A 71,387-nucleotide genomic window follows, 5' to 3' on the forward strand; every position below is an offset into this window, starting at 1 on the left:
GACTAGCCTGTGTCATGGGATTGATGGAATTAGTGCTGGAATTGTCTGCCCAGGGAGGTGGTGAAATCACTACCCCTGGATGTGTTAAAAAAAAACCCTGGATGTGGCACTCAGTGCCATGGCTTAGTTGAGGTGTTAGAGTTGGGTTGGACTTGATGATCTTAAAAGTCTCTTCCAACCTGGTCATTCTGTGAATCTCTGTGTGATTTTTTTCCCCCCTACTTTTATTTTTTGGGTTTATTTTAATTTTTATTTCCCTAGCTTCTGCTCTGGCTCAGGGCTACAGGGTTCATGACCTAGGGCTTACTCTTGAAACACATTATGGCCAAACACTCCTGAGGCTGGCAGGATGAGGTCTGCAAAGAGACCTCGAGTGTATGAAACCTTCTTGCTTCTCCCCATCACTACCCAAACCCAGCAGTAAAACTTGTCTTCAGCTGGGATATAAAGTAAAAATATCTGACTGCTTACAAGAAGTAGAGAGGTTCTTTTGCTCCGTTAGAAGTGGAGATGCATTGCTCAGTGCCTGGTGGAATCCCTCACATTCACAGTGGCAGCACAGACCCCAGTCTGAGGGAAAACTGGGGAAGTTTGTCTTCTGTTTCATCATTTAACCGTCCTTGCCAAGAATAATTTTTCCTTTACATATAATATCTTACTTTTCATGTATCTTCTATGCCATTCTAGATCCACCACTTGGGATTTCCCATAATCCAGGCAGAAGGAAACTTGGCCTATCTGTTAAGGCTTGCCCATGTTCTCCCTACAGCACAAACATGCTTTCTGGGTGTGGGACAGGCTGGATTCCCTGGAGGAGCTGAAATACCTCTTCTAACACCTGATTCCCACCACTGAGCTGAGAATCGTTTTCCTCTGACTTTCTGGGGGCAGGTTCCTCATTTGCATTTTCCTTTGATCATTGTTTTAAAATCTTGAGGGATTCAGCTGCCTGCTCTGTTTATCTTGCTACCCTTTTTTCTCATTCAAGGTCTCCAAACACCTTCTCTAAGAATGAGATAAAAGCTTGCACTGAGACTCTGGCTGTTTTGTCTAATTCCCCAGTCTGCCTGGATCTCCTCACTGGCCTAGACAGGCTCAAATGTCATTGTACTTTTGTGTAGATGCTCCAAGATAGCTCATTGTCCTCCTTCTCCATGTATTTCAAACCACTCTTTTATTTCCAGCGTGTCCAAGGTCTTTTTTCTCAGTAGAGATCTGTGCTCAGCAGGCTGCTCTGCTCTCATGGCACTTCAGAGCCAGCCCTGACCAAGCCTTTGGTGAAGGATTTGTTGCAACTGGGCTCCTGCCACTGATGGTTGTGGTTCAGGTACTGTCTTTGCTGGTGCTTTTTGTCATCATCTGGTACTAATTGAACTATAACTGGACAGTGTGGGGGAGTTTGGGGACAAAAGGGTCAGAGCTGGCAAGGGTGGGTTATATCTACTAGTTAAACCAGTTTGTGGTGGCCAAGACTGGGACCTGCCACTTACTCCCACCCCAAGCAGCTCAGTGCCTCCTGCTAGTGTGAAACAGCCCGGAGTCAAATGAGGACACATTGCATCTGGAGATGCTCTCTGCCTCCAGAAGATCAGCAGGATTTCAAAGGCTTAAGAAAGAGGAAGGCCCTTAAAATGAGCTTTCATAGCTCATTTCATAGCTGTTTTGGCTTGGCAGAGTGATGTTTCAGGCAGAGGTGAGGTCAGATAACTTCTGGCAGAACATTGGGTGGCCAGGTCAGACTTCATCAAACAACACTGAGATCTGGAACCGAGAAAAATACTGTAATTTGAAAAAATTCATATAATTTGCTGTTTCCAGGCTTGCTGTTGGAGGAAAGTCATCAGTACTGAGAGATGGTTAGATGTGAGAGGCAGCACAAGGGTCTGCAGATGGATGGACATTGGAATCAGGCTGTGTGGGGATTAATTGCTGCGAGCCCAGAAAATAACCGTAAAGGGATAACACAGCTGCTGCTGGAAAAAGCAAAAACCTCTTGGCTTCTTGCACCACCTCATGCACAGCGTTCCCCTCCCCTCCATCTCTCCCTGTGTGCTGCCATAAGGCACATCCTGGAGCCGTGCTTAATGGAAAAGTGATTTGTCTCATAACTGCAGCTTTACACAGTGTGCTACTGTGGGCGTTACAAATTGCTAAGCAGATTTAAAGTGTTCTTTGAGTTGCAAACTGCAGTATTTCTCCACGTAGTGATTATTATTCATCTTTTCCAAGACACCGTGGGCCTGATCCTGCAATCTGCACTCCTATTAAAGTCAGTGCTGTGGGAGTACTGCCGGCATACAGACGGCAGGAGTAAGACCCAATTAATTTAGCCACAGGGAAGAGTAGGGCAGCAAACAACCTTTTTTCCTTTCTTGTTTTCCTTTTTTCTTTTTTTTTTTCCCGTTTTTTTTTTTCCTCTCCTGTGCTTGTATGTGAATTTTGTTGTTTTGTGGCTGCTTCCAGAGAAGTGTACCTGGGTGCAAGCTGCTGGCCAGTGCAACCCAGATGTGCTCATCAGCTTCCCAACTCTCTGGGAACACATTCCCTTCCACTCCACCTCCTTCTTTCTGTTTTTCTCTTGAGTCAGATAACCAGTAAGTCTTTCTCAATGGAAATGTCATCCAAACTGAGCTGTGTGCATGGTGGGAAGGGGCACAAACAGATAAATAAAATGCTATGTCTGGAAAAGCTGCAGGTCTAAAAATGTGGTGTGTGTGTGTATGCCTTGAGCCCTGACCCACACCCCAAACCCTGCAGAGGCTGGTCCCCACCAAGAGCAACCTCACATGGGATGGATGCTGCAGACAGAGTTTATTGGTGTGTTCCCCACCCAGCATCAGGGTCTGTTCATGGTCAATGTGGAAGAAACCTCTGACACTCATTGATCCTCTTCTTCTGGAGAAGACAGCTCGGTGCTCTCCTGGAGGAGAATCACTCTCCTTCAGTGACTGGCCTGCTGTGCTCTCCCTGCCTAGAGCTGCTGGCACCAAACTGGTGAGCTCCAGCCGCACTGCAAGGACCATAAAGCCCAGGATGGCTGCCCTGGTGGCCCAGCCCATGGGCTGTCCCACTGGCCCTTGTGTCGCTGTTGCCTCCATCCCAGGAGGGGACCTGGCATCAGGCTCAGCTAAAGAGCATTGGGACAGCAGTGAGCCTCCTGGTGTAAGGTGTTCATGGAAATGTGTGTTGCTAAGCAAAGAGGATATTGTGCTTTGTATCAACTGCAGTGTTTGCAGCTTGGGAGACTGCATGCCTCGAGGACAGGTGTGACAGCTGAGCCCTGGAGCTGCAGATACATAGTCTTGAGGCCAAGGATGGGCTGGAGTCATCCCAACAGGAGGAGGGTATTTTTGTTACTGTGATCTTGGGACACAGGGTGTCCTCAGCAAGGGCTCCTCAAGTGCTGCTGGGCTTTGGATGAGGGCTTTCACCATGCAGGGAAACCTCTGCTTCCTTGCCCCAGATCCCAGCAGCACAGGGTGATGCTGGGTGGGAGAAAACATTTCCTCCCTGCTTTGGAAGTTTTCTGGGATTTATTTTGGTCACACAGAAAAATGACAAATCTCCTGTCCCCTCCTAGGGAGGCAGTGCCAGCCAGGAACACCTTAGGGAGTGAAAAACACTCTGTCAAAAACATAGGAAAAAGCAAGTGGAGCAAGATCATGATTAGTTGCTTTTCTGCCATGTGCATGTATAATAATGAACCTTGGGAGCGAGGCCATGTTAGTCCTAATTATAGTTCTTTAAATATTTATATAGCCTAATCTGCTCACCTTGCTCATTGGCCCAGTCCAGCATACCTGTAGGGCTGCCCTTTCCAACTCAGCCCCATTCATACATTTCACTGGCCCCTGGGTAACTATTACTTTGCTTTATATGAGAGGGGGAAAACAGATCACACCAGAAAGGTAAACCCCAGGTAAAAAGGGTCCAGTGTTAAATAAAAGCAAGAAGTACAAATGTGTTGTTTTGCCTGCATAACAGGTTCATTATAATCTCCTCTCTCAACATCATTTATGCAGATTATTAACAAATACAAAATCTGCAGATTTCAGGAAAATTCAGCATTGGACATACCCTGAAGAATCAACTGAGACAACCATGCTTGTTTTCCTGTGTGACCTCATCAAACTGTAAGTCACACCTTCAGCAGTGACAGAGCGGTACATTAACCCCCCCTTTCACCTCTCAATGCTTCATTACAACAGGTCTATTTAGATGTAATAGGAATGGCTGGGAGATAGATTAGTTGGTCATGGCTATGATGTGGAATTAGTTGTGTAACCAACCCCTTCTTTGGCCTTTTTCTTAAAACCCTTTTTCTTAAAACCCTTTTTCTTAAAATCCTTTTTCTAATACCTTTCCTGCAAAAAACCTCAGGATCTCAGGCTCATTTCCAATGAATTACTTGTCAACTAGAGGAGAGAAAATTCCAGAGTGTTTGTAAGCCTTTCTTTTCGGGGTCACAGGATTCTGTTTCTCTTCCCGAAAGGAAATGAAATTTCATTTCCAAGTTGTGTCTTCCTCCTTGACTTTTCCCCCTACTTCTGCAGCATCTGTGAGCTTAGTTTTGGCCTCTTTTGGCCAATATCCTCCAACCTTGGATCACACCCACTCCCCACTCTGTACACTGAACATCTAGGGGATAAATCCATGTAGTAAATGTCCCACAGTGAGGAAGCAGGTGAATTATGGACTGTCTATAACAGCATCACTGAAATGACCACCAATATGTACAGAAGAGCTGTGCAGCTCTCAGGCTTTTGGTCATCTTGGCAATTTGAAGAACCTCTAATGTAGCATACTTCATCCTGAGCACCCTTATGAACTTGTTATGTAAGCAAAACAACACCTCTGTGCCTCCTGTTGCTTCCACAAAATCTTTATTAGGGAGATGTTACACCAGAGGGACTAAATTAGTTTGCATAAAAGTGCCTGATGTTCTCATGCTGTTCACTTCCATACCAAATTTGCTGACTGGTCTAGGTTTGAAATAAATATGAAATCAAAACAGGGACCTTTCTATGCCTTTGAAGCCAAGTAGCACAGATTACCCATATCCAGCCCATAGTACATCTGATTCTGGGTCTCAGCTGACCCCTGTGCTTTCCCTATGGCCTTAATACAGTATTCTTAGAATTGTCTTTTTATTTAGTTTTTTCCTCCACTTCTAAGTGTCTGAAATAGTATTGCAGTTGAGCAAGATGATATTTTATTTCTGTGAAAACAGGGCTATGGAAAAAGTATGGCACTGTGTGGGGTGAATAGTGCTGAAACTGGTGCAGTCTATTCCCCCCTGCTTCGTATTTGGGAACAGTCCCCAGTGCATACGGCCCTCCATGCCATGCCAGGCACTGGCTGGCACCAGGACAGGGAGGAAAGCAATGACTAAAGAGCATAAATGATGGCCAGCACCTGGGGCCTTTTGTTTGCTCATGCCAAAGAAGCCATAAGAAACCTCCATGAACAGGTGCTGGTTGACTTCCCAGTGAAGCCATTTGGTGTCTAGGCCTCCTGAAGGCTCATTTCAACTCATTCCAGTTGGCTGGAAACTTTCCAGCAAAGTTCCATGCAAACAGCCTCTTTCTGCAGGACTTGAAGGTCTTGTATAGCATGAGTTATGTTCAGCCAAGGCTCTGGGGTGCTTTCCTCTGGACCCCTAACATCCCTGGGCTGGGGGTGCTGCAAACTGGGCAATCAGAAAGATGTATTGGGAGTCTTTTCCTGGGCTAAGAAGCCTTGAGGTTAAGGGTCTGGCCCCAGTTTCCTGAAACTCAGAGGGAGGGGGAAGGAAGAAAAATGTTCCTTTTGGTGAACCAGAATTCTTCAGCCAGCTCTGGTACCAACATTGCCATCTATGCCATGTTTCCAAGCATGTTAGCCAAGTGATTGCTCCTTATCAGACTGACCTCCTTGGTACCATGTGGGCACAGCACAGCTTCAGTGACACCTTGCCTAGGTGCCAGCTCTCTGGTGCTGTCACTGCCCAGGGCCTGAGAGCAACATGTTGGTTTAGCAGCACTGCACAGCCACCCTGAGCACCCTGCAGGGGCCTGAGGAGGCTGCATTCAGTCTCCATCTGGAGAGGAGCACAAGGAGAGCCGGGAAGGGGTGGCACTGCTGGAGCCAGTGCAGTGCTGCAGGAAGGCAAGACCTCTCTGGCAGGCAGGCAGGCAGTGGTCCCACTCTTTGTTCAGCTTATGAGGGGCTGGACTGTATTTCTGCAGGTATTTTCCCTGACATTATCAGGGTGCTGAACAAATCAAGGACAGTGCTGGGACAGACTCTTTCCCTGTTGCCAGTGAGGAACAAGACAAAATTTACCTCCAGCATCTTATTTTTTTTTCACCTCAGAAGTGCCCCAGGCTCTGCCAAGGTGGACATTAGCAGAGGAAGCCAGTGATGGGCAGAGACCATCCCTACCAGATTTGAGCAATGCACTCAAATGCCTTGAGAAGAGCTTCATCAAATGTGGTGCAGAGACAGCCTCCAGTAGCAGATAAGTATAAATACATGTAAACTATATAATATGTGTTCGAATACTAGGATAATATATAAAGGTGTATATATATATACACACCTTTATATGTTATAATATAATAATATTATATAATATTATATATATAATCTCCAGGTATTGGCTCTTATTTCATTCATTTCACATTCAACCCTCTTTCCTCATACAAATAGAATCCCAAAAACATTAAGTTTGGAAAAGACCTGTAAGATCGAGTCCCTCCATTAACCCATCACCACTGTGTTCACTAAGCCATGTCTCCAAGTACCAGATCCCATGGTTTTTGAACACTTCCAAGGATGGTGACTCCACCACTTTCCAGTGCTTGACCACCCTTTCAGTGAGAAATGTTTCCTAATATCCAATCTAAGTCTCTTCCTGGTGCAACTTAAGGCCATTTTCTCTTGTCCTTTCACTTGTTAACTGAGAGAAGATGCCAAATGCATTGCACAACTCAAAATGAAGTCAGCCAAGACTTGCAGGTTTTCTGCCTCCCACCACCACCACCACCCTGCAGCTGTTATCCAGGCTTGCTGCCCTCACATCCCATTCCCACGTGGCCAGCAGTTTGCTCAGCTCAGCACACCTGCAGCAGCTCACACAATGCAGGGTTCAGTGACCAGCAACACATTGATTGAACAGTTAAGCACACTGTGAACCCAGTATGTGTGTAACAGTAACACATCCCAGGCAGAAAAACTCTCTAGGAAAGGCTCTCCAACTCATTATTTCACACAGCTGATTAAGATGAGCTGTCAGCACTGAGATCCTGCAACAGAGCTCCCAAGGCTGACCAAGGTGCAGGCAGATTTTAGGGTGCTGTGAAGTGCTTAGGAAACTCAGTTAATTTGCAGTGCACTTGTGCTGCTCTCTAGGTCCTGTGTAGGGGAAATCAAAGCCCAGAGAGCACAGCATACCCCAGCAAGGCAAAGATGCTCCTCTGTGAGAGAGCTGGCTTCCACTTTCCACACCTGCAGGCACAAGGAGGGCTAAGCTGGCTCCTGGTGTGGCCCTGGAGCGATCATTGCATCTTCAGACAAGACCTGTTTGAGTCTTGGGAGTTTGGGACAAGTTGATGTTCCAGGCACCCAGTGCTGCCCCATGCCCTGTCACATCTGTGCTGGAGGTGTGGGCAGCACTGAGCCTTTGCCACAGCTGTCTGTCCTTGAGGAAGCAGAGGGAGCATTGCCTCCTCCTGAAGGGAACTGAGGAGTGGGAAGAAAGGAGGTGAATGGCATTCCTGAAACGTGGGAAAAGAAATGTTTTATCATGGTTGCCATGGAAACTGGGAATGGACAATAAGCCCTTAGATGTTTTATCATGTCCCTTAGCACTTGTAGCATGCAACCTGTGTGAAAAGAATCATTATCCTGTAAAGGGAGGCTGACAGGTACCTGAATGGGAAAAATAAGTTGGAGAATCTGTGCCAGGGCATCCCAGCAGAATGCATCCCATCAGAGGGGCTACAGAGACAGCAGGGAGATGGCACTTCCTGAGGTGCTGCCAAAGAATGGGAATGAGGTACCCTGGAAGGATGGGCAGAGCACACAAACACCTGGGAAGACAGGATTTGGCATGGAGAATCCCATGGAACTCCAGGGCATGTGCCACCCTTGGGCTCTCATTACTGCCAGCCCCACTTTGGCACCTTTCTGTGATCCTGTATGTCCTTAGTCCAGCCAGGCATCTCACTCACAGCTGTTCTGTTTGTGTGCCTCACTGCACTCTTTGAGGTTTTATTCAACACATCATGTATTACTTTCATCACTCAAAATAATTTTGGTGCATTTGACTGGAAAAGGTCACGTAGATCCAGCTCAACCCCTAAGTGACAGATTATGCCCACACACTATCAATACTCCAAAGAGCAAGACATTTCCCTGGTTACAGTGCATTCATAGGCCAAAAATCACTCTCTGTCCTCAGCACACCAAACATCCACTATCTTGTGGTCATGATTATTTTGGTCATTTTGCTTTCCCCATCTGCCTAAAACATTAAATTTCTTCCTCCTGCTCCCACTCACATTCCTCCTCCAATATTTCCTTCAGGAAATCTTCTTATGGATGTGCAAAAAACTGCAGGCACTTATCACATGAAGCACATCATGATGAGAAACACCCACCCTTCCCATGAAGTACCACCTCCCTCCTATCCATCTTCCTGAAGTACATGCCAGTGATCATCTGCAACCACTCTGCACAAAGCTAAATAATTCTTCCTTCATGCTGAAACCACCAACAAAGAGCCTCCCTGGCCAGGGAAACAGAGCATACACTGAATCCAGATGCCCATAACAAGAAGAGTTATGAGGTTCATATCTCTAGAAGCAAATAGTCCCTCTCCATTCCAGCACCCAGACCTCTTTGTGCAACAACACAGCATCACAGACCTTTCCACTTCCCATTACTCTCAGAGAATATTTCATAGTGTTCAGTCAGCCTCTGAAAATCCATGGAAAATACTTGGTCCTGCTGGAAAAGACCAGGTATGTGTGTCTGTCATTTACAACCCTTAAAGCCAGCTCAAACTCTTGCACATTTCCAGGCTTTTGACATGACAGAGCAGAAATCTCTCCATTTCAAATCCCTGTGACATTTGTGTAGCTGATCTCCCAAGCCTGGCTGGTGAGCTCCTGATCAGCAGTGAGATGCCAGGGGTGATGGTGGTGTGGCTGCCCACTTGGATGGGCACATTCCCACTCCTCTCCTGTAGCTCTGGGCTCTGCTCACAGATCTAACTGGTCCTTGTCATCCAAAAGCTTTGCCACTGGCAGTGACCATCCAGTTCTGAACCACTGCCTGTTCTCACCAGTTGCTGCTGCCTAGGTGAGCCCCAAAACAAAAATTTCATCAAGCAAAACAGCTTCGTGTAATTTCTCCACAAATTTTTATCTCATCTTCCTCTGATATCATTTCCTGCAGTGTATCACCTCAGTATCCAGTGTCTTTGGAAACCTCAGATGTAAATTCTGCCTGCCCCAATACAAATGCATGTGCATAATTCTGTCCATATTAATGAATCTCATAATCATAGCACTTAGCAGCATGTCCTCCATCTGCCAAAGAGTAATTTGAAAATGGTGCCAGGAACATTAATGGGTGTCAGGAAAGGATGTGAATCACGGGAGTTCGGCGGTTTAATACGCTTACGCCTCCAGAGCAGTACTCCTGTAGTTTTGGAAAGGCATCCCACAAATTACTGCCAGTAAATTTGTGGAGTACAGAATAGAGGAAGGGACCACTGAACCTCAGGATATCTCCCAAGTACTGAGAAAACAACATATGCACAAGGGTTGTCAAGAGAAGCACATTAGACTGTGATAAATAAGCAGGGTGCACCAGGGAGTTTGACATAAAGTGTACATATTTATATACTGAAAAATACCATCCCTGTATAGACATGGCCAAAGATCTAAAGCAGTTAATGTCTTTTCTATAGATGGCCCAAAGACATCATTAAAATCTAGAAATATATGTGGGTACCAGAGGGGGAGAAAACTGCAAGCTGTCTTCCCGATTAGTAGCTGGGATTAAATCCAGAAGAGTTGATTTTCCCCATGGAGCTATGTGACTATATTGTGACAAGAATATTATTTGAATCTACTTTTTCGTGGTGGGGGGAAACCCAGTTCAACTGAGTTTCTGTGACAGTAAGGCCACTCTTTAGCCATGTTAAAATACATTCCTGTGCACAGCAAATACGACTTGAAGCAAAGGTCTGTAGAGAATTAATATTCTAGATAAAGGCTTGGGTTTTGCCTGACACAGCACTAGGATGAATGGGCTGTTGTTAGGTTGAATTCTTTTCTTGTTACCAAGCAGGTCTCCCAGTAGCACTTGCAAAGATAAGGAGATCAGATCTCCAAATTCAGTGTGAAAGCTGATCACTAAATCATGATGGAAATTTTTCTCTTGCTTTCAAGGTATCAGGTAGTGGCTGCTACAACAGGCTACTGTGTCAGTTTGGAGACACATAAAACACCCTATTTTCTTCGTCCTTAATACCAGGATTGTTGCCTCCCCATTAATATGCCCTTTTTATCTTTTCTCTTTCATTTGATATGTAATGCTACACTTTGCTGTGCTTGGTACTTTGCTGTGGAACCTACATCCCAAGGAGAGCACAAGTGACTGTGGGTCACATTTGTTTGGTGGCAGGCCTGGCTGCAGATCATCATTCAAGCTGTCCACACAGGACAGATATGTAGCTGGTTGGCATATAACCATCTCTGCCTTGTAAATCTGAGGTCTCCTTTATCACATTGCTACACAGCAGAGATAAGTGTGTCCTGCAAACACATTTCTGTGCATCTGAATCTTTTTATGGATTTGCTTTGACTGTTTTCCTTCCTTTTTTTGTGTTTGCTTTCCACAGTTATCCTAGGGAACACATTTTCTGGAAGGAATACTCACCAAGTGTGAATTTAGCATGAAAACACATTTCAGACTCATAATAACAGCCACTTACATCACAAAATAATTCCAGAAAGTTACACTCACCCACTTGGGAACAGAAACACATCACATCATCAGAATACCAACATCTTCCAAAGAACTGGACACAAATGAGACACAAAGCACAGATTATTCCAATAAATTATTTAGCAAATAAGTCTGAGCAATAGGTCCATACATAAATATTGTGATCTCTTCTCGGATAATCTACAAAGATAAATGATTTAGCTATGTATCAGATGAATTATTCAGCCAAATACTTGGAAAATAACTGAGATGCAAACATTTGTTCTTAAAGAAGTCCTTTTAATCCACTAATCTTGTCAGCTTCTGGCATAGGAAAAATGGAAAGAGAATGAAGCAGAACAGTTTCTTCTTGAGGAGCATTGATTATATGTCAGCAACATCCTTGTTTTAAATCTGGAGAAGAAGTCTTTGAATGCTAGTAGCATTCTTAAACCTTTCTTTGAGTTTGTAAAATCATACATAGCATCAAGATACTACATCTCAAAAGTTTTGCAGAGATGCTCAAGGTCACAGTCAACATGTTTCTCAGAGAGATTCAAGAAATTAGTAAAAAGGCATCTCATGTAGCTCCATTTGTTTCCTCTGTTGGATCACAAAATGTATTTCCCTCTTCTTACACCTTTCCTGAGTTACATCACAGCATCCCATTAAGGAAAATACGAATACATCTAATGGCTCTGTCTTTTGAAACCACATTGAAATGCTTCTCCAAGAGAAGCAGCCTGCATCCCCCTTGAGCAATGAAGTCTGCCATCTGGTAGGTTTGTTCTTTATAGTCATTTAGAGGATATTAAATCTTCTTTTGTATGCAGAGAATTAGGTGGTGGAGGGACTTGGCAATCTATTGAAGAAAAAAAGATGAAGAATAAAACAGTTCATAAAGGCATTGTGTCCAGAGAAGAATATTAGAGAGGCATTAAGTAGAAAGACAAAAGGCAAGCTAGCATCAGCTCCTTTGAAAGCTGTAAATCATTCCAGCTCCTTGGGTGGTTGGTTAAGTTCATTGTTACTTGGGTAATTATTATCCTTTGTTAGAACCTAAGCTTCTAAACATATTTTGAAACAAAATCATCCAAAATGAGCTGCCAGAAAGATCTAATGGTGTGAAGGGGAGTCATGGAAAAAATATGTTCAGAGCCTTTAAGGAAACCTGCAACTTTTCATTTATGTAGCTACATTGCTTATCTTTGGAAATTAGGGGTGTTCCAAGCTATTGTCTTTGGTCAATGTGTAAGTGTAGAAGGTAACAGGCTCCTTAAGGGAGAGGGAGTCTCCAGACAAGGATTTTGGTATATCCTGGAGACTTTCACTGACCCTCTGACCTGGAGACCAATGGAGCAGGCCAATGCCTACAAATGTGTTGTTTCAGCAGATGCCAGGAGCGGTGGCCTGGGTGGAGGGTCCCCTCTGTGAAGTGCAGGCTGTTGGCAGACTCTTCCAGCTGGAAGGGTCAGGTAAATCCCAACAGAGTGCAGAGCTAGCAAATCTATGGGCACGCTAGAAATTCAGGAGATTTGTGCAGAGTCTGACTATCTAAAGCAAATGCATTGCAGTCATTGATAGCATGGGATTGATTGATTGATTGATTGATTGCAAAGACATCACAGCTTCCAAAAGAGGGATCACAACTCTAGAAGGTTTAAGCAGGGCCATAAACCTAAGTTAGATTCAAGTTAATTTTATTTTAATGCTGATAGCTGTTAAGGCTTTAAGTGTTTGGTATGTATGTGAGGATACAAGAAAAAGTTAAGAACAGTGAGCTAGACAGTGTCACCACAAAGTGCAGAATAGTTCTGAAATTGAAACCCACTGTAGCACCTGCACTGGGGGCAGTGACCAGTGCCACACAGAGCAGTCCTGGGCTAAGTTTTCTTAGTAGCAGCAGTCAGGAGTGGCATTTTGTGCCATCCTGTAGTCTCACATTGCAAACTCATCCAGACTTTCAGGACACAGCTGGCTCAACCTCCTACCTGGAACCATACAGTCTCCTCAGGGCTCATGTAGGTCAGAAACTCTCTAAAATGGGAATTCAACTGTTCTTGAATCATGGAAAAAATACAGAAAGCCCTCACAAAAATACTGTACACTCCCAAGAAGTGCTGACCAAGCACAGGGCAGCACCTACACCACAAAATTGATCCATGTAAGCCAGCTGGAACAACCAGATGTAAATTGGAGGAGCCCTCTGGCTCCCATTGCTACCTGTAGGAAAAAACAACCCTGTAATGAACAGCAGCAGCAGATTTCCAAACCCCTCCACTACTTCTCCAGATTCACAGTCAGTTTCCTACCAGACTCATGTGTCAGCAGGTCATAAAAAGTTTCAAGTCTCCTTTTCTTTTTCTGGCATTCTGAAAGAAGTTGTACTAACAATGAGCCACTGCTTGACAGCTCTGAATCCCAAGCTGTTGGAATACAGTGTGACTTCCAACATATTGCTTCCAGCCCCCACCACCCACGGGGAATGGCCTGGCAAGGGTGGAAGCACAGCCTGCTAGGAGGAGCCTTCCACAAAGAGATCTCTCATTCCCTGCACTCATCACAAAGGCAGCACCCACATCAGGCCGTGCCAGGCAGCCAGTTCAGCTTCTGGCAGGTCAGGAGATCAGAGGAGTGGTGGTAACTTCACACATTTTGTGTGCTGCATGGCCCAAGTCAAAGGCTGCAGGACAAAGGATACCACAGCCAGAAATGATGGAGGTTTTTTTTTCACCTTGAACTGCAGCTACAAATGCCTGCAGGAAGGCTAACCCTAGGGGGCTGGAGGAGAAAGAAAAAAATTAATGCCACCAACTGCTGTCATTGGATCTGGCTTTGCTCCAAGGTCTGTTGGAGCTGAGATTGATTAGGATATATAGTATCCTGGAAACAGTCAGTACCTTCAGCTGATTATAAAGCCATTTTAATTGTCTTGCCACCACCATGGCAACCATACCCCTAACTACAGCCTCCAGGTGAGGAGATGGGCTGTTGGAGGACAGTCTGGTGCCTGTAGACCCCATATGATGATGATGCAGTGATTCAGACAGATAAAACCTTGCTCCGACACCAGAAGGGACCAAATTCAGAGAAGGAAATTAAGCCAGCGCTGTAATACATAGTAGCTCATTATGATAGCCAACATTTAGCATAAAAATTTAAATGGACGTTTGTATTATAGTGGGAGGCCTCTTGTTACAGCAATCTTTGCAGATCTTATCCCACCAGCAACCCCTGCAGTGTAGCACACCCACGTTGGGGCAGGCAGGGCCACATTCCCTGCACAGCAGCAAGGAATGAAGATGGGTGGCCTCAGAAGCATATCAGGGAGTGAAACTTGAGGAGGGGGAAAGCATATAAGAGAGAATGGGAAAAGCATGTAAGCAGGAGCTCTGCAGCCAAGGAAGAGCAGGTGTTTTAATAAAAAGTAACTCTTCCTCTTCCAGTAAGTTTTTTGCAGTTTAATATCAGAATGCTTTATGTGATCCTTTATTATTTCTCCAGCCTGAAGCCCGAAGAGCCCTGGCACCTGAAGCCTCTTTGATTCCCATGCTCGGTGCAGCTTAACACTCCTCAGCTCCTCTGCTTCAAAGAGAGCCCCAGCATGACCAGATTCCCTGACCCAAACACCCTTGTACCAGGTGAGAATTGATCCCTTTAGCTGCTGCCTGATTTGTGTGAGAGCTGAGCCTGTCATTGGCCAGCTGGTTTATTCCTGTTTGGATTGAAGAGCTGTGCTGCTGGGTTTTTCTTCATGATATGGAGCCATGCAACCTTATGCATTATGAGGTGTTTCACAAAAACAGCTTTTAAAATAATCAAATATCTGCAAATGAGTTGGAAAACTCTTCTTTCCCCCGTCTCTGCAAGGACATTACTCAGTCAAATGCCTCCAGAAAATTGAAGGACTGAGAATCTGCAATCAGGACTGGAGTGATTAATTGTCTCAGAGCACTCACGTGCTGACATGCACAGTGAACAGCTCGGTGTGACATCTCTCAGTTCACAATGAGAGGTGTGTCCAGCAGGGACAGCCATCCACAAAGGGGGGAAAGTGGGAGAAGAAAGGTCAAATTTCCAACATTAAATTCACAAGGTTAATAATGCCTTAGCATCATGTATATTCATCTGACTCCTTCACTTCAGCTGAGCCAGCTGTCCCTGCTTCTGACATTTCCCTACAACAGAGGTGAAATAAATTGGTTCCTATTAATATATGGCAGAAATGTTTATGGTAAGCGATGCACATTGTATAGATGCTGTGTAGATGGGCAGTTGCCTCTGCACTGACTTATCAAGGCATGTAGAAACAGCAGGATACAGGCCATGAAGAAGCAAGGTGAGAGCTGCATTGGAAAATGGACACACCTGTGTGCAAGTGCTGCTGCAGGCATCCAGCTCTGGAAATTGCATCTCCAGCCTGTGTGTCTTTGGCCATAAAAACAAGTCAGATTTTGGCTAAGGTTCAAGGTAGGGGCACCTCTTATGCAGCAGTGCCAGCACATGGGGGCTTGCACAGATCCTTTCCCAAGATCCCAGAGGTGGGCACATGCATGGGGTGCCATCCTTGGCCTCAGCACGGGCACTTCTCACCAAGCATCTTGGCCATGGGTTTTCATCTGGATTTAGTGTACAGGATGAGTGTCCTTCCCACACCAGTCTTATCTGGATCTGAAAATGCAACCCCCTTCTCTTGGAGCCAGTAATTATTTCCATGAGATTAATTTAACAAAGGCACCTATCCAATACTTGTGGTCTCCTGGCATAACTAATCATGAAATTAAATTCAGTCTGTGTAGTTCCAATCAGTTACACAGGAATAACACTGGTTGACTGGCACTTACCCTGTTCATCATCAAGAGAACCTTTGCCATACAGCCTATTTTAAAAACTGCAGTGGGCTTCAGAAACTACCAATATGGGACTTCCAGGAGCCCACACAGAGGATATTCCACCCATATCCTCTGCTTTCCCAGCTGGGGTCTGATCAATTTGCCCATGGAGCAAGGTGAATTTCCCTCTTGAGACCTCAAGTGTTGGAAATAAAACTCCATAGATGTCTTGGAGAGCACCAGGCAGATGTTAGTTGCTTCTGAATGCTTACTCTAGATGCCACAGACACATCTTGAGCCCTACAACACACCCCAGAGGTTTGGTGCAGCCTCTGAGGCTTATCTGCCACTCAAGACTAAACAGATCCTGTGGTGGAGACAGAAACTTGCTCTTCTTTGGGGCCACAAAGCCAAAATAAATTGTTTCCACAAAGCTCAAAATAGCTTTAAACCATTGTTTTCCTTGACAGCAGTCACTGCCTGTGTCTGCTCTCCACCTTGCCTTTGCAGCTCATGGTGAAGCAGCTTGGGAAAATGCACAGGCAGGAACTTGCTCATGGAGAGTAGAAGTGAAAGCAGGGGTAAAGTCCCTTGGAGGGATTGCACTCTCCCCACTGACCTCCCTGCAAGGTTTGGTGCCCTTAGATACAGGTGGCAGAAGCAGTAGCAGCAGTTTCTCTGGAGAACAGGGGAACAGCTTGTCCAGCCCCAGGTCTGGATCCTGCCCTGTCCCACCCAGCACTGCACTGCACAAGGGGCATTCCTGATGGGACACCTCCCTGAGAGGGTACACATACACCCCACTATCTCCCTGGGGTGACAAGGATATCTACTACTTAAAGATTTCCTGCAACCCCAGTGTTACTGGGGAGTTGGTTTTAGTCTTTTAGTCTCTTGGATAAATCTCCCCTTGCAGCTGTTCTGTCCTCAGGCAGGAATAACTCAGGAGTCTAGGAATGAAACTGTCAGAAACAATTGGCCAGCCCACTGCCATGTGGGGCTCATTCTCAGAGCACTGAGCTATACAGTGAAGTGTACATACACTGAATATATAGGATTAAACCAATAGCTATGTTTTATATACACTTGCAGAAAGTGTGTGCAAAAAGCACAAAGTATATAAAAGCTCACTGTTCAAGATCAGCTTCCAAAGAGAGCCTCCAAACTGGTTCTTGGGTGGCTGTTGGGTTGGAATCCATACCCATAACCCCAGCACTGGAAAAATTCCAGTAGGTACACTCCGTGTGTAGAGTGTTCATATATCTATACATCCTTTGGAAGGAGCTGCTTTCACTCCCAGGTGGGTTTCCTGGGCACGGGCACAGATCCTTCTCATCCACCATCCTGGGTGCATGAAGAGCTGACTGCAGCTGTGCCACCACTGTCCCACTGCCTTGATGGAATTATCTTCCACTCTTCCCTTAAATCAGCAGCAGGTGACATTTTGACCCCCTCCAGCCGAGCATGAATGACCCTGAAATGCAGGCTGAGCTCCTTATTTCCTGCCAGCCCAATGTTAGACAGAGAGAGGAGACTGAAGCAGAGGTTACACACTGCTTCCTCTGCACCTGCAGCTGTGTCTCCCCTGGATATTCCATGCAACCTGTGCCATCCATGCATGCTGGCATTCCTTTTGCAGGACCTCCCACAAAACAAATGCTGGAAGGTCTCCCCTGGCTGACACCCACCTCCCTTTCAGTGTTCCCGTGCTCCATCGTGCTCCTGCGTGCTGGTGCTGGAAGCACCAGTCTTGGGAAAAAGGCACTAAAGGAAAGGCCTGTTCCAGCAGCCATGGTGAATGTCCCTTCTTTGAGCCTGACAAAGAGGGGACCCCAGGGGCTGCACATCTGCAGGCTGAAGCCACAGCTCCCACTGCTGCTGTGCAGAGGGAGAGAGGCAGATCTGCACCCCCCCTGCATCCCTTGGTTGCATCAACCGAGTTTGAGCTGCTTCCCGGGGGGATGCCCAGCCCTGGGGAGGACCGTGCTCCTTTGTACATCCACATTCCTCCACCACTGCTCCACCACTGTGACTTTTGCCACTGCTTGTGTTTTTGCCTCTGTCACCGGCATCTCCAATACATGCAGAGCTGCAGATGCCTCCTGACAGCCTGGGTGCAGTGAGCCCCTGGCAGGGGGGAGCCCCTTACCACAGCCCGGGCACAGATTGCCAGCCCCAGCTCCGCAGCCCCTCGGGACAAGGCGGTGGGATGCTGCGCGCCGCAGAGCGTGTTCCTGCGGGGACATGCAGATGGGAAACGCACTTCGGTGTGGAGCACCCGCCTCCCGCAAAAAAAGAACGTCTCCAAAAAGAACCCCAAAAAGTTTGTGCTTTCCGCATTCGACGTTTTCTCAGCAAGGACTGCTGCAGGGCGGGCTGGTGACACCCGTGAGCAAAGGGGAGGGGGACCCGCTCCGGGGGAGCGACCCCTCCGGGCCGGGCGCGCTGTGTGACCCCGGCACCGTGCGGGGGTCGGGGCTGGGTGAGGCCGTGCGCTGCCACACGTGTCCGCGGACAGTGTCCCCTCCCCGCGGGGCGGCCGAGACGTGCCGGGCCGGGCCGGGCCGTGCCTGCGCGCCGCCCCGCCGGCGCTGCCGGGGGAGTGGTTTCCCCGCGCTGGCGGCGGCGGGGCCGGTCTGCGGGCGGGGAGGTGCCGCGGCGGCGGTGCCAGCGCCCGGCCCGGGAGGATGCGGACGCGCTGACGGAGCTGCCGGCTCCCCTCTGCCGCCGTGCATGGGCGGCGGGCGGCTGCCGCCTGCCTCGCCTCGCCTGCCGCGCCGGTGAGCCGGGCCGGGGTCTCCGCCGGGCTCGGGGGTGCGGAGAGGGGGAGAGCGGCCACCTGTGAGTGCCCCGCTCGCAGCCCCGCCGCGGCCGGGAGCAGCGCCCGGGCAGCGCCCCCGTGGCGGAGCCGGCGACCGGAGCTGGGCGCAGGGGCGGCGGGTCGGGTGTGTGCGGGTCCGTGCCGTGCGAGTCGTGTCGGTGCCGTGCGGGTCGGGTGTGTGCAGGTCTGTGTGTCGGGTCGGTGCGGGTTGTGTCGGGTCGGGTCGGGTCGGGTCGGGTCGGTACCGTACGGATCAAAGCGTTGCAGGTCTGTGCGGTGCGGATCAGTGCCCTGCGAGTCAGAGCGGTGCGGGTCGGGTCGGGTCGGTGCCGTGCGGGTCGGGTGTGTGCGGGTCTGTGTGGTGCGGGTCTGTGTGGTGCGGGTCGGGTCGGTGCCGTGCGGGTCGGGTGTGTGCGGGTCTGTGTGGTGCGGGTCGGGTCGGTGCCGTGCGGGTCGGGTGTGTGCGGGTCTGTGTGGTGCGGGTCGGGTCGGTGTGGTGCGGGTCGGATATGTGCGGGTCTGTGCGGTGCGGTGTGGCCGGGTCGGTGCCGTGCGGGTCAGTGCGGTGCGGGTCGGGTCTGTGCGGGGCACGGGAGCCCCGGAGCGCGGTGCCCGGGTCGGAGCGCTGCGGGGCCGTGCGGGGAGCGCGGAGCGGGGAGAAGCGCTCCAGTCCCATGGGCGGCCGCGGGGTAACGGGGAGAGAGGGAGAGGTGGATCGCGCGCCTGTGCCGCGGCTCGTTTCTCCACATGCTTGTTTGTTCGAGTAAAGGGTGTTACGGAGAATTCACTGAGAAAAAGGATTCTCGTTTACAAAAACACCTCCCAACTCGTTCGGCAGCCGAAAGGGCTGTGTGAAGGAATCCTGATGAATGAGCGCAGCGCTGAGGGAGTTGTTGGTTTGTGGGCTGCGATCGCCTCAGCTATTTGTTTGTGCCTTTTTTTTCTCCAAGACAACTTTTGAGGCGAGGAAGCGACTAACAAAGCACAAGTTTAAGACGATGCTTTTGCTTGCAGCCGAGCTGAAGTGAACACTGAAATCCTGCGTTTCCCATCAGGTAGCAAATACCACACATACGATTACTTTTAGAGAATGAAAGAACCTACTTTGCTCTGTAAATGAGGACTATGTTTCACTCAGAGCAAGGGGTGAGAGTATTTTCCATCTGCCAAATGAACATACCACAGAAATTTTCTTTTCATCTGGGACAGAGCCGTATTTGTGCATCTCTGAATATGGCTTCAGTTGTGGAGGGGAGTTGGGTTAGCCTGGACGTAGCATTAACCCCTCCAACCACAATAAGCAACGCACAGAGAGAAATTTGTTTCCATTAGTCTTTTCCCGACTGAGATTTGTACTGCAGTTGTACCGTCAGTACAGCAATGAAGCCCTTCAGGCTGTGGGTTCACATGGCACTGAGGGATCCAGGGTTGGTGTTCACACCTGCCCTGCAGCCTGCCTGGCTCACAGCACAATGCCTCCTTATGAGGAGCCTGTGAAGGAAGGTGAAACGGGGAAATTCTGCCTACGCACAGCCAGGCTCAAGCCAGTGTTTTCCTTCTCTTAGTTTTAATGAGCAACAAATTTTTTGCCCAGAAAAGAATCCAGCTCACAGCTCAGGATTTGGATAATTAATACACCATTAAAAAAACATGTTTGCAGAGTCAACATTATGATTACAAAGAGAAAACAAGCAAACAGGGAATAACTTGACCCGGTTTTGTCGCTTTCCCATTCTAGCCTGACAGTTTGTCAATCAGGGGGAATTTCCTCCAGTGTCTTTGGTACACTGCCTTAGGAGAAGAAATAATGTGCAAATATAGTTACTACTTTCCCTCCCTTCTCACAATGATCTCTTTGTATTAAGCAACAGGCTTTTGCATAGATCAGGTACCAGCCCCAGAGTGTCACAGGCTCTCTCTCATTTCTGAGATTATTGAATCCTGAGTTGATCTCTCTCTCTCATTTCTGAAATTATGCCCCTGTGTTTGAGCCCATTTAACCATATCTGTTTGGGAGACGTTGTTCAGAGAAGCCTTGATCCTCTGCCATTCAAGGCAGGAAGAGCTCTGCCAGGACTTCAAGGAGACCAGTATCTGCCTCAGCAACAGCCCTTCCTTTTGCTTCTTAAACATGCACATTCTTTGGAAAATTCTGTGAAATAATCAATTTCCTGAATTTCCAGTCTTCAAGGGAAGGCTTTATTGCAAATCCCAGGAAAGCTACCAACCAATAACATCCAGCTAGAATGAAGTAGACTGATTGATACCAACAGGTCCTTCAAATCTCATCTCAGTCTTTGTCCCTGCTTGGTTGCAAGTCCTCAGGGTCTGGGATCACCTCTCCTTCGTGGTTTGGGGAGAGCATGACCAGTCCCCTGCACAGCAGATGCCAGTGCTGGAAGAAGCTGTGGTCCAGCAGGATAATCCCCCTCTCTCATCAGTGTGCATTGACTGATCCCACAGTGTTCTACCCGCAGTGCCCATGTCCCCATAGGAATTAGAGAAAATATTCCAAGTCCAGCTTCTCCATTGAGACCACTGCAGCTTGTGTAAGATGTAACCTGAATTTTCAGCTGAGTTCAGTCTCTAACATGCACACACATAAACTGCCTCTGTGCAAATACTTAGTAGACCTCTAGATTCAGAAGGTGAATGTTAATTGGTTGGCAGGAAGACTCACAGTCTTGTTAATCCATATCTGCTTTCAGTGTTAATGACTCATTAAAAAAAGGCACGCTGAATTTTTTGGTTTTTAGTGATTTCTTTATTTTTAGCTGTGTGCTGTCCTCACCCTCCATCTTCCCCATTCTTACTGTGGTAGGACAGAGTGTTCTCATATCCTCCATCTTGGGCTATGGCAGCTTCCCATGCTTGGAAATTCAATTGAGGTGATGGAGTTTTAATTTGTGGACAAAACCAGCTGCATCTCTGGTGTTAGGTTGTGATACCGTGACACCTGTGGTTGTGCTGGTAATTGCCAAGAAGGAATATTAATAGCCACTTCATTGTCTTTGTTCTCTTAGGAGTCTCTGGTGGGTTTTTGTTTGCTTGTTTTTGTAAAATCTCACCACTTTTGCTTTGTTTTCCTTACCTAAATGCTCAATATTATATCGGGTTATAACACTGATAGCGCTGTATTCTAATTTTCCCAAAGTTACCAGGAAATAACTAATTTGTCTCTTAAGTAAATACTTTTCTATCTGACTGCACCTAACCTCCTACCCTACTGTGTTGCCTAGAAATGAGCCCAGTGATAGACTATCCAGAGTATTCTTTCACAGTGCCAAAAAGACATCAAACATTTTGCAACCCATTTCCCATGACATTTCCATCTGAGAATCGTGTACTCTATGTTGATGCTCTAAGATGTTTTTCCTTCACTCCCTTGCTTGAATTCAGAACTATCCAAAAATACCTAGGGAATGGTAGAAAGAAGCACAGGAAGCCAATTTTAATCTGTCACTGATTCCCATGGGTGCTGCAAGGTGAGGGACAACTGTGGCGTGAAATATTAGGGATGAGAGAATCATCATTTTCCAGAGCAGATCCCAGAAACAAAACTATTTCCTTCTAAAAGCCTTTAGTAAGGGTTGCTTGGAGTTAAAATGAACAATATAGTTATTTGTAAGGTGCTGGCTTTGTAAGGTTGTGGGAAATTAAAGCCTATGCAAAATCACGCTGCTTAATACAGGTGTTTCTGATCCCAAAAGCAAGTTCTCAGATGAGAGTATTTGCACAGCAAGTACCAGAAGAGATACCTCTAAAACATTTAACAGCTTGTTGAGGCTTATCTCTAATTTTGATGGGGTGTTTTCCTAATGAGCTCCTCTCACATCAATTAGCTGCCGAATCTGATGTTAAAAAAATAAATCCAAACTTTCTCTTGGCACACAGTTCCATGAGGGCTCTGTGGAGATTTCCACGATGTCGAGGTCTACCAGCATTCAGAGGAGCTGGCTTAGTCATTCTTCCCATCTGCTCTAGCTCTTCCTCCCTCCGCTGCTCTGCGCATGCTTCCTGGCTGGCTGCTCCCCGTCCCCATCTCCAGGCATCCTGTCTGGCTGCCCCAGCCCCTCCTGCCATACCTGTCCCTTGTGGCATCTTCCGTGAGGAAGCTCAGGTAGTTTAGAGCTGAGATCAAAGAGCTGAAATAAATGAGCTGCTTTAAAGCAGCCAGGGGAAAAGAAAAAGCAACAGGAAGAATCCACCAAGGAAGCACCCATAGCAAGCAGCACAGCAAAAATAATTTGAAAAAACTTTGAGTTGAATCATCTGCAAATCATGAGTTTGCTTTGAAAATTGTGATAGTTAAACACAGGAACATTTTAGTTCTTTTTACGTCTTATTTGACCATTTATGAATCTAGTTTTTAGCTCCTTTTTGCCAAGAGGGCCAGCAGGAGCTTGGGCAGCTACAGTAAGCTGGAAGTTGAGGTTTATGCGTAGCCATGGCGCTCCAGGATCTGGGGATGTCAGAAGAACTGTGGCTCCCCAATGGTGATTGTGCAACACCAGGAGCCGAGGAGGCTGAGTTGGAGTCATGTGCCAGCACTGGCCCTTTGCAAGCCTGTGTTTTGTAGTGTTGGGAGTCCACAGATGAGTGTCTGAGAAATTCCCAGGGGTGATACTTACCCCAGTAGTTTCTTTGGAGCAGGAACAGTAAAAACTGCAGCTTGCCACAAAGTTAGCGGTGAGAGGCAGCACGGTCTGGAAATAGCAGCCTCCTACCCCTTTTCTCTCTCCCAAACTACGTGCTGTGTCTCATGCTGAAATGCCTCAGCTCCTGCACTTGGAGAGCCGTTTCATCTCGCTGGTTCCTGAGAGAGATCGACATCTTCTGTGGAGCACACGCTGCCGGGGAGAGGAAGGCAGCTTTGGCCTGCGGAGAGCAGAGCTCAAGTACTGCGTGGGTGGCCGAAGACAAGAGCTTCTGAAACGAGGGAACAGAACAGATCTCTAATCTCCAGACTCTGACACATATTGCACTTCTCTCAGTTGCTTAGGAAAGAGATTTGCATCCAAAAAGAAGTGGGAGGTTTAAACAGGAGTTCATACATTTATCTTCGGCGGTCCATGCGGTGATTTACATTTTGCTAGTCCCGTGGAATCCACAACACTTCTTGAAGTGCATTCATTATAAATGTGCAACCAGGGGAAACAAAGACTGTCCAAGTTCCTACCTGCAGTATCCAAAAGCTGAGCTGAGGTGCAGTCAGACAAATAAGGCAGTGGGGTGTCACTGATGTCAGTGCTTGTTTTGGGTTGTACCACGATGCTGAAGTCACTGTCCCACCCTGGTAGACTACTGGGCATGGTCCTGCTTGTGGATGGCCCAAGCTACTTGGGTGGCTCTCAGCTATAGTTCCATCCTCCTAGGACTAACAAAAGACTGAGATACGGAGGAATTGGATCTACAGAAGCACCTGGCCATGGAAAATGCCAGCTGTCATTCCTTGCAGGGACATGCCCCTTCTTGTACCATGTGAGCAGCCCCTTCATGGCTTCATCCACCACCACAACTGTAGCTCTGTCATGGAGGGCCCACTCCTCCACCTTGGCTGAACTGACAGCCTGCTCTACTGCAGCAGAGTGGCCTCAATAAGGCACCCTTTCTTCTTCTGGGTGGAAAAACCTCCTTTGACCTGTTTGTTTATTGGGACTTGCTGAGCAGGGTTTCCTGTGACCCATCGAAATTTTCCACTGTGCAAAATGCAAGCAGCAGACCATTGCTTCTCCCACCTCTCGCCATTCTTATGCACTGCCTGTCCCAATTCTCCTTGTAATCAATAGTAGGGGTTTCTTTTTGTAGCACACACAAAGGCTGGAGTCCTTGAATGAAGAGAAGTTTGCATTTATCAGGGGCTGTGGTGGGGTGAGGCGGGAGGTGGGGCGGCCACCCAAGGCTGAGCTCCTGGTTTGTTTGTGGCGTGTCTGAATCAGTGGGAGCCGTGTTTGTGCTGTGATTACACCCAGAGCTCTGTCCTGGTGCCACGAGGCTGAGCTCCAGAGCCACCTTGGGGATGTCCATCCAGCACAATTTAAGTACAGGGCTGGAAAAGCCCTTGGCATTGACCCATTGAAATAAGGAGGGGAGGGCTCCTGTTTCTGCCGTGCCAGAAAAATGATAGATTTGCAAGTGGAGTTCAAGGCCAATTTCTGCCTCATATCTACGCTTTGTTAGAAGGTGCACCTTCAATGTGGTATTGTTAGGCTGTTATCACAATATTTCCATGAGTGCTCAGTGGGAAATGATTACTTTGGGAAGCCTGGGAAGGGAAGAGGGTGTCCTGCAGTCTCTGCTAATCTAGCAGCAGCCCTGGCATCCTGAGGTCAGGTCTCACTTTGCCACCCGGTTGTCTCCAGCACTGGGGCAGCTCAGGGAGAAGGGGTGATGTTCCAGAGTAGGAGGAATCTCTAAATAGAAGTGCCCTGATTTTGGAGGTGCTGCTGCTGGTGGGAGAAAAGTTTGGGGCTCGGAGCCTCTGAGACATGCTCCTTTATCAAGTGGGCTGCTAGGATTGCAGCCTGTGGCCCAGTTCCTGTTTCTGTTTTAAAGCACACTTGCTTTAAAAACATCTACTTTGCAATTCACAGTGGATTTTTCCCAAGGAGAGGACTCTGCTGCTGTGCCTGGTGGAGTCCTCTGCCCCCATGGAGAGCAGACTCGGGAGAGACAGCCAGGCTGGGCTTCCCATGCACTGCAGCTGACCAGAGCTGCTGCCCAATATCCCACATCTGCTCTGGTGCCAGTTACTCTCCCAGGGGTGGTGAGGCCACCCCACTGGGACAGGCTGTGTCCTCATGTTGTAGAAGCTCCAAAAATGCGGTTTGCTCCAGATGTTTTCCAACGTGGGAGAAAAGCCCAGAGAGCACCTTTCAGTGCCTGGGCTTGTGACCCATGCCACCAGCACAGGTGGAGACTCATCCCCTTGTGTGAGCTGAGGGCCCTGGCTCTGGGCAAAGGAGCCACCACTGAAGCATTCCTTGGTCTCACTAGTGAAAACTGGGAACATCTCAGGACTTCCTTGCTTCATGCTATGGCTCCTAAAAAGGCAAGACATGATCAGCTCATTGGAGTAATACCTAAATTCATTGCTCTTTGCTGGGAGGTATAGCCAGGCTCTGCAAGCCCAGACCAGGGGTGGCCAAGGCAGTACCACTGGTCTTGGAGACTTGGGACTTGACTCAGTTCCTATTAATGACAGCACAGCTGTGTTGGTGCTCCTGCAGCCAGAGAAGTTGGTTATCAAGCTGAGGCAAAGGAAGGCAAGTTATTCTGGCAGCAGAAGATGGGTGGGTTGGAAGAGGGTGCATTGAGCAAATGGGCTCCAGGCTGGAAAGCAGCAAACGTCGGTAGAAGGGACAAGAAGAGATAACCAGAGAAAAGGCTTTACTTGGGTAATTTCCAGATGGTTTCCATTGCAGTAAAAGCCCTTTGCAAGGTCTCAGTAGCTGTGCCTTGTTTCTAAAAGATTAGGCAGTATCACAAAGGAAGGGGTTTAGTTTATGTTTGTCAGCCGCAGAAGGTAATCACATCTATTAGGCAGGTAAAGTGAATATTTTCTCTTCAGAGAATAAATGCATTCTGGTAGTTCTGTACTGGAATATGGCTGTGATACTGGGAGAAGGGACATTTTCCATGCTGTGGTCCTGAAGTGAATTGTTTTTATTCCAGGTTTCAAGTAGCTGAGCAGCAGGGGCTGACATCCCCTGTCCAACACTGCATGCACCATAGGACAGAGTTGCTCAAAACACCAGAGAGGGATTGGGCTTGGGTCAGTTAAATCCTGAAGTCCTTTGCTGAGACTGGAAAGCAGTGGATGTGGGTTTAATTAATGCAGTACTGCATGGGTCCTTGTATAGCACTAGCCAGTCATCTGAAGATAACTCTGAATAGGAAGTGGCCTGGCTTGGATTCCAACCACTGACCATGTGGTGTCTGGTTCCTTATCTCCTACACCCTTTTGCCTCTCATTGGCAGTGTAATAATTACTCTGAAATAATTGTTCTTATTACATCCAGTCTTTTCTGAAGGAGATATTGAAGGTGGACAAATTCAAGCTGAATTTTTGTAGGTTTAATAGCAGCAGCTTTGTAATGGGTAGTGGGATAAAAATCTTCCCAGACCATTGGATAGCATGGTATCAGATGCTCCCTTGTTTTTATGAGACAAACACTGAGTGTAGTCATGAATTTTTAAGGGACTAAACATTAGCCTCCCTGATGTTGGTTTGGTCATTGGTTAGCAAGGAGAATTGCCAGACAAGAATTAAACCTTCTGGATTGAATCCTGGGGATAGAGAAGTGATTTCCTGCTTCCCTGATTTTCAATAAGCATGGCCTGTGGCACGAGAAGAAACTCCAGAATGCAATACACAATTTTCCCTCTGTCACTGTTTTTGAATAAAATCAGTGTGCAGTTAATCCAGTGTAATAAATTTTGGTAGGAAGGCTTCCAGAGCAGGTAGATTTGTTTAATCATTTGGGCTGGAATCCAAACCACTGGAGGATATAAAATATATATACTAATGCCATTCACTTCACTGAAAACACCATTTTCCCATCCAAGGAAATAGCTGTGGCTGGCATGAATATATATTTGGAAAGCTGTAGAGCTAAACAAATTTCTCAGAAAATCATCTCTGGCCTAGATACTGACTATATTTACGCACTGTAACTCCTGAGGCTCATCAGCTAAGGCTTTCTGACAGAGAAGTCATCAGAAATCAGTGATTCACTCTTTGAAATGGTGGGATCCTCACTCCTGCTCAGTAGGCTCCCTGTCTTGATAGCAGTCAACATATTACCTTCAAATTGGAGTAGATTTTTCAAAAAAATCACTTCCCCTTGACTTCCAAAAGAACTGTGCAGTAATGCAATGTTAATGGATCCTTCTCTGAGCATGTTGTCTTCTTTGTGTATTGATCAGTAGAACTGTCTCTCACTAAACAAACTGATCCTGCCAAATAAGGGAATACATTTTTTGTTTTCCAATTTTCCAACAATCAATACAATTTCTGTATGGGAGGATTTCAGAGTATCCCAGTTTCTGCAGTTTTTGTGTAACTCAGACTAAGGAATAAGGTTTAGCATCACAAAGAGTCGGACTGTGAGGTGTTTCAGTTAGCTTTGGGTGGCTTTGGTACATTAATTGCCTCAGTAATTCACAAGGTGCTCCGTGAAGATCAAATCCCACCTTGCACAGAAAATGGTACAGACCCTCACAGTGGGGCTTTCTGCAGCAAGCTTTCAGCAGGACTCTTTCACACCAGTGCCTGCCAGCGTTGTCCCTCTGGTCACCAGCTCTGACTCTGCTCTGTTATCTCTTCCAGGCACTTCTAGGCTCTGACTGAGTCTGCACCACTCTCCCTCAGCAGTGCAGGCGCCTGTGGCAAGGACAGTTTTTGGAAGTGACACCGTGGATGTGATTGAAGGTAACGTGCTCTCTTTGTCACTGCCCTGTGCTTGCTGCTTATCCTCCCCAGAGCCTCCTGCTCTGGCTGGAGTCCCCTGTGCTGCTGTCCTGGCTGGGGAGGGAGAGCAGGATCAGGCCTCAGTTCACTGCATGCCTGAGAATCCCCCAGACTGATCCCTGCTTCGGTAACAGCTCTCCCTAACCACAGCTCAGCTTGTCCCATACAATGTGTTTGTGCCCCTGTCCTTAAGGAAATACTTCCTTGCATCATGTGACCTGCCTATTTTCCATGAGTGCTGCACATTTTTGAGTCCTGAAGGTGGTCTGCATTCAGATACTGTTTTTTCCCCATGAATTTCACAGGTCAGTTTTGCCCTCTGTTCAAAACCTAAAATAAAAGTGTGCATTGTTTCTGAGGCCTTTCCCATGGGAGGTGGTTTAGCACTTGTCAGGCTAAATATTGCTCTGTATGTTACTGACCTTGTTAGTGCCATCACAAGCAGCACAAAGTGATCTGTGCTTTTGCTCCGTGCCCCTGGAAAAAAGATCAGCATAGGGTGATCCTGGGACTGTAGCACTTTAGCACTGCATTTAAGATAATCTTCTCTAAATGTAGTTTTCTCACAGAAAAGCAAGAACAGATTTCACTTCCCCCTCCCTTCCCCATTGGTATATTTATGCTTAATTAAAACTAGGGGAAGTAATGTATCTCTTAATTCACTGACACAAGAATTTTAAGGTTCAGAGTAGATGACTCATCCACCAGAACAGAATTTATCCTTTGTTTGTAAATGCTATTTATTGCCTTGTTTTGCATCACTATGGCTACTGTATGTCACTGGTGATACCAGCATCTACCATACATAAAATGAATGCAAGACTGAATTGAAGAGCTGTAGTTCTTGTAATTGTTTGAATCAGCCACTTTTCTGTTGTATGTCAGTCAGTACATCTCATGTAAAAGCAGTGCTAAAAGTGGCTTAATATTTTCCATCAACACTGAAAAGCAAAAAATTGTGCATAAATGTTATCACAGTTTGAAAAGCCCTAAGCAGCATCACCAAGCCTGTTGTTCAGTTTATAAGGCTTTATAAACAACTCAGTGATGTCCTACAGGTGATTTTGAAGTTTCAGGAACTGATTTGCAGTGGCATTCTCAATTATTTTACATCTAGTTACGCTTCTGTTAAAGAGCTAGTTAAGCTCGTTAGAAACATCACTGCTTTCACAGCCCATATAGATCCTTCTGCTTTCCTTCACTGTTTCAGAGTGAAGACTGGGAATAATTAATCTATTCCAGTTAAAGCCTAATTATTTTGGCAATTGCATGGCCCCATGTTCTATTCTGAAACACATCAAGTACAATCACTTCTGCTGTCCTATTCAATCAAAGCCTTAAGTTGCACAGATTTTCTGAAATGGCCTGGGCTTCAACAGCTTGGGAGCTGATTCACTGAGGCATCTGCTGTAACACTGGCAGGACTGTCACCATTTTTCTAGCCCAAATCATTTGTCTTTGTCATTTACAAATAATCTGCAGGGTATAATGTGGTCTTAGGGAAGCACGGAGCCCATTATTGCTCAATAATAGAATTTCGTGAGGTCTTAACATCTTGGAGCTCATATGACACATTTGACAGTGCATGTGTGGATGTATATCTCAAATTTCCCATGGAATGAGGACAGAGAAATATTTAAACATTTGCAATGTATTGAATGGCTGCTAAAATAAACCAGTCAGCTATGAGTGAGTGCAGGATTCTGCTGCTGGCTAGCAGGGACCAACCCCCAGGACACACAGCAGTGGGTAAGGCTTTTCTGGTTGCCAAGACTGAAACTTCATAAATACTGACCCCATGCAAAGCCTCTAAGATTATTTCCATCTAGACACACACTTTCTCATTTCCTTTTCCCTGCAATCCAGGATAGCTGGGCTTAGGGTGCTGAACCCCAAAAAGGATGCCAGGAGAGAGATGTTCATCTTGGACATGCTCAGAGTGGTGGGCCCAGTGCTCCTCCAGGCTCACAGCTGGCTCTGGCTGACACAGGGTGTAAAAGCCCTGCAAAGCAGCTCTTCCCAAAGAGCTGGGCTGGGAGAGCATGGTCCTGCTATTACCAGAGGGGCAGCAGGAGGGGTGAAAAGGCCCCTCTGGGAACAAGGAAGGGTCTGGGGCCAGAGTGGGGAAAAAAGGCAGGGATGGAATAATCACCGGGAGTGATCAGAGGGAGGTGATATCAGAGGGAGTGCTACTTTCCTTTTGGTCCAGGGGCACATCTCTGTTCTTTTGAGTGCTGTCTAAGGTGGCAGGAACAGCTGTGAGCAGGGCCCACAGTTATCACTGCTGGGAGGGGTCTGCCATTTCCAGGCTGCTGCTCCCTCAGTGCTGTTGTCCATAGGTGCCCAGTGGTATGGCCTGCTGGATGCTGCAGGAGTAAAAGCATGTGTCCACAAACATGCCTCTGTATTGTACTGATGGGGTGGTTTGTGCTGTCCCTGGGGAGTGGCACAGGTCCAAGCAAGGGCTGGCAGCTCAAAACACTCTTCCTAGCAGGCAGAACCTGTCCCTCTTTTACTATGCCATGGCTCTGGGAGGATTCAGGCTGTGTAAGCTGCAGGGTGCTCAGATCAGGGGTTTGGTTCAGCCTTTTGCTGGGTTTCAGAGCCTGGTTGCACTTTCCTGTTCCATGCATGCACCAGGAAGTGTGTGAATTAATTCAGTGTTGGTTGGGTCCAAGGCTGACCCTTCAGGGCTTTTCCCTGTGCTGATGAATAGGGTCCTGGTCCAAAGCTGAGCCAAGTGTCCCACAGTTCTGCCATGCTTTTTCTTAAATGTGATGCAGTGGGAGTGAAAGTCTCTGCACTATCATGCTGCTCCGTGCTTCAGCTAATTAAAGTCATTGTGAAGGGTCTCGTAGTAATTGCAGATATTGTAAAATTTAGTTCTGTCCAATAATTGGTAATGTAAGCCTGAAACAAGTTGTCCTTAAGATGTTGTAGTTGGCATTTCTCAGAAGGTGCAGCAGTTACAAAGAAGGCTTTTGTGTATGCAGCAGGGCCAGAATTAATGGCAGCATTCAGTCATGCCTGAAGGAGTGTTTGCTGTGGCAGGTGGCAGGGCAGCCTGATGGATGGTGCCTACACTGTGTGTGCTGCAGGAGGCTCCAGCAGCCACCAACTGCACTACCTGATGAAGAGAGGGAAAGCCCCATGCCAGATCTCTCCAGGGCTGATGTATTAACATTTAAAATGAACATGGCCCCTTCAGCTCAGAGTGGCTCTGTGTGTCCCTACACACTTAATATGCCTTCTGGAGACTTTGGGCATCATCAGATTTTTCAGTGGAATGCTGTATTTATAAATGGCAAATGGAGGAAAATCCCAACATGCAGCTGCCTGGACACGGGCTGGGCCGAGTTGTGCAGTGAGGGCTGTGATGGCTCTACTCTGCCTCTGCTCTGGCTCTGCTCTGGCTCTGGCTCTGTTTCTGCTCTGGTTCTGCTCTGGCTCTGGCTCTGGCTTTGCTCTGGTTCTGCCTCTGCTCTGGCTCTGCTCTGGCTCTGGCTTTGCTCTGGTTCTGCCTCTGCTCTGGCTCTGGCTCTGGTTCTTCTCTGGCTCTGGCTCTGGCTCTGGCTCTGCTCTGGCTCTGGCTCTGGCTCTGGCTCTGGCTCTGGTTCTTCTCTGGCTCTGGCTCTGGCTCTGGCTCTGGCTCTGGCTCTGGCTCTGCTCTGGCTCTGGCTCTGGTTCTGCCTCTGCTCTGGCTCTGGCTCTGCTCTGGCTCTGGTTCTTCTCTGGCTCTGGCTCTGGCTCTGGCTCTGGCTCTGGCTCTGCTCTGGCTCTGGCTCTGGCTCTGGCTCTGGCTCTGGTTCTGCCTCTGCTCTGGCTCTGCTCTGGCTCTGGCTCTGGTTCTTCTCTGGCTCTGCTCTGGCTCTGGCTCTGGCTCTGGCTCTGGCTCTGGCTCTGGCTCTGGCTCTGGCTCTGGTTCTTCTCTGGCTCTGGCTCTGGCTCTGGCTCTGGCTCTGGCTCTGGCTCTGGCTCTGGCTCTGCTCTGGCTCTGGCTCTGGCTCTGGCTCTGGCTCTGGCTCTGGTTCTTCTCTGGCTCTGCCTCTGCTCTGGCTCTGCCTCTGGCTCTGCACTGGCTCTGCCTCTGCTCTGGCTCTGGCTCTGGCTCTGCTCTGCTCTGGCTCTGTTTCTGCTCTGCCTCTGCTCTGGCACTGCTCTGGCACTGCTCTGGCTCTGGCTCTGCTCTGGCTCTGCTCTGGCTCTGGTTCTGCTCTAGCTTTGGCTTTGGCTCTGGCTCTGGCTCTGCTCTGCTCTGGCTCTGCTCTGGAATGCTGCCGTGCCTGGCAGAACCAGGCCAACCCTGTGGCCAGCGCCTCTGCCTGTGGTGCCAGGTGGCACAGGGTGATGCTCAATGGGCACCCAGGCACCTTAGGTGCCTAAGTCCCAGATTTAAATGAGATTTAGGTGCCACACAGTCCCTGATGCATTTGGAAGTCCCACTCGACACCTCTCCAAACACTCAGGCGAGTAAAGACTGCTGAAAATCTGGTTCTTAGACACCAATACAGCTGGTGTGTCTGGAATTAACAGCTTAAAAAGAAGTGCTGGCTCATGACTAAATGGAAGAGACATCTGGAAGAGCAAATATTGAAGACATTACGAAGAATCAGAATCAGAATTTAATTCAAGGCTGATATTTCCACCAGTTACTTTTTTTGGTCCACAGATGCAATTTCTGAGCTCATATATCAGTAATAAACTGATTGCTGATAACATTGGAGGACTCCAGTTTCCAGCTGATGCCTCTGGGACTCTGTGGGGGTCCTCTCTGCTGTTCCAGGGGCAGCTGGGGTCGATGCCCTGCTCAGCATCACAACATGCAGCAGCTACAGTTAGCTTGGAGGCCAAGGAAATATTTTTTGGACAGCTCAGGAAGGAAAGTGTAACACAATTATTTTAACCAATATGAAAAGCCAATAATTTTTGTTAAATTAGCTCTGGGGCCAAAGCTCAGAGTCCCATTCTGTTTTACTGTTCCCAGCATGACAGAGGTGATGAACACCCGCGAGCCGGTGATGGAGGAATTTGCGCTCGGCCAGACTCCTGAGGAGGAAGGAGGCCCCTCCAGCCAGGTAACTTCAGCTGAACTGAGAAGTGTCTTGAGTTGTTTGTCAAAAGCCATTTAATGCAGCCAGTAACTGTCCTTAGGCTAGGTGTTGAATTGCAGAGCACTGCTGCCAGAAGAACAAGCCCTACAATACGTGTTTGATCCTACACAGGTTCTATTATTACAAGTTAAGAGTTGGGCTGAAGTGTTCAGTGGGGTGCCAGGTCTGCAGGGCACAGTGACAGCAGTGCCCAGATCCTGCAGGGATGCAGGCACAGAGGCTGTTTGTCACCAGGAGTTCAGATCTGAGCAACTACTGTGCAACAGAGGCATCCAGCCAGGACTGTGCCAAGCTTTTACACAGCCACCCTTGAAATGAACTGAGCTCCCTTAGGCTCAGAGGGAGCTCCCTTTTTAGAACAGAGACCATTTGAAATGATTGGCTAGTTCACAGAAATGGCTGGGGCATCACAGCAGCACCACTGGGCAGGGCCGTTTGCTGGCAGGTGCAGGAGCATTTTCTGTGCCCAGGCAGTTCCACACTCCCCCTCAAGCACCACCCATTGCAGCAGGAGGGATCACGATGTCCCAAGCCCCCCTTGTGGCAGCCCCCACATCACAGTTTGTGCTCTGTGCTTGTGCTCATGACTCTGTGTCACTACCAGGGACCAACCACATAATGTGTCCTGGTGGACCTGAGCTGCCTCTCAACACAATGTGTAATGGTGTGAGCAGACTCAGAGGGCTACTCCAGGAGCAGCCTCTTGCAGGTGAAAATCTGGCATTTGGAAACCAGGGAAGTCAGAACAGAAATTTGCAAATTCCTTTTGGATCACTCGTTCATGTGGTGAAAGGCTTTGTGCCTTTAAAGAGCACATGGGCTTTGCTGTACCTCAGAGGCTGCACAGGATGGATGCTGCTCACTCAAGGAGCACATTTTCAATATTCTTTTTCCTCTTCTTCACCAAATTCCAGGTTCTCAGTGTTGTATTAGTGTATGCTGCCCAAACTCTGTCCCAGCCCTGACTTCACCTGTGCATGCAGGGCTGTTCTCTGGTCTCTCTGATGATATGCTCCAGAGTTTTCCCCCAGCTCCTTTACCTTTCCCCTCTGGGAGAAGGTGTTACCACCCACATTTTAGTGATAGCCACCTGAGGCAAAAAAAAAAAAAAAAAAATCAAACAGAGATGAGATGTAGCACAAACTCAGTGACTCAGTGGGAGAACTAGGTTCCTTCCAGCAACTTCCAAGCACTCTGTCCAGGAGACTGGTCCTTCTCTTCCTGCAGTCTCCTGCCCACTCATCACACGCTCCAGCTTCTGCAGAAAAACACAGCAAGGCCCAACAGGCAGCTCTGCTTCCTGCCAGTCCTGACTCATTCCTGGAGGGACATGGTAAATGCTGGGCTCTGGTGAAAAAAAAATTATGTGGTTGATGTGAGAAAAGACCATATGAGAATGACACAAACAAAAATAGCCACAGCTGAGGCCGCACAGGTGCCTTTCCTAAATTTTCTTGCAGCTGTAATAATCATTCCTCAGGCCATTTTTAGATCTTTCCATGTCATTTCCTAAGGCTTCAGAAAGCAGATGAAAAGCAGAATTTTTGTTGTATTGCATTGCCCATCCAGAGGTTGCCAGCAGGTTTGGGGATGGGGTGGCTGTCATGCAGCCTCTGCCACCCCAGCAGGCAGCACAAGAGCTGGGGAAGAGGTCACTGTCACCTGCCTGTGCAGCCATGGAGAAAATGCAGCAATTTGCCCACAATTTTATGGCTCTTTTGTGCCAGCTGAGCCGTGAGGCTGAGGGAGCCGGGCTCCACTGTGGGTCTGCAGAGGAGGGCACTGCTGCTCAGCAGGTCTGTGGATCTGTCCTGCCCAAAGAGACCTTGTCTCATATTTGGTTTCCAGTCAAGACAGCTGCCATGGAAATGTCTTTCCAAATTATGAACAGCTCAGGGGAAGTCTGTGTCATGGGAAGTTGGGCAGCTCTTTTCTGATGGGCAGCATAAGCAGCATTGCTTGGTCAGGATGAGTTATAAACTGTGGGTGCAGCTCAGGGTGGCACCAGAAATGTTTGCCTTCAGTGATTCACGTGGTCTAATTCTACTGAAGGCACTTTCTCACAAAAAAAAAATCCTAATTGTGTCTCATTACACTAATATGCAACATTTCTCACCTTAGTATAGATAGCAGAGACCCTGGTTCAGTGGTGAACATGTTGCAGATGTGTGGGGAGGTTCCCACCAGCCCAGAGCAAACCTGTGGCAGCCTCTGAAGTTAAACTGGGATCATTCTTGCTCTCAAGTCCTGGTTCAGTCCCTTTACATGCACCTTGATTTTATTGTTAGAAATTAAACACAAGGAAATAAAAATAAAACTCAGCTAGCATGGAGGGATTTGTAGCTTGTTAGTTCAGGTATATGGAAGTTGGAGGATCCAGGAGAAAAGGTTTCAGTGAAGCAACAACAGAGTTTCTTATGGTAATGTCCTGGAGGAGCTGGAATGATTTTTCCTCCAAAAAACCCTAAAACAATCCATGAGAACCAAAACTATTCAAAACAAAGTGCCCTGAGAGATTTAAGTGATCCAGCTATGTTGAAAACAGGAAAGCACTTTTATGTTTACAATATCCTTCACTAAAAAGCTCTAGTTCAGCTTCAAGCTCTAACACACTGTGGAGTGTTTGATCTGCAGCTTCAATGTGACAAATGAAAATAAATAGCTGGCACAGTCCTCTGTGTAAAGATGTTCTCTGGGGCTACCTGTTTTGCATGAATGCATCATAAAATAGTGTTCCACATTGCAGAAAATAGCTCTGCACAGTGGTGGCTTCTTAATAAACTATCACTGCAAGAAAATGGGAATATCATATCAGGACAGCAGCCATAAGGGCTGCAGCAGCCATTTAGCTTAGCCTTACAGCAATGACCTTGGTGTCCCCAAACCCCACCAGAACTGAAACACAAGTGTTTGGCAGCATAACAAATTTTCTCTCCCAAGTCTCCATTTTCACTGCTCTTGTGGGATCACACGAGTTTGGGCAATCGTCTCCTCAACACACCAGCAAGCAAAGTGGGTTCTTTGCTCAGGAAGGGACAACACGTGCAGGGGGGAGTGTGCTGAGACCTACAGCCTCTCTGCACCATGCTTGGCCAGCAAGGAGCTGGGTTCAGCTGGTTTTGAAATCCTCCCTGTGCAGGGCTGTTGATCTGCACCAGTTGGAAGAGGATTTTTTTAATAGACATGTAGAGTACATGTCAAATGCAGAAAGGACATACTCTGCTTGCTCTGAATAAACATCCCTGCACAAAGCTTTGATGTGCATCCCCAAATGTCTCCCCAGGCCTTCCCAGACTCCCGTGAGAAGTACCCCAAGCTGTCCAAAAGGCTGCCTTCCATCGTGGTGGAGCCCACCGAGTCCGGGGAGGTGGAGAGCGGGGAGCTGCGCTGGCCTCCTGAGGACCTCAAGTCAGCGGAGGACAAAGGTCTTCATGGTGACCAAAGAGTCTGTGTCCAGCAACAGCAGCAGCAGATGGATCTGGAAGGTCTGAATGAGTATTTTTCATCCTTGTTCCCCATAGGAAAATAGCTGTTTCAGACAGTGCTGTGCACTGAAGTTAACAATGAGACAAACACTTCAAGGTGCCCAGAAAACATCTGTGCTGGAGGAGTCCTGTGGACTGAAAATTTTGTTGTAGATTTTGAGCAGTGATGTTTTTATCTGCATCAGTCACTCACTTGGCCAACAGGCAGTCAGTGCACTGCACGTTAGCAGGTCACTCTGGGGAGCAGTAATCCTGGTCAGCAGCATGTATCCATCCCTGTCTCCTAGCCTAGAAGTGAAATGTCTGACAGCTGCACGTTTTCAAAGCATCCTGCTGTCCCAGGAATGTGTGAGTGCAGCAGCAGCTCACAAATATGTACCCCTGGCTGGCAGTGTCACTGTGGGGTAAGTACAGGTAAAGTAAGACCTTGTCTAAGTGTAGCTTGCACAGGAAGTGCTCCAATGAGAAACTGGCCTATTTATTTCCTTTTTTTTTTCATCTCAGTGCTGTCCTTTTCTCTTATAGAGTGACCTGGTTTCCATTTCAGTGCACCAGCATTTGCCACCCAAACCCCCAGACACAGCAGCCAGGACAGGGTGCAAGATGCACCTTCCCTTCCCTTCCAAGGGGTGATGACAAAAGGTCTTGAAGTGTAAAATCACCTGCTATTCCAGTTGGCATTTCTGGGTGGTGACAACCACAGGGTATGATCATTCACAAGTAAATATGAGCCAAATCTTTCCTGAATTTCAGGTTATATATTGTGGTTTCTCTGTTGGTTCTGTGCCTTGATTTAAACTCATTATGTCTTCAGGCCTCACAGCTTGAGCAGATTTCCAAGACTGGGTGGCCTTCCCATGACAGTGGCTGTCCATAGGGGTCATCTCATCTCACTAATACCTTACCCGAGGTCTCAGGCACTCTGCAAAGTCAGACTGTGATGCACTCAGAATTCCTCACCCCAGGTTTAACTACTGGTTTGCAAGCAGAGAAGATTTCTTGTATCAGATTAACTGCCAGGTACAGCAGGTAATCAAACAAAGGCTGCACCTATATGGGGAAATAAGTGCTGATGAGCTGTTTCTTTGCAGATACTTTAGCACACCCAGCTCAAGATGTGGAAGACAGTACAGATACTCTGGAAAGCAGAACTGAAGAGAATGAGTAGGAGCTCCATGGCCTCAGAAGTGAAACTTCATTGTGAATGTTGTTGGAAAGCTAACACACTCTGAAGACATGTCAAAGTAATCTGTATTTAAATCTGCAAGGGTTTTATTTAGTTAGTACCTGGTAAGAAGCATCTGGGCTTTAGAACTGTTCTTCTAACATTTTGATTTTCAGGCTGGGATTCATATTATTTGTTTAATTTCCCCTTGGGAAACAATGGGATGTGTTAGGAAATACAAGGCTGTCAAGGAAAAGATGCTCCTAATTTTAATTAGTGCATTTCATTGGTTTTATCTTTTTCAAGAAAGGCTGCTTTCAGGTGTCAACATCAGGACAAAGGGGTTGCATTTCTACAGGAGGAATGTCTTAAATCTAAAACCTTTCTTTTTTTAGCCATTTCAAACTAGCACTGTGATATTACGGACAATAGATGTAATATAACGTCACCAGTTGATTTTTTAGCTTTTGTATAGAGACGCAAGGGCAAGGTTTGCCTCCTGGGGCAGCCCAGAGCAGTTCTCTCCCTTTGGCTAACCTGTGCATATTTGGATGAACCAGCCTTTCCTTAGCTGCCTTTTCAGCAAGGCTGATGCCTTTTGGAAGCGCTTTCTCGCTGTTCCTTAGCTGGTGGATGAGCTGGTCGCTGGTGTTTGTGGCTGAGGCTGTCTGTGGTGGGCTTGGTGGGGTGGATCGTGCTGTCCATTTGCTCTTCAGGCCAGGTCCAGCCGTGGTGTGGTGTGCACTTATCACCCCTAAAGCTGGTGAGATGGCTCCTGCTTCCCCCAGGGCTGGCTTTGTCCCACCTCGTTATCAGAGATTGTTGTGACGTTACTCCTTTGGTATGTTTGGTGTAGGTGCAGGGGCACAGCTGCTCCTCCCTTGCCCTGAGCAGGGTGGTGGTAGGGCGTAGGTGGCAGGAGCTCCACAGCACATCCCAAACCTGTGCTCCATTTTGCCTGGCTCCAGGTTTCCCCTGAGCCAGCTGCAGTGGGAGGGGTGTGGTGGGAAGGACAAATACCTGCCTCCCTCCTGGCCAGGTTGGCTCTGCTGGCAGGAAAACGTGTGCCAAGGGGTGTCCTCCTCACCTGCAGCATGGCCTCCTCAGCTTTAGTGGCACCGTCACCTCCTGGAGCCCAGAGCTCATGGTAGGACAAGCTGTGTCTGGACACCTCTGCCCTCCAGTGGATTTTCCTTGGGAATTTGGGGGTCATTTTGACAGGAGTGAATCCCTTCCTGCACAGGGACCTCCCAGAGACTCCCTCCACTGTCCCAGGAGAAGCACCAGTCTCAGCCTGGAACAAGACCTGTTGGATGGGCTGGTGGGGGTGGATACTGCCTGTTCTCAGAGGGATTTGACTATCAGTGATGAGTGTCCTGGAAGCTGTAAAGATGGCTTTTTCCATCTCTGCAGGGCTGGATGGGGTCTGTACTTCCAATTAATGTTGCATCCAGAAGAAGCTGCTTGCTGTAGGTGGAGTGAAATAATAGGATTTCTTCCAGCATTAACTCCTAAGTTGACTTCCAAGTGCTTTCTTTTCTCCAGTAATAATTTTCGCTAACAACAACTTTTAAATGTGTGATGGTTGATAAAATTTACTGGCCAGATGTATTAATAAGTTTTTACCTTCTTAGCAACCAAATTTAATATATTTACTTACAAAGAATTCTGTGCAATGAATGTTTATTACAAAGGAAAGAGACTATTTTACTTCAAAGCAACATTAATTTATGTACAAAACTATAACTCATTATTTGGGGTGTTTGGGATCTAGGACCCTTTTTATAAGCAGTGTAGTACAGTATAATGTGATACTTAAGTTAAACTTTGCTCTCTCAATCTATATAACAATCTGTTTTGCCTTCTTGATGTAGACTTTCTTGCCTACACTGTTAGAATTACTTCGTTGGGTGAGTGGGATTCTGGTCAGAGCACCGAATTTCACCAGACTAACTGAAGGTTTCAAGAGCACATCTTATATCTGGCTGCTATCCCTGTCACCCCCTCATTTTACTGGTAAAGCCAACAAAGCTGGAGCTCCGTGTTGGCACGGGAGCAGTGAGGGGAGAGGGTCCCCAGCTCGGACCCACCGTGGCAGGGGAGAGCTGTGCTGGCGAGGCAGCCAGGCTGATGGGAGATGCTCTTTAAATGCTGCTTTTGCATCGACTGTCAAGAAGTTTTACAAAGCTCTGGGGAGAAAACAACAGCAGTGACGACATATTTTTAGCTGTGTGATTTCCTTCCAATCTGCATCTGCCCAGCTCTGTGAGGAATGACGTTAGATGTATCACTTAATTTGCTTTTTGCTTTATAAAAGGAAAACCAGTTGTTTGAAACACTTCCCCCAATTTTCTGTGCTCTCTATCTGCTTTCAGACGCTCCCTCCCTTCCTGCTCTGGATGGCCCTTATCCTATTTCCACCTGAGGTCAATGGCACTTCCCTAAATATGTTTCCCAAAGAAACAACTAAATTCTACATACACCCTGAAAAGACGCCACGCAGGCACCACTGCTTTTTTTCATCCTTGTACTTAAAGCTGCAGCTGGTATAGAAATCCCAGATTTCCTTCTTCCAGCCTAATTACTCCTCTCTCTCCTTTTCCCTCTTTTGTGCTGCTCCCCTGAAGTATTTTACCTGAACCAAATGGTTGCTTCAAACTAAAGCTTTCTCCTAAAGCTGTGTGGCCTCAGTTTAAGAACCGTGCAAAGCCAAACTCCTCCTCCCATTTTTATTTTTCTGACCATGGGCCAGAGGCCCTAAAACAGGAAAGCAAGATAGAGAGAAAATTGTTTTATACAAACAAACCCTATTTATTCAACTTGCAGGTCTATGAATGTCCACTTACTTTGTCTGTGTGCAAGTGTTGTCTCTCTAATAAACTCAATAGTTGTTTTGTATTTTTTTCTGGATTAAAAGCTTTGTAGAAACTAAAAAGAAAAAAAAAGACATTCAGTCATATTTTTCTAGTCTAGCTTGTAGAATATTTAATGTAGTGCAGAAAGGAAGTTTTATGGAGTAAGACATTGTTGAACTTTGCTCTATTTCAGTTCTTTCTAATTTTGTAAAATGCCACCTGTACATAATACTCGACTAATGTATGTCCTGTAGATGTATTTCACCATTTAGCCTATTAAATGCCTATACTGAACTGATTGGAAGAAGCAGTGTATCCACAGTGTCTTTGTTTGAACATGGAAAGGGTTAGAGGTGGTGGTGCATGTCCTACCACTAATACAGGGAATGAAGCCTTTGCTCCATGGCATGCAAATCCTCACCCAGGCCCTCCAAACCACATGCTCCTGCACAGACAAATTCAGATTTACATCAGGGACAGCTGCCATAGCCATCTCTTCTTCGACCCCTTCCTTGACCAGGCAGCTCAACACTCCCTGTTCCTGTTTGAGGATTTGCTCTCTGCCCTGCTCACCCTGCTGGTGCCCTGCCTTGCTGTGCTACCAGTGAGCCAGTGGCTCATCTTCATTCACCTTTCTATGCTATGCACATTTTTAATGTTTTCTGCAAAGGCAATTGTGGAGCCCAGCAGGAACTCACATTACTGGAAACCTACACCCTGTGCAAAGAGAGCAGGGTCATGTAGCAGCGAAGATGAGAGGCAGAGATAGTCTGCCAGTGAACAACCAATTTTTTCCCAAAACATCAAATTGCTATAAAACAAAGGATCAGATAACTGGAGGGTGAAGCTATGTCTTACTTACCCAGCTCAGCAGCAGCTGCTGCTCTCTGAGATGGGTAAATCCCCTGGCAAAGGCATTGCTGCAGGGCAGAGGCAGTTCCCTGCCACTGCAGGGCTGTGCCTGCTGGGCAGTGGCTGCATGGCCAGGGGAATTTGCTGGATCCCAGGCTGGGGCAGTGAGCCAGCTCTGGCACTGCTGGCACACCTGATGCTTAGTGTCACTCAGCACTGGAGTTTCCATGCACCATGCATGGAAAATCTCATGGCCAGCATACATTACTGGGAGGGTGGGTTGGCACAGGACTGACACTGCTCACCTCCCTGGGAGCTGTCCCTCCGCCTGGGCTCTTGCTGCGTGGTGTGCAGCACAAAGGATGCAACAGGTGCTACCTGAGGGCTCCAGAGGATGCAGTTTCAACTGCTGCTGAATTTATGTTGCTGTGAAATCTTTGCAGAGTCCTGGCTGTTTTCTTTCCTTGAGCCTGAAGGCAAGGGGAGTGTATTAGCAATTAATCAAATAGGACAAGTGTGGGAACACTGTTGTCTTTCTTCTAACATTTGTATTTTGGATGTGCAGGTTATCCCATTGACTTGAGATATTTTCATTTATTTTTAATCAGACATCTGCTTAGTATTTTTCTTTTAGATGTGTTTTGCTTAACACTCCTGTCTAAAGAAGCAAATAACATTTTCAGTGGAATTAGATCTTTTTAAATGACTAAGAGACAAAACCTGACTTTTTAAATCATGTTAAACTGAAAAATGCAACATTAAATTAAATCAACATTAATTTTTATTTTGACCTTTTTTTTTTCCTATTTCTTTATTTTTAAAAAATCCAGTATTTTTGTGAATCCTTTTGGGAGAAAGGTGATGCCTGGCAGTCTCAGAGGGCCATGACTCCCATAGCAAACAGCACATCCCTCACTTCCATGTTATAAAAGCTTGTGTCCTATGCACAGCTTCCACCACAAATTAGAGCAAGACACCCTTCTTCCCTCTGTCTTTTAAAACACATGGCTTCTGTTCCAGAGACACTAACTTTCCATGGTTTAAATTCACTCAGTTCTGGAAAATTAGGATTTTAACAATTTTTTTTTTTGCTTTCTATCTCTCTCTCTCTCAAAAAAATAAAAGAGAGATATATTTGAAATGTTGAAAAGTTTCAGTTTTCCTCTAAGAACACTGGTAAAATATTTTCCTTAATTTTCTCCCACCTTTCTGCCATTAAAAGCCCAAAATTTCACATCTAACCTTAGCAGACCTCCCTCCCAGAGACCTTCCCTGAGTCTGATGGCAGGAGTGGAGAAGCAGGGCTCTCCAGGGAGGTAGGGACATGGACCAGGGGCTCACACTCAGCTTTCAGATCCCAGACCTTACACCAGAAAGGCCAAGGATCATTTCATCCTGCCTGAGGATTTGTGCCCACACACCAAAGAAAATCTTTTTAAAATGCCCACGATTGCAGTGAGTCCAGCCATTAAATGGATGTTTGCAATCAAGCCAGCATTCAGCTTCAGTGTGGCTCCTGCAGTGTGACAAATTCTCTTTATGAATTAGTCATTTAATTTGTGAAACATAGGTTGGATATTGTCACATACCCACGTGTCCTCCACAGCCCTGACAGCTGTACCCCCACACATCACTATTCAGCAGGAGATGAAGCCATGAAAACCCTTGGGACTGGGATGCTGTTGGGACAAACAGCCAGACTCAGGATCAGGAGAAAGCTCCAGATTTCCGGCACTGGAAACCTAAAAATAACCTATTGTTGCTGTCAGCTATTCACTGATGATGACTTGAACAAGAAGAAACAGCACAGGCACCTTTTTCATCAGCTCAGCCCTCCCTTGGCAGCCTTGTGTGTCCACATTCAGGCTGGTGAAATCTGGCAAGTACAGAAGTGCAACCAAAAACACGGAGATGGAACAACATAAACTGAACATGGCATGACAGCCAGCAGCTCAGCTGCTGTTCCACTGTTCCTGGTCTATAATGCCTAGCTCAGAAGTGTGGTGGGAAGCAAATGGCTTTTCCCCCAGAATTCACAGCTGAGGCAGGACAAAGTGAACTGGACACAATAAAGGTCTCCACGCAGCTGTGGGGTGCATGGCTCTGGGAGCAGCATGGCTGTTTCTTTGATTCTCAGTGGCTGTGACCAGATGCCAGCACTCCTGTCCCCCAGCAGGACACACAATGTGTCTGGGATCTCCCCCTCCTCATGAGCCCAAGGGCTGGGATCTGTTTCTCTAAATCTCAAGTGTTTCTGTCCATCCTGGTTTTGGTTAATGTGGCCCAGGGGTGGGGTGTGGAGCTGCTGGCTTGGCATCCCTTGGCAGGGTGGGAGCTAAGTCCACTCCTCTGAAGGGTCTGCACAGGGGGAAGAACAAGACTTGGTGCTTTTTCCATCATGAAACCCTCGAGGTACCACAGGGATGAACAGTCACTCCCACAGTGCTGAAACCAATTCTTCTCCAGTAGGAACATGAAAAAAAATTAAGATGGGTTTTGGAATGTTAAATGCCAGGAAGACTTGGTGCTTGAAGCACCAAGCAACCAAAAGCAAAGCAGCCTTTTGACTCCTGCTGGCCTCAGCACCTTCTTTCTAGCCCAAGGTCTCCCTGTGAACCACACCCAGTGCCCTCAGTTGCCTTTAGTGACCCTTTAGTGCAGGGACACATCTGAGGCTGAAGCTGTGCCCTCAAGCATAGCTGAGGAGGCAGTCTGAATTCCCTAGTTCACACAGAGGCTAAGGTGCTGCTGCCTATTTATAGCCAGATGGGTTAAATAAAATGCCTTATTCATCCCTGAGGTTTTAAACAAATTCCAGAGAGGACAAAGGGCCTTGTGTCTTTTTCCCCACCCATTTTGTTTTGGCCCAGTTTGTACATGCAGAGCTAAAACTTGTTCCAATATTGATTCAAAATAAGACTAGAGAATTATTTGCTGGCTCAGCGTGAACCACTGTCCTGCTAGAAATCATCTGCATGGTTTTCATATGCATTTTGTGAAAAAGAAGCTATTAAAGAATGTCAGTTTTCCTGTGTGGGTATAAGCCCTACTTGAAGATCCACAGATAACAATCCTTTCAAATTGCTGCCATTGCTCAAGTTTCACTGCAGCTGAGGGATGAGTTTGGGTGTCAAGGGGAAGAAAGATGGAATAAAATGAGAGAATTTTAAGCTCTGCTTTATAGAAATGCTCAGTAATTTGTTGAAATAAGCAGGGCAAGATATGGTGCTTATCACACTAAGCTGCTATCCCAAGCAAAGGCAGTTCACTGAGTCTGTTCACTTTTCACTGCATTCTCCAAAGATTTTCAGGCTTCTAACAGTGATGCGTGCCCTTCTCATGGGCAGAGCCTCAGCGTGCTTGGGTGGGAGTGCTGCTCACTCTGTGAACAACCCAGCAAACTACCCTGCTTAGGTGGCTGCCTCTCATCCCAACAAACAGGAAAGCACTGATTCAATTCACAAATAACCCACACCTGTTGTGATTTTGCCACAACCTGGCTCAGGTCCTGATAAGCATTAATGAAACCAAGCCAAAGCTTTCCTTCCAAGTGATTTGTCTTCAAACCCTTTGGGGCAGCAAGTACCTTTTGGTTGTTTTGTACTGGAGGTGCTTTAGGAGCACGGTGCCTTGGCTTTGCTGATCTCCCCACCTCTCTTGGGGGAGATTAGCAGGAGCTGCCTGCAGAGATGTGCCCGGTCCTTACCCTGCCTGAGGCTCGAGTTTGCCCCTCTTTGGGGCACCTTTTGCATATTTCCCCTCTCCCCTCTGCCACCAGCCCTGCTCCACACAGGAGCACAGCTCTGTGGGTGAGCTGGCTCTGGCAAAGACAAAACCAGCAGAGTTTTGCTGCATTCACCACTGTTGGTGCCCAGGGCCAAACCAAGAGTGGACTGAGACAAGAGGAGGCAGGTGAAATGGCCCAAGAACTGCACAACACATTGCCTACAAGCAGAGTGACAGCAGCAGCTCTGAGTCTCTCCAGTTATCTCTCCTGGTTACCCTTGAGTTGACAGGAAAACTATGGACAAACTAACAAATTTGTTCTTTTGTTGCCTTTTATTTTCCCCTTTCTATCCAGAAAAGCTTCCATGTATTTATTTGAAGACATAAAGTGTTTCTGCCACGCAGAACTCTGCCAAGAGCTGTTCTTGTTGTTCCAGATTTGCAATAAGAATGTTGTGCAAATGACCTAGATACATAGAGCACAGCACTTAAGTGGGGATTTGGCTAAATCCAGCATATATATCTGATCAGAAAACATCTACAGGCTTGGGAAAACACCATGATGGGATCTTACACAGTCTTAATGCATAAGTGGTTGTAGGTTACATGAGAAGGGACAGGTAATACTGCATTAGTTCCGGAAATTCTCTCTTGTCTTGTTCTGTAACATCTGGTGGCCAAAGGAGAGATTGAAGATCATCTTGAGATGTAAATCAACCTGATCCACCAGCTCTGTCTCTGAAATCATTTGACTTCTTGAGTCTTACTCATAGAAAACTGGATAAATGGCTGATTCCCAAAATCAGAACCAGATGCTGCTGCATTTTAACAAAATTTCCTGCTTGTGGAACTACTCTTAGAAAGAAAAATCCACAGGCAACGATTTTGTGCCTTGAACACAAGATGATGTGAACCCTCAGCAGATGCATGGCTGTAGATGGCAGGGTAAGGCCCATGCCTTACACCAGAGCAGAATGGAGCTCTCACTATTGTGTGACCCTGCCTGGAGTGCTCAGAAGCCACAGAGCTTCTGTAGCAGCATATGCTGTAAGGGTTGTCTCACCCCAGGTAGGTTTGTAAATACTGTACCACTGCAGAGTAGTGAATTTACATGAGTTAAACACACACAAAATGAATGACACTGACTGGCACAGAGCACATGGTGCCAAATATCAAATATTAAACTTTCCTAGGGTGACCATCAGCTCTGCTCCAGAGGATACCATTATCCTCTGAGTTGTGGTTTGTTACCAACTCAAAGCAAAATTGCCTGCACAAAGTATACAAGACAGGACAGGAATTTGCAGTGTCTACTGTGAAAGCAGCTAACACACACTCAGCTTTTATCCCAAAGGCATAAACCAGCCCCACAGTGTCCATGCTGCTGGGCTAGGTCTGGTGAAGCTGTGCTCATGAACTTTGAACTTGATGTTCTACAGAGATCAGGTATGTACAGGGGTAATTCCTGTAAGTTTGTAGACCTGATTCTACATGGGCAATACCCTGAATTTGGATATTTGAACTGTAACTGGATCTTACTTTTGAGGTGCTTGTGGCCTTGTTCATTTGGTGTGCATTTCTTGGCAGTTTTGCTAGCCCTCCACTGAGGACTTTCCTCAAGTGTCTTCTTGGAGAGATCAGGTAGATCAACCAAAGGAAGGATTAAAATCCACAGAATGGGGTGCTGACATGTTTCCCTCTCCAACTGGAAAATGGAGAATATTGCAAAAGGGAATGTTAGTCCAAGCTGGCCTCTTTTGTGCCAGAGCCTGGTGGATTTGGCCCACAGTCTGGAGAAGAAGACAGCTAATAAGCCCCATCTTTGCTAAGCAACCTAGTTTCTGTCTGAATTCCTACAAGACTAGCACACAGAGTGCATATTAAAGATTAATGCAAAAGACCCTGCAGAGTGGAGCTTCCTGGAAGGCAGCACACAGCGGGTCTTCGTTAGCGCACGAGAGCAGATGGACATACCCCAGGGGGCTGACAGCACATGCCATGCCTCTCTGCACTCTCTTCTCCAGCCTAATGCCTCTGAACTTCATAAGCAGCCTCAAAACATCCATAAATGATTTACAAGAAGATGGATTAACCAAGGGGGAGAAGTGTCTGTTGCTGGGTTGTAGGAGACTCTAGAGTTCTGTTCTGGTTCTTGTTCCCCCACAAACATAGGCATAGCCACTTATCCCTCTGAGCTGAGGTTACACAAGATTTCTGTGGTCAGTCCCCACACTGTGAACCCCTCCATCTCTGCTGCCATGAGAGTATTTACCTTTCCTCAGCAGTGTTCTGCATTTTCACACCTGACTTACACCCGTGGGATTGACAAACTTACTCATCAGTGGGGTTTGTCAGGAGACAGTGCCTCCACAGACAGGCAGGTTTTGGCTGCCTCTTCTTGGGCAAGAGGAAGGTTGCTGAGCAGTTTTCAAGTGTTTCCCTATTAAGAATTTAGCACTGAGATGACATGATGGTTCAAGTGACACCCCTATTGATTTTTCCCTTTTCATCCCAAACTAAAAAGCAGCAATTTATATGCCTAGCATTTCAGAAATGTTAAAAATTACAAAAGACTACAAAATAATGCCCACACAATGTGACACTGTACACTGCTGCTTAGTAAATTGGACAGGAATCACACATGATGTAAGAATATGAGTTTAACAATAGTGTTTACACTTGCAGCTCCTGGTGACTGTAACAGTTTGCATAAAACATACTGGTGAGGATGGCATGATTTATGGATTACATCTCCAAACTAATGGGTAGAAACATCCATGGAGTTCTCAGACACTGTTACTCTTCAGTTCTTGAGACTTCTCCTTTTGACATTTGCTTTTGTGTTGCATTTCTGGTGCTGACACACAGAGCTTTATACACCAAGAGTGAAATAGCTCAAATATTCTACGTTCCTACCAGCAGTCTCCTGATGTTACTACACACCCATCTCTCCTCTCCAGGACACAGCTGCCTCTGTTGGACATGAGCAGCTCAGAGTGCTGAGGAGCCAAACCTGTGGCTGCAGTGATGTTTGCCAAGACCTGCTGCTGGCAATAACCTTGCTGCCTGTCCTGAGCAGATGCCAGGGCTCAGCCCTCCCTGCATGCCACCAAACCTACACCTTCCAGCTGAATTATTGGCCTTTTTCTGGCCATATGTACCTCACCATGGTCTGCAGCATCCTCACAGGGGAAAGCAGAGAGGCTGGCACAGATCTCTTCTCTCTGGTAAGCAGTGACAGGACCCGAGGGAATGGCCTGAAGCTGTGTCAAGGGAGGTTTAGGTTGGATATTAGGAAAAGATTCTTCACCCAGAGGGTGGTTGGGCACTGGAACAGGGGGCCCAGGAAAGTGGTCATGGTCCCAAGCCTCACAGTTTCAGAAGATTTTTGGGCAACTCTCTCAGGGCCATGGTGATTCTTGGGGCTGTTCTGTGCAGAACCAGGAGATGGACACTATGATCCTGATGAGGCTCTTCCAACTCTGGTTGTTCTATGATTCTGTGCTTAATACTGGGATTTGCATTGTATGGCATTCAGTGCCAGCACTGCCCAGCATCCTGTGTGGTGCCACCAGCTCCTCAATTCCTCTGCTCTGTGATGACTCTCTGATCTGCAAACTCCGGCAATGTCAGGTTGTTTTCTGAACTTGGATCTAGTTTTAGCAACTCTATGTCTTCCTAAATAATCACTCAGCCATGCGATTTAGCCTGCAGCCTGTAGCATCACGCAAATTAATTTTTATTTTCAGTTGTTCAAAAGGGAACTTCTTTTGCAGAAGAACACGTTTCAAAACATCTAACAATCTCCACTTTCTTCAACACAAGGTTTCCAGCTGGAGAGAAAAAAATGTACCCAGCCCAGCTTCCAGAAACACTGCTCACCATAGAAACTATAAACTAAAGCAATCCTACTAGTGATTACAGCCCAATGGAGCATTTTGGTTCATAAGTTGAGTACGAGGAATATTTGGAAAACATCACTGCTAATCCTGCCGTTTGCTGTATGTGGAAAGGTTCCAGCTGATTGCAGTGACACTCCACCCATGTGGAGAGGAGAGCAGAGCAAGGGACACAATGAGCTCTTGCCTTTTTCACCAAAATAACCTCTCAGCAGCCATTTCAATGTAAACTGATCAGGAATACACATGGCACTGTTTCTCAGCAGCAGGTTAACTTTTTCCCCTCTCTCCATCCCAGCAGAGTTGTTCAGGATTTGCTTTCACATCATCTGCACTGGATGTCCATCACTACCTGTGGGGTAGCAACGCTAGGTGTGAACATGAGGTAATGAGCCTCTTGTGCTGCCCCAAATCAATGGATCCTGCTCTTTCCCTTGAACAATTCTGGGAGAATCTCTGTCTTTCTTGGCACAGGTGGAAAATTCTAGGAGTGGTCCAAGGAAGGTTTCTGAGCCTGACTCTTCTCTGCAATCTGACTCTAGGAGTGGTCCAAGGAAGGTTTCTGAGCCTGACTCTTCTCTGCAATCTGACTCTGCTCCTATCGTGTCAGCTCATCTGGCTGGCAGTGCCATGGAACTCATGCCAGAGGGTCTTGTGTGCACAGATGAGCGAAATGGTAACACTGGGCTTGAGCTCAGCTTAACTCTACCATTAAGAGTATGTCCTTTGGATTTCTCTTCCTGAAGTCTTATCCATTCCATTTATCATAGGTTGGTTTACATCTACCCATCCTAAGTTTCCCATGAGAAGTCACAAGCTAAGTTTTAAAGGCAAACATCTAAATAAATTATTAGGCTACATAAGGATTTTCATCGTGGAAGAAGCAAAGACATAAATTCCCCATACAAGTTCTTTGAAAATCATGCCCCTTTTGATTCATTGTTTTTGAAAGCCTTTCTGAGCCAGAAAATGCAGACCTCTTTGGGATATTCATTTTGAAAGTTGAACAAAGCATAGAAGCACCATTTAGGAAGCCTGTTCAGCACTCCAAAAGATGAACAACCCAAATATGCAACTGCATATATTATCTTCCTTCTGACTGAGTGACACAGACAAAAAACACATGAATACCTCAACAGGGGCCAGTGCTCAGGAATGTGAATGTTCAAGATAACAAGTGCCTGTTTCAAGAAATTGGAACAGATTTTTCAAAATACATTCCAAATTGAAGACACCTGTATCTGTGGAGATATTTCCAAAGACTGGATGGTCTAGGCACAAGGACCTTTGAGCCATAGGACTGTCAACTCCAGGTGTTAGAAAGTTCTATAATTTTGCCTCAAAAGTGCAAGACTTAAAGACTTAAAAAAAAGTGCAAGTTGATCTGGGTTCCCTGACTGCTTTTTACAGCAGGGGTACAGGACAGGTATTGGAATACGGCTCCCAGTATTACCAGTTAGATTGTGCCTGGGCCAGTCTGACCCTCGCTGCTGGGCCAAAGGCAGCAACTGCAGTGTATCACCCCAGAGATACCTTGGCTTGCTGGAGATTGCAGCTGGGCACTGAACAAGTCCAGGCTTGTTAGGAACCCTGTTTACCTCAGGAGGAATGGCTTCAGGCAATGGTGAAGAGAAAAAGGAGATGGTTTCTGCTGGAGGGTTTAATGTCCAGAGGTTTATTCCATGGTTACAGAGGTCTGAACGCGAGCAACTGCTCCAACAGAATCCCAACAGCATCGTCTGGTTCACCTTTTAAGCTCAGGGACAGGGGGCGGGTACAGGTGAGCCACCAATCAGGTGAGAGGGGTGGGGTCTCAGGGGAAGATGACACCCAGACAGGCCAATGACCCCTGGGCATCCTTTGAACTTGACCAACCACACGACACCTTGCTGGAATGTTAAGCCTGATTGACAGGACTCACTCAGCATGGGGGCAAGGGGGAAGGGAGAGAGGTATAGGCACACCTGGGGAAGGAAGTTTACAACACACTGCAACAGACAGGTACTTCAAATTCAGTCATTACTGCACAAACAGCTGAGAACCAGCTTTAGAAAATTCCCAAACTGCAATTCTCTGGTAGTCTCATGACTCCAGTTGCTAGATTTCCAGAGAGATAATGTGATCTAAAGAGCAAAAACACCTAGTTGGTGATACTGCCTTGGAAGTTCCTGTTCTGTCACCATTTCAGGCTCACTCTGACGCTGGGCCAGTCCCTGAGTGCCTCTGTGCTAAATCAACATGGGGGCCAGCCTTGGGGCCAGGCTCCTGTGCATCCTGCAGCCTCACCAGAGGGCTCACAGCAGCTGCCCAGGAGGCACAGGGGAAGATGCAGTGCCTGGGAAGCAGGACTCTCACAGGCAGCCTCATACACACCAGGAAGCTCAAGTTGTGCTACAGGAAATCCTGAGGAAAGAGGTGGTTCTGGTCCAGCCTCTCCCAATGACTTACACTGGTGTCAGGGGGTGTTTGCTTCTGCTCAGCTCTTGCAACCAGGAGCCTTCTTGGGGCTGCCTCAGCCTTCCCCACTTAGAGGGGGCAGCCCTGCAGGGAAAGGCATCCCAGGGCCTCCCCCCACCAGGTCAGCTGGAAAACACAAAGCTCAGGGACTGCTGTCTAGAGAGATTTGGGGACAAGGAGAAGTGAGACTCCAGGATTTCAACCTTTGCTCTAGTGAGTCCTCACTGCACAATATATTTTAATCCACATTTACCTGCCAGCTGGCTGCCCTGAGCAGCAGCACATGGGGTCTTTCTTTTCCTTTTGCAGATGAACAGCTGTTTGCTGCGTGCAAAGTGAGGAAGGTTTTTTGCTTTTTAAGGTATAGAAAGTAAACTGCAGCCTTGCAACTCCCTAGTGCTTTACAGAGCAATCTGAGGCAGAAAATGTGGTCAGATCCCTCAGGCAGACAAGAAAACTCCTGAGGCTTCCTCACATTCCAGTGTGTGCACCAAGCAGCTGAGCCCCTGGGTCTGAAAGCAATGGCTTTATCCTGATGCTGCCTCTTGGGGACAACACTGAGCCACTCAGGCAGGATGAGTGACCTTTTTCAACTCAAAAAAACTGCAAAATAATTTAGATTGGGAGGCATCTATAGACTTTATTTGGTCCAACCCTGCTCCAAGCATGACTACCTTTGGTGGTAGAGCAGGCTGCTCATGGCTGTGTCCCATTGAATCTTGAACACCTTAAAGGACAGAATTACCACATGACTGTGTCTTTTTTTCCTTATGTGTCATCTCTTTATAACAATCTATGTGATTGCTACCTTGAGCCTTTTCACTGCACACACCTGAGATGAGTTTTTCTCTTTTCCATAACCATCCACTGCTGATGAGATAAGACAAGACAGAAGGGAGCCTTCTTTAACCTTCTTTGGGTTGGGAAGGTGGGCTTGATAAAATGATTAACCATTGTCCCAGCCTGGTGTTCAGGATGTCTTGGCTTAGTGACTTATCCAGCACCAACCTCCCTGACACTGTTGGCAGGTGGTCAGAGGAGGGTGGTTCCGAAGTGTCCAGCTCTCAGGGGATCCCCTTTCTGTTTCTACAGGAGGTCAGTTTCTCACTGATGCCATCTGGACTCTTTGGAGTAGATTTTTTCCATGTAGTGATCACCTGCCATGAAGGTTGTGCTTGAAAATGCAGGCGTTTCTTTGACACCTAAATAGAAATATTTTTTAAAGTATGCTGGATCTGATAAGATGGAGCAGATGGTCTTTGAGGTCTCTGTGCTTAACCTCACCAGCGATAAACTGGACAATACAAGACTTTTTTGTCTTTCCTTTATCTGTCTTCTGTGGGGACATTTTCAAGGTCTTTGTGTATGGGCTGTCTTCCCTGAGTCCATACAAATGGCAACTCTGATTCTATTTGGGTCTTGTGTGACATAAAGCATAGAAGGAAAGCAGGTGAGACTTTCTCTCCATGGTTGTTGCTGTAGCTGTGCTGCCAATGACTCACAAATCAAGACGCTTCACTTCCACCAGAATTCCATGGGTAAGGGAGGTGTTTCCACAGCACAGATGTGGAGGAAGCCATGGTGACAGAGTGTGGGAGTGGGGCTCTACAGGTGCCTCAGTTGCTCCCTGTCACACCAGCCACACTGTGCACTGGCATTACTAAGAAGTGGTGGATGACAATAGCTATTGCTATTTTCTCCTTTTGGCACAAATACCCGCTTGTTTAAAAATCCACACCTCTGTGCACACCTACACAATACTCCAAATCATTGCAATATGTGGACTGTGATGATATGAATAACATAAATATTCCTTTGTACTTGTTAAAAGATTTAAGCTCTCCCCTCCACCCACCCACCCCTGTGTGCCTCTATATATCTGATAATATGGGATTATAAAACAGTGCTGTTATTCCTGTGGGGTTTGGTTATTTAACATTGTACTGAGCAAAGTTATCAGAGCAATCCCGACGGACCAAAATAACTCTTTGTTTATGATGTAGTGTTTGCAAAATGGGAGCCAAAAATAGCTATTGGCTGGTTGGCTTGGAACTTTGCTGACCTTTTAGCACACCCAGCAGAATCCACCAGTACAGAAATCCCTATGCTCTGGGTGTGCATCAAACCACCCTGTACTCATCTCTCCAGCATCTGACTCCTGCTAACTTGGGTCACTCGTGGCCAGTCCCGTTTGCTGTCAGTCCCCTCGTGGCATGTGCTGAAGGGGACAGAGGTGTCACCTCCACCTGGGAAGACTCTCCAGTCTTCCAGGAGGGGAGAGGTCTGTAGGAGCACACCACCAGCTGCCCCACTGCTGTGAGAGCTTTAGGGAACCCAGAGCCAATCACAGCTCTCAGTGTGCTCTGAACAGTTTCCGCCTCCACACACAGAGACAGATCTGGGCCTGGATTCCAGAAGGAAGTCGGGAGACAATTCCTGAATGTGCTCAGCAAGGGTGTCCAGCTTTCTGGCCTGTATACCCCCCTTTCCTCCCTAGTTTGCACTTCTCCACCCAGCTCAAGACTTGTTGGCCAATGCACCGATAAACACTTAACACCCCTGAAAAGGCAATCCCCCTGTGCTCGTTAAAGGTGTCAGTAAAAGGTTCATGCAGCCCCGATCTCTGTACTCTTTTATTCCTGAATAACCAACTCTCTAACTATTCTGTCTTCCTTGTAGCTGAAGACCCTCTTGTGATTTTCCTAGGGTGACTCAAAATTTGCCCTAAACCAGGACAGTGAACAAAGGCCATTTTATTCTCTGTCTCACTCTGAACCTACAGTCCCACACCAAAAAGCAAGGAATTCAGAAACTCCTGCTCAGATCTGACACCCTCTTCCCCTCAGCCATGCAGATGACTGTGACAGAGTCTCCTCCTGCTCATCTCTATTCCTTCTCACAGTGCCTGTTGTCCATTATTACTCCTTCTCACCATTCTCCCACCTTCTTAGCTGAGATAATCCCAGGGCACACAGGAATGAAGGCACCTGATAAATCAGGGACCCAACTGAATGTGCACAGACATCAGGAACAAATAAAGGCATTACCCAAAGGTAAGAGGAGATGTGCTCCCTTTCCAGGGTTCCTGCCTTGACCCATGAAATCACCAGTGAGAAAGTCCAAGAGGCAGGGAAGACTCTGCCTCTTGGACTTTCTGCCAGGCTGACAGAGTCACATTCAGAAGAGAAGCCTTGCAGCTCCAATTTTTCCCTAACCACTCCTCCTTGACTTGACACAAGGCACAGCACTTGGTTTGCAGGACACAAAGCAATATAAGATGAAGTGAAAAATCTGTTTGCTGGCTCTGTTTGAAGAAAACATCTGCTCCTCCTCGATCTTGAGGGAAGCTCCAGACTGGACCCAGAGCTGTGGTGATGTGCAGAAATGATTGTGAGGAACTGAGACTGCAGCACTGCTTTGAGGCAGCCTTCCCTGCAGTGCACAGAGCTTGTGGAATGGAGAGGCTTGAAGAAATCACCTGTGAAATACAGGAAAGCTTTTCCTGTGCAAGCTGTGAATATTTGAATGTTCACTCATTTGCCTTCATTTAGGGGAATTTTTTACAGAGGAATACCATCTTGATACAAGATACCCATCAAATTTCAAATCACTCCTGCCATTCTTTCACATTCTTTCCTGCCATTCTTTATGCTTTCTTCTGCTTTCTTCTCAGAAACTGCTACTTTAGGCTAACATTTTTAGGTATACAGTAAATCTATTCTGACTTTTCTCAGTCAGAATGCTCTTAATGTTACATTTTAGTCCAAACAGGAAAAGACTACAACTAAACAAAAAGAAGAAAGGGGTCCTATAATCAGAAGCTTCAGTCAAGCAGCTTGAATAAAGGGGAGCCTTAGCAGGACAGCCCAGAGCAGAATGCTGGTGGGCCTTTCCAAAGACAATGCTCTCAGCAAAAGTATTGCTTAACCTCCTGCAGGAGTATAAGAGCAAGAAGGAGGAACCTGAATTTATTAATAAATTCTACTTATTTAGCTATTACACACTCTTCCTGTATTCTACAAGAAATGCATAGGTATTGGTAAGACACTGAAAAATATCTTACTGTGTGTCTGCTGGGAAGGACTAGTCCTACTTTTAAATAATTTTCCAGTGGTGTTGGGATCAGACTGGTTGTATAAGGGATGTTATATGTCAGCACCAACCCCGCCAGTGCACCTTAAATGAATTTTATATAAAATAGACAAAAGTGGAAAAGTCTGTTTGGAAAGAGAAATTGAAAGCAGAAAGAGATCAGCATCTAACCTGTGAAACTCAACCAGTTTCAAACCTGGTTGGATCCACATTGCTGCTCTGGGTCACTGTGCAAAGTCATTACTCCCCATTTGACGATCCTGCTGGTACCAGTTGGGGTTTTTGTAGAATATAAGCAGTAATGGACAGCAGATAGATCTTCAATAAAGACTGGGTCTTCTATCAACTCTTTCAGAGGTTATGACAAATTCTTGCTTTGCTGATTGATCCCAAGATGTTTTCAGGAATTATCTGTAAGGGAATCTGGCTCAGGCAACACTGATCTCAGATTTGACCTTCTTGCCTTTTGTTACTTCACATCCTTATTTTATCATTCTTCGAAGACAAGTGTATTTTCCCTGTAACAAGACCATCTTGTGCAGGGTTAGCACACAAAGGGCAGATTATGGGAGAATCAGGAGCAAAGCCCCTTGAGACACTTGTGCAAATTGCAGCTGAGGCAGATGGTATTTAAACAGAACGTGTGGGCACAATTAGGGGGAGCAGAGAAGCCACAGAGGACCTGGAAGGCAGACTGACAATATCTTGTAGCCTTGGCAACACCTTCTCCTGATTGCCCACATCAAATGCAGAGGATAGGGCATTAAGGGGTTGCTAATCAAGTGCCATCTTTGACGAGCCTCTTAATTTCTGCCATTCTGCTCTGAAGGGCTCCTGCCTTCCTCCCAGATGAAGGAGAAATGCTGTGCACTTGCCCAAAGGAGCATTGAGCAGCTTAACTATCACAACAAATAACTCTGAAACTCCAAGTTGCTCCATTAAATATACAGGACACACAAAACAAAGTTTTCAGATGTACCTGTGGGCAGGGAAGGCTTCCTTCCACCTTGTTTGCTCATTCCCTGACCCTGGTGATATGCCAGGTGACACGAGGCTATTCTCTTTGAAGTCAGTGGGAAAAACCAGAGGTTTCTAGAGGAAGAACCATTAATTTTTTGAGATTTTGGATGTTTAAGATATCTTATGCATATCTCACTGTATAAGATATGAAGAAAACTACATGGAAAACTTGTGGCATTAGGGTCATGAGGGATTTTCACAAAAAATGAAAAGAACATAGAAATGTTTTCTCTCTACCCTCTCTGGAATAATCACATTGGATATTGCATGGAAAAGCATTCATTTAGATGTCAGAGAGATGATGTTTTTAATTTGATGTCACTACATTTCAGAATAAAACTTTCTGTGACACCTGCCAACTTACCTAAAATGTGAAGCTTCAGTATTTCACTTAGGAAAGTGCTTCTAAGGTTTCTCAGCTAAAGAAAGCAGTGAAAAAACAAGCTGAACTCTAATGTAAGCAATTCTTATTCCTCTGGAATTGTAGGAGGAGTAAATAAAAAGGAATATCTACTGCAAGGGTAATAAGCATTTCAGGGAAAATGGGTAAATATGGAGCTGAAAAATGTGAAAGGAAAAAAAAAATACAGTTATTTTCAAAATCCTCCTCAACTTGTACAAAGAAATTGCAGGGAATATGAATTCAGCTCCCTTTTGCAGGCTGTAGTCCCTGCAGGACCAAGCAGCCCCTGCTCTTTACATCTGTTCTGGTACTTATTGTCCAGAACCTTCTGGCCAGCACAAGGATAAACCTCCTGCATGAGATTTCCCCAGACATTTGTCTTTCTTCCTTCAGTGACATCTGCCCTGATCTGCTCCTTTTCCTCCATAAGCAACACTTTCTCAGCAGCATGGATGAGCACCTTTTGCATTCCACAACTCCCAGTCAGGAAATCTTGGTTGGCATCTGATCTCTGATCTTCATTGACACTTTGGCCTCACCTTTTAGGACTCTCCTGCAGCTCAGTTTCACATGTGCCTTGCAGTGGCTGGGGGATGCTCTGAGCACACCTGTACCCCTCACCCCCTCAATACTTTAATGCTGTGCAGCCAGCTTCTAACAAAGCCTGTGAACATTCTCTAAGAGCCAATATGGCTGTTAACAATTCTTTTCCCCTCCCATTATGGACTATTGACACAGCTGTTTTCTTTCATCACTCACACTATGGAGAAGAAGTATAAATTCCACATGAAAAGAACATTAATAAAATTTTCACCTCTCCTCACAAAACTGCTCTCCCATGTTAATGATCTGCAGGGAGAGATTTGAACAAGTGTCAGTGCTTACAACATCTGGAGCTTGGGAAACACAGGGATCTCTCCACAGGCAGCTTGGAAGTGATGGGCAGGACAGCATGGGAGGAGGAAAGTCTGGGAATATCTCCTGCAGCTCAGGGCCTGGCAGTGCAGCGCTTTTTGTGGCTTAAAACCCAGGGGTGAACTGAGGGATACTGCAAGCCAATGCTCAGTTCCCATGTCTGGCTTGCCTTGATGTGGGAGCTGAGCTTCTCCCTGGCAGGAGGGTCCTGGGGCTGTCTCAGGGGACAGGGTGAGGACCTGAGCTGTGTCAGGAGGGGGTGCTTGGCTGGCAGGAAGAGCTGCCCAGACCCACCAGGCAGCTCATGGTCACCACGGCGAGGCCAGGCCTGGTCACCACGGCGAGGCCAGGCCTGGCCACCAGGCAGCTCATGGTCACTGTGGCAAGGCCACAGTCACTGTGGTGAGGCCAGGCCTGTCTCCCACACAGCTCAAGGTCACTGTGGCAAGGCCAGGCCGGGCCACCACACAGCTCACAGTTACTGTGGCAAGGCCAGGCCTGTTCACCACACAGCTCACGGTCACTGCCCCAAGGCCAGGCCTGTCTCCCACACAGCTCACGGTCACTGTGGCAAGGCCAGGCCACAGCTCTGCTTCTGCAGGAGGACGATCCAAGGGCCTCCCACTCTGCCTTCACTCTCACAGAGCATCCCTTCAGTCCTGGGCACTGCCCTGCCACACTCAGTGCAACATCTGAGTCTCTATCCCCAGGCTGGGGTAACGTTCTGCATCCCCCATCTGTGGGAGCAGGGCTGAACCGGCACCATTTCCTTGATATCTTATCAGACTTTGTATTTTTAAAAGATGAGAATAATATTTCTCTTTGCCTGTGTCTTGAGCATTCTGGGTGGGTTTGCAGCAGTGCTTCTGGGAGAGCATCCAACGTCCTCTGCCGTGTTTGGAAAGGGTGGCTCCCGCCAGCCCTGCGTTGATGACATTGGCAGCTGCGGCAGATTTGGCCCACGGACCTTGTTCTCCTTGCTGATTTTCATCCCATCTCTCGTGGTTTTTTCCACTCGACCTCCTCCCTGCAGGACAAAGACAATCGTCTCCCTGGTTGCTCCTTGCGGTTCCCTCACTGTCCCCCCAGCAGCTGGTGCCACGTGTCCCTAGCTCAGCCACCATGGGCTCTGTTTCCAGTGCTGCCACCAGCCAAGGGACGCAGGGAGCTGCTCCTGTCCCCATCCCTCCCCAGCCAGGAGTCTCCTACTTTCAGCAGCTTTTTGCAGGGCTGGGAAGGTAAAGCACAGCCTCTCCCCAGCCCAGGGCTGGTTGGGAATGCCCCAATCTCTGGCTATAATGGTGTGGAAATGCTCCTGGGATGGAGGCTCACAGCAGCCAGAGCGGCCTCATCCAGGCAGTGGCTCGGCAGGGATGCACCATCCCTGAGGCTCTGCAAGGAGGCAGGGAACAAACTCTGGTGGAGAACTTGCAGCCTGCCCCTCCTGTTTGCTTCTCTCCCCCTCCTGTTTGCACCAAGGGGGGGAGAGAAGCAAAAGAGAAGCTGCTCTTTTGCAGCCTTGGTCATGGCCCGTCGCATGCACTGAAAAAGGCATGGCAAAAGGAGCAGAAGAATTACAAGCCCTACTAAAATGCAAAAAGCTGTTTTCAAAAGTTCCTTCTACAATGGTGAAAGGTTAAAGAAATGAGACAAACCATCCTTCTGAGTTCCAGTGCAATTGCCACAACGAGGAGCAGCAGGGAAGGATGGAGACGTGCTCCCTGCAGGTACAGTGCAGGGAGGAACACTGGGAAAAGTGGGTTAGCTCCTACACCCATGGCTCTGCAAGCCCCCTGTGAGGGCATGAACATGCTGCCTTCCCCAGAGGCTGGAGTTTTTGTGTCCAGGCAAGCACGCACACACAGGGTGTCCAAGCCAGCTCTGACCATGTCCATGCTGGTGGCAGAAGTGTCCTTGTAGCCTGGTTGCTCATGGGGCTCCTGGCCACCCCTGTCAGACCTGTCTCCACTGGTGTCAGTGCCTCTCATGATAGGCATGAGTCAGATAAATCTTGGAGGGACCCACCCTGCCCTTTCCCCCACCCTGAGCTCTACAAATACACAAAATTTGAGAGCCAGGTTTTGTGAGCAGAAGAGAACAGAAAGCCCTTCAGTATAGAAAAAATCACAATTAATCAGCATAGACGTAAATTATTTTTTCAGTTCAGACTGCTGCTGCAAAGATGGCTTTTCTCCCTGGATTCCTCCAGCCCAGCTGTGTCTTCCCTCATGGAGACCAGTGCTCCCTGGGGATCAGACCTCTCTCTTCATCACCTCCAAGGCTGGGCTGTGTGCTATCCCTGTCTGTATCAAGCAAACAGAAAACTCTCTGCCCTGTGCCTTCCCTTATACAATTTATAGGAGTGTAACAGGGGAACAGACAACTCCCTATGAAAAGGCCATAAATCTCCTGTCATATCTTTGCTGCACCTCAGCACAGATTTAGCCTGATACCTCCTGGTGACTGAGTCTCCTCATCAGTGTAAGCAGTTTCCTGCATTTGCTGCTGCTGTGAAAGCACCTAATTCTCAGATGTTTGTATTTCCCATTACAGCAAACCCAGCTGCTTTCTTTTCCCACTTTGGCACTCAGAGCTGAACCAATTTATTGCCCAAACAGCTGAAGTCAGCATTGCTGTCCCCCTGTTTGAGGGGCAGCCACTTCTTGCCAACTGCTCAGAGCAGCTCAGCACCTCCAGCCTCATTCCCATTTGATGTGCAACAGCAGTGACACTGAAAGTCCCAAATCTGTCCTTCAGAACGGTGGAGGTGGCTTGGAAAAGTCAAGATATGCTACACTGGGTGTGATTCAAAGATACATTTAAGTTCTTTTAAGTTTCATTTAAAAAGAAATGCAGCTTCTACATCCAAGACCTGAGATTTTAAGAAAACAATGAATATTGAAGTCACAAGACCTAGCAAGGCTGTCATTATTAACAGCCATTTTCTGAGAACACCAAATGGCTGAGCAGCCAAAGGCCAGGTTATGAGATCTGTGCAGCAAAGACATCACCCTACTCACAAAAACATGTCTTTCATAATTCCTTTTTGTGTGCCAGTTGGAAGAATGCTCTTATAAGGAAGATACCTGGATTGCTCTACAGCTCAGGATCTGATTTCCAGCTCTGCTGTGGTTTTTATCCTTGGGCTCAAAGAACTGATGTTCAAATGCTCTCTGCTTCAGTTTCCCCATTTGAAAACAAAGGAAGCCACTGATGTCTCAAAATGGCCAAGATTCTAGAACTTTCTTTTCTTTTATTCAAGCTTCCAAAGAACTTAGAAAAGTCACATAGACAGAACTGTAAATTACAAAGTATTCTTTTTAAATTAACTTTGTCTTGAACCAAACTCTCCTCTTTGACTCACAGTCCTTAATTGACACTGGCACGTTCTTTCCTTCATGCCTTTAATTGCTTCAACATAAATTAATTAAAATGTAAATTAAATGATAGCTTGAGGGGAGATTGCAATTACCATGATTTCATCTTTCACTGCTACATCCAGTGGTACCAACAGGTCTGTGCAACAGGTATTCCAATTAATAGCAGACAATAAAGATGTCTGCGATCACTTCCCTTTCTGCTGCAGGTTATTCAGTAAATGTTGTCTTGCACAATTAGTATATGAGTATCTATCCCAAATCTCCAGCTCCATCAGACTGAGAAGAGAGAGGATGAGGTCTTCATTCAGCAAGAAAAAAAGAGAAATATGCCCAAAACATTGGGCAAACCTTTAAGGAACTTTACAAAAATTTTTCCATGTGATAAACAGATGGTTGTTGAGATAGTTAAGTGAAGCCGAATATTTAAAGTTTTTGTTTTTAACTGTGCCTTCACCAGGGTCTACCTGAGAATGGAGCAGTCTCTCCACTGTCCTTGTGTGTTCAGAGCCTTCGAGGTCAGAATGTCTTTAGGCTGAAAATACCAAGTGTTACAAAGAATGTCAGTAATGAACTTGATTATTCCAAATCTGAAGACAGAGATGGGAGAGTCACGTTTGTGCTTGCTTACCTAGAAAATGAAAACAAATTATTTCTAACAGTGACATGAAGAAAAATCACCAGGGCATTTCCAACAACTCTGAAATAAGTGCGGTTTATCAACAGCCATCATAAAATGCATCAGTTTGTTTGAAAAGAAAAGGTAGTGGAAACTCAAGTTGTGTATTGTCAGAAAAGCCCAGAGCTTATGATCTTCACTGTCTGATAAGCCCTGGGAACAGCCACAGATCTGGCAGTGAGCCTTCAGCAGGGCAACAGCCACAGCCAGGGCACTGAAAGTGTGTTACTCAGGGCCTGAACATCTCCATGGATGGAAACACCACCACCTCCCTGAGCAACCTCTTCTGGTTTCCAGTCACAGTCAAGGCTGAAATAATGGGAGAGTGGGAAGAAACAGCTGCCTTGTGTCCAAGACACGAAGAATTATAGAATCACAAAACAGTTTGGGTGGGAAGAGGTCTTAGAGATCATCTTGCTTCAACCCCTGCCATAGCCAGGGACCCCTTCCAGTAAGCCAGGTTGCTCCAAGGCCCATCCAGGTTGTCCTTGAACATTTCCAGGGATGGGACATGACAGCTTCTCTGGGTAACCTGTGCCAGGGCCTCACCATGCTCACTGTAATGAATTTCTTCCTGTCTCAATGTGGCAAGAGGGTCTTGAAATCTTGCCACCCCCTCCAGTCATCCTTGGAGCCAGGGAAGTGTGGTGAGTGCTCCCTGTGGGATGTGGGCTGTAGGCACAGCTGCAGTCTCTGGAGCAGGGCATGCAGGCAGCTCCAGCCACATCTGCAATGGCTCACCCAGAATAAGCCCTCAGTGTCTCTGAGTGCATGTGGAAAATCAGTATTTGTGCCATGGTGCTACCTACATATGCTGCAATTTGTCCAGTTCCTGCAGTCAAACAAACCTATTTTTGTAGGGCTGCTGAAAACATGGCCCTTAATTACTGCCTTCAGCAGAGAGAGGGATTATCCAGCAGATGAGAGAAGCAGCCTTGCTGCTCTCTGGGATGACACATTGGCCAGCTGAACTCCAGTCAGCAGTCCTGCTCTGAGTCACAATTTGTGCCCTCTCCAAAAGTAATAGTGCTGTTTTTTTAATTTATGGAAGAGTTTATCCCTTGTACTTTCGTAATCAGTTCTTTCTTGGCTCTTTGCATGAAATGTTAAGGAAGGAAAAAAAAAAAAGGATTGGCTTTGATCCTGTGGTATGGTCACTGAAAATTCTTACTGCTGCTATGCTATGAAAAGGATATATCTAGTCCTACAGAGATGGGACAGAAAGCAACAGAGGGCCTCAGACCTGCCTGTGACACCCCATGAGAAGCAGAACCAGACTGAGGAGATACAGCCCATCAGAAAAACCTGCCCAGGGCAAAGGAAGGCAGGAAGAAGGGAGATTATAAACCCTTTTCAGATGGTGAATGTGTTTAGGCATTGCCAACTCAGAGCAGAACATCTCCTTTTTCCAGCCTTTTAATGCCTTTAGCTTTTTCAGTGCTTTCCCTTCTTCCCTGGTGCTTGCTCTTGGCTACTGAGTGACATTAATGTTAGTTTTTCCTAACTAGGATTCTCCTCCTTGTGCCCCTGCACAAGAGTGGCTCCACACATGCCCTAGAAAAATCAGCAAATTTTGTTTACGCAGGGTTTTTTTCCCATTCTTTAACTTTTTCAAATTGAAGTCTTGAAAGGTTAGACAGTGGAAAAAGGAAGATTTGGAAAAAATATCTGAACATTGTACTTTCCCTGGCAAGCATATGGAGGAAAAGTTGAGAGGAGGTGGTGATGAGGGTAGGGAGTGGAAAAGAAAAACTTGAGTGAAAGGAAAAAAAAAAAAAGAATAATTTTTTATTTTGAAAATTGACAACTGGAGACAAAAATCAATAGTTTCACATTTCCTGAAATTTTTCATGAAATTGCTGTTTTGCCAAAAATGAAACTTTCCAGTGAGTGCCCTCCCTTTTTTCACAGTTACTTCACAAGTATGTTTCCATTGGAAAATATATGTGTATCAAATCCAGGATGAAGAACAAACTGATGCTGGAGTGCCATGTCCAGGGCACAGGGTGGGAGTAGTGGGGAGCTGGGATAGAAAAGATCCTTATTATATCTGCAAATAGCTCCAGCATGGGACAGGCAAATCCGTGCTGGATCATAAATGAGTGTTAAGTTACCCCCTGAAAATCATTAGAAAGATAAATATTCTGAAAAAAAGGACAAATTTGAACTCTCAGCTAGAGGAAGGAACAGGCTTTCCTGCTTATGGGAGATAAGAAGCTACTTTGGTATCAGCTGGGTAGGAAAGGACCTGAAGGTTTTAATGGGTCACACCTTGACTGCAAATCAACATTGCTGTTGTAAAAAAGCCAGATGCTGTACTGTGACATACAAACAGGATTGCAGCTGATAAGACACATGAAGTAATTCAAGTCTGTTTAACATCAGTAAAATTTTAGCTTCAACTACTGCATTCAGCTGGGAGGCATTTTAAGGTCTTTAATTCACTGGAGGGAGTTCAGAGGAGACAACAGCTGGGGTGAGCAAGGGCCCAAAACCACAACTTGACCTTGGGAAGGTCAGAAGAGGTGGGTATGTTCTTCTGGAGAAGGGAAGAAGAATTCAAAGGACGTGAAGAAAAGAAAAAAATACATTTCCCCCCATTACAGCTGTGGATAGGACAAAAATAATGTTCTCAAGTTACAACAGGGCAGATTCACACAAAACCCAGCAGAGCTTTGGGTTGGTGCAGCTGGAGCTGCTGAGCAGAGGCATGTGGGGTCTATGTCTCTGGATATTTAACAAGAAATTGGACAAGTACTTTAAGAAATGGCACAGCCATGACATCCAAGATGGCATCTTGACAGTGCCCTTCCACCCAGTTTTCTGGGATTTTTAACAGTTCAGTAAGTAATGATTTTTAAAACAGCTCCCAAAAGACCTGGAGCTTCCTGAAGACGCCCAAACCCTCTCTCTTTCTGCAACCTTTTCTCACTGCCTTGTGTTTCCACTGGCTTCAGTGAAATGAGGATTTGCTGGCTGCAGCTCTTGGACCACATCAATGACTTCTCACAGTCAAACATTTAATTTACCTCCCAGCCATGCTCAGAGCCTTGGGAGTGAACAGCTATTTTTAAAGCCACCAGTCTGCCACACTGGAACATTTGGTCGTCAGTAGAGAGTGTGCTCGAAGAAATAATGACTGCCTTTTTATCCAGAGACTATTACAACTTGTGTTTAAAGTACACTAAAAAGCATGTTTCTGTGTATTGCTATGGAAGGTATATTTAAGGCAAATGTCCCTCCAATTCTACTCAATAAGCAAAGAGCAAACAGCAATACTCCATTCCCGACATTTTAAAAGCTCTCTGATGTTCTTTTCTTCCTTTAACAATGGGGCCAATTTTCCTTTCCTGGCTGCCAGCCTGCCTTTACTTTTTCTTTTAGCATCTCTTGAAATTACCTTGACCTCACTTATAAGCACTCCCTTCTCCAGGACACTGAGCTCAGCTGGTGTGGGAGGTGTTGCTGATGGAGGAATGAAAGAGCAGACATCACCATAAGCATGAGAATATCAGCACTTGCTCTAATGAGGACCCAGCAACCCCCTGGGGCCATCATTAATACAGATCCTGGGTCTCTCCTCTGCTCTGTCCCTTCCTAGGACTGCAAATCTGTGATGCTTTCTGGCCATACCTCTCCACAAAGGACTGACTGACAGCTCCTGTGTTTGGGAGGGGACAGAATACAGTCCACATTTAGTCTCAGCACCTTTCCAGCCATTGTCTTCATGGCACAGCTCAGTCTCTTGTTTTGCTGCTGACCTGACAGAGACAGATATTGATTGCTGCTGCCACAGACATGCTTACCAAGGAGAGAGTATCCCCTTTCTCACAGCTGAAAAATAAGAAGTCTTCTCCTCTCACCTAGAGGTTTAAATGTACACACAAAAAAATAATTAAGAGCCTCCCCTTGATAAAAAATAGAAAAGTCATCTACCAGCCCAAACCTGTGAGTGTGTCTGTGCCAGGGGAATTGCATTCCCAGTTTGTAGGTACAGGGCCAGAACAGCTCTCCAGCTGCATCAGCTTTATTTCAGACCAGGTCTAACACAAGTTTGTCACTGTCCAGGACATCTGAGTGATGGACTTGAGACCAGGAGCAACCAGCCATGCTCTACCTGTAACTGCTTCAGTAAATCACTGCACTGAGCTCATCTTCTCATCAGTAAGCCCTGACAGAGCTAAAAAAAAGGCTTCTGAAAAAAACTGGCATAGCCCTGAAGCTGGTGAAAGACTTCTCCTTTACCATCACTGTGAATGAAAGCCTCTATTTCTCCCTCTGACAGCAAACACCACTGATCCAACCCCACCAGCACAGCTCAGTCCTGCTACAGCAAAAGCTTCCCTCTGGGGCAACCATCCCCACTGGCTCCTAGCCTGATTTTTGGGCCATGCCTACACTTGAAAGACAATTCAGATTCAAGAAGGGTGCTACTTGTAAGTGCAATCCCCATTCTTAAATATCTCAACTCATCTCAAGTGTCTTATGTTAAAACAAAATAGGACATTCAACACAGAATAAAATGTCTCATACATAAAACCAGGTAACTGCTATGGAAAAAGCTATTCCTGGGTAATTCCAGACCAGCTCTGAGCATACCAGTGGCCTTGGAAAATGGCATATTTGTGAGGTGTCAGGAGACCCAGCCCATATCCATGAGACTGAAGAAACTTTGTAGGCCTGGAGGAAAAAGGTTCTGCACCCTGTTAACTCACAGCCAGTGCATTTCTGAGGGCTCTCTCCTCAGAGTAATTAGCAATTCCCACCTTGTCAAGGCTCAGACAAGTCAGGTATTCATTTATTTGAACATCCTGGCCCTTCTGAATTACAGCCTAGGGACATTGTCTACAGGCAGCTCCTATAGCTGGTTCACTTTCCAGCTGGCTCAAAGGAGGAAGGAGAGCTGGAAAAGCAGCAAAGCCACTTTGCCTCAGCTGGTTCTGCAGCTGTGGTGTGCCAGCAGTGGGACCAGGGCTAGCTGCCTCCTTTCTAGTGGGAAATCCCTGCAGGTGTGGCTGCCATGGATTTGGGGCAACTTTTGGAGCCAAGTCAGCTGCAGAGGGTCTGTATCTGTGCTCCTGTGAGATGCGAGCCAGCAGCCAGCACAGCCATGAAACTACAGACAATGATGGAAGAGGAGAGAGGACAGAGCCAGAGATCCAGACAGGACTTTCCCAGCTGTAGTCACTTTGCCATGCCCTCAGCTCTCATGGGGTGCAAACACAAACACTGCCCAACATGCACAGGGGCAGTAGTGCCACAGATAGGAAGGAGGCAGACAACCCTGAGAGACTGGCAGATCCACACAGGATGTGTGCTGTGGGGTAATGTTACACGTGGGTGACAGCAGAGACATGTTTTGAGGAGATTTGAGCAATGAGACTTCTGTAGGTTGATGAATCATCTCTCTTTCCAGTAGACAGAGGCAACACCCCACTCCTGTGAGCTCAAATTAGGGCTGAGAAAATAGCTGAGGGTTTTTGGCTTTAATCCCAAATCAAAATATTTTAAGAAATTAGAACAACCCAAAAAAATTGTTATTCTTTTGGGCTAAGTAGGCTGGGTTGAGCCACCCATCCCTCTCCTTCTGTGTGGTGATACTGCAGAAATATTTGTGTATAGAAGCACTTATTTTGGTTCGCTTGAAGAAAAAGGAAAGAAAAATTAAAGAAATAACGAAAAGAAAGGGCTGTCTTCCCCCTTGCTACAAATAACTTCAGGAGACTTCCCTCCCTGAGCTCTTCACAGAAGGTGGTTGGTGTCCTGGAGCTCTTGGCCCTATCAAGGTGTTACCACAGTGCAGATCAGTGTCAGGAGCACTCAAGGCAGGGCTAAAACTCACAAGTACACAGAAGGTAATGGCAACCTCGTAGGGCCCCCAGAGAGGGGGAGAAATTGAGACTGAGCCCATGCCTTAAAGGAGGCCCCTGCTCACTCATCCAAAGACCAACAGGGCTTGTACTGCCATGACCAGGAGCCATCACAAGGGGATGATACAGGAGCACTGCAGTGAAGAAGTTGCAATTGAGACACCTGACACCTTGTCAGTACTGGGCAGGAAACCAAAATTCTTCTTCACAGCAAACATCCTATTTAAAAATCTCAAAAACAGGCCAGATTTCAATCAAAAATGTGAGTCAAATTCTCAAGAAAGAATTTTAAGGCATCTGTTTTGATATAAAAGCCAAATTTGAGAACAAAGCCCTTCTGACCTCTTGTCTATCCTCAGCAATTTAATTCAAGTAATATCAGTAAGATTATCAAGATATAATAATTAAAAAAATTCTGTTCCTGCAAAAATTTAATTTTTCTGGTGGAAAATCATCTATTAGTACTTTTTCCAACTTGGTCTAGTGCTAGGAGTGATTTGGTGTTCTCTGTGGTGAACTGGGAACACATGACAAATACATGCATATGACCAAGTCCACAGGAAAATCAGGAAAATGTTAATAGGAAGAGGGAAAAACAGTTACAATTTTTATTTGTTTTATCATGAGTTCTGGTTATTTTTATGGAGTAATAGAATGCTGGCAACATTAATTATTTTTTTTACATTATTAAAGCAAAATTCAGAAAACAGTCCTTAACTGGTGTTTATTGAAACTCGTTTTAAGCTTCTCCTTTAAAATGCAATTGAATTTTCAAATTGAGGTCTCTCAAAAAGGAAAAAAGCTCTTTAAAGCTATTTACATTGTTTTCAGAGAAGCGTGATTTCTACCTTGTCAGCAGGCCCTTATGCTCTCAGGCAAGGCTTGCTCCAGTTGGAGCTTTGCAGTCCTGTCACTTCAAGATTTAAAAAGGGCAGTTTCTTCCCTTCTCACCATTCCAGTTGTGGCAATGGATGGCTAAAACTACAGGAACAAAATAATTTTTCTTCTACAACCCATCATACTCTGGTGCAGGAGAATGGTGTGAGGAGCACAAACAGCTTCATGCCTTCCCCCAGTTCAGTGTCCCTCTGCTTTGGTTAAATTTACTGACCCCTCTGGGACCTTTTTAACTGCAAGTCTATCACCTCCTCTTCTCCCAAGCATTGCTGCTCCCCTTAGATAATTTGAATGGTCCCTGCACCTCCTCCCTGGGCACCAAAACTCCTTCCTGACCCTTAATTTCCTCACCTGGAACCCCACTCTGCCTACCTGGCCTCCTTGGTGTTGCTGTGCTTGGGTCTGCCCATGGGTGCCACAACCATCTGTCCCTCTTTTGGGTCCTTGGGGAACCACTTTGGGGAGGCCACATCCCAGCTGGGGCCATCTCAGCTCCTGGCTCCTCTCCCCTCACAGGCAGCCTGGCCCTGGCTGCCCCCAAACACAGGGAACACGTTAGGAATGCCTTTCTGTCAGGAGATTGCCATACACAGCACCAATACAGTCTGAGTTACAGATAATTTTGAATTGGAGGAGAAAGGAAAAATATTTAGCAAAATTATGTAACTGAAGTTCAAAAATAGCCTATTGCCATCTGGTTGAGCTATTTTGACAACCAAAAAAAACCCTTAAGTCTTTATAGAGCTAGATATACTGTTTGCAAACTCAGCCAAATTTTTTACAAAATCTCAAATTTCACACGCTTGATTTACCTCTGGGGTTTTTTGAACCAGCTTTGCTTGTGTACGAGCCATGACCAGTCATACATCTCCATTCCAAGTCTGCCATTAATATTAAAATGCTCTGTCATATTCCTGTAACAGCACGTACAAAATGTCAGGAGACTGCAGAAAAAAACTTCAAATAGAGTAAAATATAAAATAAAATAATAAAAAATATAAAATGTAACCCTCTCAAACACTGTGGATTAATCCCCAACTTGCTGCCCTGCCTCCACTGGCCATCAGGAAACAGCTATTTTAGCAGCCCAAGTTGTAATGGAAACATCATTCTCAAGCTGTTCCATTTGCTAAAGCAACTGGGAATTGCAGAGAGCCTGAAACAGAGCCCAGACATGACCTTCCCTGTTAACCAGAGGACAAGTTGGTGCCATCTGCACCCAGCTGGAATGTCAGCAGGGAAGGGAGCATTGCCCTAAACTCCCCCAGGCCGCAGGACGGGGACAGAGCAGTGTGACAATGTGCCAGGAGCTGTGGTCACCCAGCCTGTCCCAGCTCAGCCACACAGCAGCACTGCTTAGGTCTGCCATTCCAGTGACTGCTGACTTTACCAGCAAATCCCAGGAAACTGCCTTCCCACACTGCAACTGAATCTCAGAAGTTGTGCTTCAGTGAGAGCAACTTGTGTGGAAACCTTTAGAATTCAGCATCAGTTATGTATTCTCAAGTACATGGAAGAAAATAAAAATGCTTTCAAATGGATTCCCCTGTCATCTAGCCTGAACCTGGCAGCAGGGAAGAGGGGCAGCAGCCTACCTGCTCAGCCCTCAGACTTGCCCCCACAGTGCTGAGATAATGATTTCCCCAACCCATAGAGCAGGGAAAGACTCTTTCCCCTCAGCAGTTTTCTGTGCATTGCCTTTCAGCCTCATTGCATAAGGTTAATTATCCCTGAGCTGCTTCCCCTGCACCACCTGGCACCACACACCCACTGCCTGCCCTTGTGCTTTCCAGTCCTGAGCCCTTCTCACACTTGGATTCTCTAGGAACATGGAGTGGTGTCAGCATACATCTCTGTCACCTCTGCAGACATCATCCACATCCCCTGATGCTCATTGGTGCCCAAACCTGGCCTGAGGCAAAGCCAGGTCACCCATTTGACTCCAGGAGCCTGACTGGAGGTGGCAAGGTCAAGATGACAATTTCAGCTGACAAGAAGTTTTAAAAAAGAACAAGGTTTTATACTGGTGTTTCTGACAAAAAGCACTAAGCAGCATTTTTTGTTTTAAACTGTTTTTTTTCTTGAAAAGAGAAAGTCAAGAGGTGAAGAATGACACGGTAAGACAGAAGTTCCCCTCCCTCCATCTGTCTCCACATCATGCAGCCTTCACAGTACATCACCCTAAAGGCAGAAGAGGGGAGAATCTGAGTTACTCAATAAAATATTAAAATTAAGCAACCAAGAACTGACAAAGCACATAATGTGCTCATGGAACACTATCTTCCCAGCAAATGTTCCACTGCTGGTGGGGATTATTAAAAATTTTGATAAAGTTTCTCCTTTGGTCCAGGATAAAATCTCCCATCAAAGCCAGACAGCTTGGTTACTTCTCAGAGCTTTCTAGTCCCTTCTGCTTTTAAAGGGCTTGATTTTGTTTCAGAAGGGCTTCCCTCTGGTTTCAGGCCAGCTGGGGTGCACA

General features: G+C 46.6%; 1 protein-coding gene across 1 annotated transcript; it reads left to right on the forward strand.

Annotated features, from left to right (window-relative positions):
- The first annotated feature begins 18,416 nt into the window (after positions 1-18,416).
- Positions 18,417-41,028, forward strand: LBHD2 (LBH domain containing 2). Its single transcript, XM_058806262.1, has 5 exons — positions 18,417-18,592; positions 27,965-28,066; positions 33,090-33,180; positions 36,500-36,701; positions 37,793-41,028. The coding sequence occupies exons 3-5, from the start codon at positions 33,091-33,093 to the stop codon at positions 37,867-37,869; spliced, it is 369 nt and encodes a 122-aa protein (XP_058662245.1). The 5' UTR covers positions 18,417-18,592; positions 27,965-28,066; position 33,090; the 3' UTR covers positions 37,870-41,028.
- The last annotated feature ends 30,359 nt before the right edge of the window (positions 41,029-71,387 follow it).

The sequence above is a fragment of the Ammospiza caudacuta genome, chromosome 6 (assembly GCF_027887145.1).
Source record: "Ammospiza caudacuta isolate bAmmCau1 chromosome 6, bAmmCau1.pri, whole genome shotgun sequence".
Taxonomy (NCBI): domain Eukaryota; kingdom Metazoa; phylum Chordata; class Aves; order Passeriformes; family Passerellidae; genus Ammospiza; species Ammospiza caudacuta.

Excerpts from the sequence above, each read along its gene's own strand:
- LBHD2 (XM_058806262.1), top strand. The coding sequence starts at position 33,091 with ATGACAGAGGTGATGAACACCCGCGAGCCGGTGATGGAGGAATTTGCG. Across the intron at positions 33,181-36,499 it reads AAGGAGGCCCCTCCAGCCAG|GCCTTCCCAGACTCCCGTGA; the intron begins GTAACTTCAGCT and ends ATGTCTCCCCAG. Across the intron at positions 36,702-37,792 it reads GCAGCAGATGGATCTGGAAG|ATACTTTAGCACACCCAGCT; the intron begins GTCTGAATGAGT and ends GTTTCTTTGCAG.